Consider the following 72,089-nt stretch of genomic DNA (forward strand, 5'->3'; position numbering starts at 1 on the left):
GGAGATATAGTAGCCAAGTGTATGTATGAACATAAAATATTGCAAAGCTTAAAGTCCAGCTAAATATACACAGAAGTTCCTTTGTGTATAAGAAACAAACAAGTTTGTTTGAAAGGAATGCTGATGGCTTAGTATGTGATGGAACATGACATTTAAAAGTGGGCTACACCAACCTGATGCTCTTCAAGTTTGGACATCACATTAAGCATCCTCAATGTACATATAGCTTATGTCACTAAACACTGCCAATCTGAATGACCATTAAATACAATTTCCCAAACTTTGAGTATCAAGTTGTGCCCAAGCTTGACCAACTGCTTAGAGTTCTTTCTTGCAAATTGAAAAATCATGTAGGATAAAATAGTAACTCAGAAATACCACATTTGGCAGTTTGTCACTGAAAATGTTAGCACCTTGATAAAGATTACAATTGGTCATTGGATGTGCCAAAGGAAAAGTAAAAGAAAAAATGCCCTGTTTTATTTATAAATCACAGTTTTCCTCACAGTGTTAGACTTGGGTCACTCTGATGTGGCAGTGCCTTATAGGATGATGGGCCATTATTTTTTTTATTTTCATTTGACCTATGGCAGTACACATGGATCAGCTGGTGCAGCTATGAGATAAGGACCACAGACAGCAAACTTACTCTTAGTGCTAGAATTTTAAGAGGGTGCAACTAACAGGGTTAATGAATGTGTATGTTTCAGTCCTACTCCATTTTAAAACCAGCGTTTTCTAACAACATATTCCTTTACCTTTTCTACAAAATCTGCATTAAAAAGTATGATACAATGGCACCGGAAAAATATTTGCCAGGTTGAATGCTTTTCTGATCTAAACACTACGTATATTCTCATTTTCTGGCTCACTAATGCATGGGTTGGTGTTTCATGGGTTGGTGTTCTCATACATTAACTGAATATAACACAAAATTATGTGGTATAGACTGATGTGTTTCTTGTGTTATAAATTGAGCAGTCATTTCTGTAGTTCATGCTAACAGGGAGTTATTAGAAAGATTGTGTTTTTCAGTGGGCTATTGAGCTAAGTTGATCTACCTGTTTGACAACCTAAAACTACATGTTGTTGACAAATGAGAAAAATAATAGAGAAAACATGTAAATTCCTTTTCTGTGTGTCTATATGATAGATCACCTTGACCCTGTACTTGGTTCTATTATAGCTTTGGATGGCCATTTCTGTCTTCAAGGTCATTCATTTACTTTGTACCTTTGAAATGTTAAAAAAATATATAAGGTGTTTTTATGGATTCAAGTTTAACTACTAATAGATTATTAATAGTCACCAATCATACCAATGAGATTTCATACTCAGCCATAAACTATTAGCAAAATCCAGCCATTATTAAATTCAATCTTATTTTACAAACAGTGAGCTCTAAGTTATAGCACAAGTCCTGAACTTCTTTGACTCTGGCTGCTGTCCTCACCTAAACCATTACAATGACCTTGTCCAATGAGGAAGGAGTAAAGGGGAGAAACATCAGAACCAGAGATTGATCTAGCCAATTGTGTATCCAAAGGTGCTTTGCCTTATTGCTATGACCAGACTGTGAAATCATAGTCAGGAGCAAGCTGGTGTGCTCAGAGGTGTCCCTGCTTGTCCCAAGTCCTATTATCCCTCCAAGAGATTAATTTGTAGTAGTAAAAAGTCATATTGTGTCATTGGAGATCCCACACTTGGCGAAACAGTTATGACTACAAACATTTGAATCATTTAAATCCACATTGTTTACTCTCATCTATAGAATCTTAAAGATACTAGAGACTGAATGATATTAATTTTAAGGAGGGTTTCTAGAGCAGCAAAAGACATTATTTGGTTTTATTATCATTGATATCACTCGGAGGCTGTGATGTATCAACAGCTCCTTGTCCAAGTTCATCAGTGAAGCTCATGGACCTGATTTTGAATTGTGTCTTAGCTTCTATGGGAAGCTTCCAGGCTACCTATATATCCTAGTTTAAAACTTAGACCTTAGTTGCTTGAATAAATGCTTTTCTTATCTGAAGCTTGGATAAATTAGTATTAAATCGAATCCAAAAGACCTATTAAAATAACTACAAGTGATGAACACTACTAGCCATGGAAAATTAAATTTAAAACTTACTTAGAAAGAAAAGGGATAGTATCACAATAAGAATACATGAGGAATATATACATATACAACTGTTTCACACAGAAAGCTTTCTGTAAAAAAAAAAAATACAAAAGAAACCAGTGCCGTATATTATGTAAACTCACAAACTGTACTTTATACACAAACATGAAGCATAAATTAAAAAGTAGGACAACAGCAAAACATCTTAAATATAGAAGAATTTGCACATATTTTTGTTAAATAAGAATAAATAATTTTATCACACAAATTCACATACCAGTTGCAAAAACAATAAATTACTTTTTTTTTCAGTGCTGCAACTTTTTTTTTGTTTGTGATTAATCCCTTCATACTTAATGTGCTAAAACTGTTTCCACAGGAAGGCAGAAGAAGTTGAATTTGTTGAATAAATTAAAACAATGTCCTTAAAGCTCTAAACAACAAGGTAGGGATTCGTTTGACTTTTTTCTGTTCCAGGAGAAATAAATGCTATTTTCTTCTGGGTTCCCTTAGTATTAATGAAACAACCTGGAGTATTTAGTTTTGTGAGTGAGATTAGATTCTTACCAACCTGAGCATTTTTAGACAAGTTTTTTTTTTTTTTTCTTTTTAGGAAGTAGCCCCTAGCATCCTGAATCCTACGCTCTTTATTCAAGATGTAACTATGGAAAGGTAAAAGGCATAACCCAATGTGAAACTGAACTAAATTATCTTCATTATAGAGGATTTTCCCTTTGCTCATCATTCTCTATGTCTAGCAAACACTCCATTTCTCTGAATTTCAGTTTCCAGTCTATAAATTTTCTCAGGAGTTTAGACATACATTCCTTAGTCAGTCTATTGATACTCATACCAAACCAAACCAAACCTAACCAAACAAAAAACCCTAAAGGAAACTCCTTAAAAGCATGGAATAGTGGTTTATTTGGTCTAAGCTCTCTAGGATTGCTCCCATGAGAAGAGTAAAACTTTAATATTTGGGGAAAAAAATGAATCATTGGTAAATCATATTTAAAAATCTATGAATACAGTATGGAGAAGCAGAGTAGGAGACAATCATGTTTGCTCTTCAATTAATTTTTAATGTTGCTGTCAATATAACCACAAAAGATAAAAAAAAAATTGTCATAGTTTAAGTACTTGATTCAAGTTATTCTGAATACTGGAAAAAGTAAAGTTGGTCCTTCTCTTAGTTCTCTCTGCATAGTCAAATGGTCACTGTGATTTTTATTTTTAATTTTTTTTTCTGACTGATATGAATAGCTTTGCTCCCTGTCCCTGATATCTGGTACCTTCATCAAATGGAGGTTACCAGTCTTGTATAGGCCTCCTTTTTCTAACTAACTGGTAATTTATTAAGAAAAAAGGACCACGTCTAAAGCAAAGTCAGTCTATGAAAATCCAAAGGATGATTAACAGTTTTGTTAACTGTTACATAATTACATAATCCTTTTATATTAAAAATATCTTATAATAAAAATAAACTCTCATGAGCTTAAGGAAACTCAAACAATAGTTTCCTAATATCCTTATATGCAAATCTTTAACAATAGGCACATTTGGTATGATTATTATAAAATTTTATAAAAACAACTAGCTTTGTGATATTTCACAAAGAAAAACCAAATGAAATGAAATATCTTAGATTTTCTGAGCTATGGGGTAGAGCGATGCAGTTTACTGTCTATGAGATTTTTATGCAGATGACTGTAAAAGTTTTCCACTTCTAACTATTCCAAATCACAACCTACCTAGACAGGCTATGGAAATAAGAACAGACTTTGCAAGGACCATCACATTTCATCACTCAAACACTTACTGGTACAACCAAATGCTTTCTAATTGGGAAAAATCTTAAGTACAGTATAAGTATACTTGGATGAAGAAAAAAAAAACAATGCAAGGAATTATTGCCTATGGTGTGGAAACAGTATTATTAATATTAACCATTTTTTTCACTAGCCACATTAATGATAACCACTTCTAGATGTGGCTAACTACCAAGTCAACAAGAAGTACAAAACATTGTAGGTCCTACAGAACCCTTGAACAAAACAAACAAGCAAAAACAAAATGCATTTTAAAGGCTCGCTGGTAAGAGGTATACCAGTGTTGAAGGTGACAGAAAATTCTTTGCTGTGTGTTCTGAATGTATATTACACATTGTGAGATATCAGATGGGAACCATAGAAAGAGAAAGCAGTTGTGAAAATATAACTTGAAAATATGGTGAAGCATGTATGTGTTTTCTTTTTAAATTCTAACAGGAGGAAACTAATTTTTAGACTCGATAACATACACACACACACAAACATTTCTTCTACCTCCTAATTATGCATTAGTTTGGCTGGCTGCCTGAAAAAATACAGGCAGTCAAAGGCTTAAATAAATGGACCCCTGTATGTATTTAAATGACTAGATACATTGAGCTTCTTTTTTCTTTTCAGAATTTCTCAGAAGATTCTTGCTGTCAAAATGGTTTTTGACAAAAATTTTATCTCCTGTAGTCTGAACGTATACTAAATCTTTCTTAAAACAGCAGCAAGTTCTTAATTTCCAGTAAAACATCCACAGCTCTTTCTATAAACTGGAAGGAGTGGAAACAGCTGCAGACCTACTTTGGTCAAACACTTTTTATAGAAATATATATATATATATATATATATATATATATATATATATATTTAATAGAACCAAGTGATATAAAGTGACATACCAAGGAAGAATGTATTTACAAACAGTAAAAATAAGCTACTGTGTAAATAATATGCACGAAAATGATTATGATGCCTTTGTAGACATTCTGTAAGAGGTAGGTGACAAGGGGGAGACTGCTCTGCCATCTTCAAATGTCCCCTGATTCTACATTCATCATTGTTTTTGTATTCTTGTAGGCCCAGGGGGTGTTCAATAACTCCCAAGTTTTTCTATATTCCAAGGTCACCACTGTAATATGAAGCAGTGAGCATCTTTATTTGGTCGCTGAGAGTAGATTCTGCCCATAATCGGACTCCTGTTGACAATGACCCTGAAGTGTGACTTTCCGTGCTTTCGGTTGACCTCGTGTTCACCACGACTGTATCAGTGATGAATCATCCAGTTGTCTCTGCAGAAGACCATAACCACAGGCTAACATTTCTTTAGCAAACATTGCTTAAATGCAGAAGGCCTCTGAGAGAGAAGACATCCTTTAGCTAACTTCCGGTTTCCATCCTGGCACTGCACCGTCCTGGTGTGCCAACCCGTGTCACAGGTTCTAGAACAGGCGAGCCAAGGACCCGTCACCCACTGCAGCTGTGGAGTGGGCGATCCCACTTTATTGCTGCTGTCGCTAGTGACAGAGTTTAATTTTGGAGTGGACTTCTTGGGAACAAAAAAACTGTAACGGACATCTAAGGCTTTAGATGGGTCTGTTGCAAGAATCTGTACGATTAGAATTTCCTTCGTGGCTGAGTAGCCCATCCCATGCAAGAAGTCATCCCTGTGGCTCCAACCACTGTAGTTCATGACTGTACCATTGATGTCAATGATGGTTTCCGAAGTGGAGATCATGTACTTTCCATTGATAAGGTACTCACCGTTTTTCTTCTTCAGGGCTAAGTAGGCAGTGAATCTAGCCTGGTCTTTGGCTTTGAACTGTCGGACTTTTATGTGAGTCGCGCCTTCTGGGATCCTCACAACATCAGTGTAACCCTTGCTGGAAGCAGGAATGTCCACAGGGAGAGAGAGAAAAAGAAAGGGGAGGAAAGAAAGATAAGTAAATGCTTAACAAATGGATAAAAAAATAGAAATTCTCTAAAAGTCTCACCTTATCTTAATATAAAGTTTTAATGTATTAAAAAGATTCATTTAAAATTGCCTTCAAAAATTAATTTTCTTAGAACAAATTAAAATTGCAGACTATCACATTGTATACATTTTTATTATGATGTTCAAAATTAGGATGATGTTAGCAATCTGCTTTGGTTTTAAAAATTTATACTACCTTTAGTTAAAGGTTTACACAAAAATCACACATCCTTTTCAAATCTTATCATCTTTACAAAGCTACTTTAGGCTTCTTCTGGCACAAAATGCACGTAAACACAAACCAGTAAAAATCTACCCTCAATTAATCTCATAGAAGTCTTTCAATGAACGTTCCTCAAGCTTGTTTGCATATTAAGATCATGTGAGGATCTTTAAAAAATTCCAAAGCCTACAAATTTAAATCCCCAGACGCCAGAGCAGTTAAACCCCCATCTTTCAGAATGGGTCATAGGCAGCAGTACTTTTAGAGTTCCTCACACTGTTCCAAGGTGCAGACTAGTTGGGAAACCACGGATTTAATTATTTGTTGGGCTATAGACAGGTTAGAGGTTCTGACTCCATTTCTACTAAATCTCTGGATTTCCTGGGGCAGGACAGAAAATAGAACATAAAATTCTTTAACTGTGTAACCGTAGCTTACCAGAACCATCGAAGGATGAAAAAATCCTTAATGCCTTAGCAAATTTCCCTGAAAGCTTAGGGTCTGCAAAGTGTTATGGTCAATTGAGTGAGGCTTTATGGTGAGTGACATATGAGATAGATCTCTAATGGCCCATCATCTGCTCAGGAAAATGGGCAAAGGCATAAATATCTCTGATACCCATAAGGTTGCAGAAAACACAAGGACAGAAAGGTTAAGTAAGCACCAAGGGACTATACCAGTGATGAGGAGTCATCTTTTGCCCAAATCTTTGCCTCTCTAAGTAATTTCACATTAAGGTCCTCATATGTTTTACTTTCCTAGTTATTTAAATAGAAACAAATACTTTACTTGTGCAGTTTGATGGATGTTTGTGAAATTTAATTATTTACTTCTGAATTCTTACTCAAGTTTAGAGGATACGGGATAACGGATTCATATATGTAAAATCCAAATGTGTTTCCCACTCAAACATTTCCTCTGAATTGGAGAGGAGGCTTATCCCCAGGGAAGGCCCCTTTCTATTGGGCATCTGACCTACCATGACGGCCAGACAGGTGTCAGAGCTTCCTACTGTGTTGAAGAGAGAAGATGCAATGCTGATGATGTTGCTTATCTATTCAATTCGATTCATTAGCTTTTTTTTTTTTTTTTTTTTGGTTGCACCACTTAGCTTGCAGGATCTTAGTTTGCCGACCAGGGATTGAACATGGGCCCTCAGCAGTGAAAGCCCGGAGTCCTAACCACTGGACTTCCAGGGAATTCCCTCATTTGATTCATTATCTTAATTTTTGTAATACATTTGGACTAGATTCTGTCACAGGATTTTTTTTTTGAAGTATCTAATATTAAGAGATGAGATGTTTCTACAATGGCTTCAAACAAAGCCAGGAGAAAACATTCCATCTTACCTAAAAAGTCTATAACGTGGAGATGTATTAAAGTATTTGCACAAGTTCACTCCAGAGCTAATGAGTGGCAGTTCTAGGCCTCTCGACTCACAGTTTATGCTCCTTTTACCACGTCCCCATTGCATGAATCCCTTTCCTCCACCAACTGTACTTCATAACAGTTAAAATAAGTTCTGGTGATGTTCAGAGTTTAAATGATACCAAACAGAGTGTCAAGAAAGCGAAGAATATAGGGTAAGGGAATTTGACAGGAGAGCCTTTTTTTAAATCCTGTTCTTAGAGTCTGACTCATATTCACGAGCATCACTGGGAACTCTCAGCACTGCGCAGGTCTCAAACTGAGCTTCCCTTGCCACTGGGAAGTATGAGGATTCATGCCCTGATTTCTTTTCTTTTCTTTTTTTTAAACATCTTTATTGGAGTATAATTGCTTTACAATGTACTGTTATTTTCTGCTGTATAACAAAGTGAATCAGCTATACATATACATATATCCCCATATCTCTTCCCTCTTGTGTCTCCCTCCCTCCCACCCTCCCTATACCACTCCTCTAGGTGGTCACAAAGCACCGAGCTCATCTCCCTGTGCTATGTGGCTGCTTCCCACTAGCTATGTATTTTACATTTGATAGTGTATATATGTCCACTCTCTCAACTTCGTCCCAGCTTACCCTTCCCCCTCCCTGTGTCCTCAAGTCCATTCTTTACGTCTGCATCTGCGTCTTCATTCCTGTCCTGCCCATAGATTCATCAGAACCACTTTTTTTGTTGTTTTTTCTTTGTTTTTTTTTTTAGAGTCCATATATATGTGTTAGCATACGGTATTTGTTTTTCTCTTTCTGACTTACTTCACTCTGTATGACAGACTCTAGGTCCATCCACTTCACTACAAATATCTCAAGTTATTGTTTCTTTTTATGGCTGAGTAATATTCTGTTGTACATACGTGCCACATCTTCTTTAGTGCCACATCTTCTTTATCCATTCATGTGTCGATGGACACTTAGGTTGCTTCCATGTCCTGGCTATTGTAAATAGTCATGCCCTGATTTCTTGATGTTTTAGTAAAATAGGTTTCCCTTTGTACTCCTTATTCATTTTCTTTGCACCCTTCTTGGTATCATTTACACTTTGGACATTAACCAGCTTCCTTGGCTACCATGAATGAATGCAGGTGTTTTCATATAACTATGAAGTATGAAGTGTGGCTGGCAAGGCAGGGAAATCTTCTTTTCTTCAGGGCTATCTCCCTAGTACAAGAACAGTACCTGCCATGAAGGAATACATGCATTCTTACATACTAAGCATGCTGCCATGGAAGGGACATTCTAGTGGGGTGGGGCTTAGACCCCCAAACAAAATATGTGACGATATCTGTTGATTAAGAGCTGTGAAGAAACATAGTAAGAAGATAGAGGAATGATGAGGATGGGGGAGAGAACCTCCTATTCACTTATGGAAGCCACCACCTTGTTGGGGAGTGGGTAGTGGTGACATTTAACAGACATCTAAGGGAATTCTAGAGGAAGCACTGCTTATTAATTGTTAAAAATTGTTCCAGGCAGAGGAAATAGTGCACATGCTGCCACTTGCCATGTTTGAGGAGTGTTGGGAAGTCCAGTATGTTAGCGCAGAGCAAGGGAAGTGGCCAGTGTAGAAGGGACTCAGAGCAGGGCAGGGACCAAATGTTTTAGCATCTCACAGATTATGAAGAGATCTCGGACAGTGACTCTAAGTGAGAAGGTAGCCATGGGAAGGTTGAGCCCACGAATGCCACCATCTGACTTAGGTGATAAAGTGATGGCTCTCTCTGCTTTGTGAAAAAGAGTCTGTGAGGGGCCAGGGGCCAGAAGACCCATGGGAAGACCATTGGATTGGTCCAGGCAAGAGACAATGACTACCAGATGGCAGTGCTTCTGCTCGTGCGGTAAGGGGTAACCAGATTCTGGACATATGTTGGAAGTAGGACTGAGAGGATGTGCAGATGGATGGATTGTGGGGTGTGAGAGAAAATGAGGTGTGAAAGATGATGCCAAAGTTTGGGTACTAGGCAGGAGAAGGATTGAGTTGCCCTTTACTGACGCTAAGAAAATTGAGGGAGGAGTGAATTAAAATTAGGATCATATTTGTGAAGAGTTTGAACTTAGTGCAGTGTTTTAATATGCATTATCTCATTTGGTCCTCACAGCGACATTCATTTGCAAGGTAATTACTATTATTTCCATTCTACTCTCAAGGATGCTAATTGTAAAGAAGTTGAGTGACTCTTCAAAGATCACATGGCTAGTGAATTACTGAGCCAGAGCATGATTGCAAATATTCCAGCTACAAGATCAATGTTCTCTTTTATCGATCACACTAGGCCAAGATAATTTATATAGGATACTCAAACAGGTCATTTGTACCACATACTATAATCTTGGTCAAAACAATTTGCAAGCAGTTATGTTGCAACCTGCTTGTTGCTATCATGAATGTCTTCCTTCACCTTTTCAGGTGACATCAAATATGCGGATATTTGTTGTAAATATAAAAGCTTAATGCTAAATTTAGCATTATAAAAAGAGGTTTATAAGTTGATGTAGGAAGGATACACAGCATACAGTACATAAGGTAAGGCATTACTTTTTAAAAATAATTTTATTTCTCATTTGGTTCCTGAATTGTTTCCCTTCCTTTTTTTTTGTTTCTTTTTTTCTTTCTTACAAATGGCCTGTGCATCCTATTTTTATGACCTAAGCTATAGCCTCTACTTTGGCGTTTATCAGCCAAGTAAAACTGGGTAAGTCTTAAACTTTCAGAGTCCCAATTCCTTCATTTGTAAAGCAAAACGTTAGACTGGATCATTTCTAAGGAGCCTTGCACCTTTGAAATATATTAAAACACAAGATATAATTAGACTTGCAGGGTTTTTGACTTAGATGGCCCAACACAATTAGATGAATAATTATTATATCACTAACAAATAGGATTAGTAATGCATATTTTAATACAGAATAAATTCTCCAGCCATACATTTTTTTTCATCATATCAAAGGACATTTCTAGTTTTTTACATTACCATGGCATATGATTGTTTTAAGAAATTCTTATTGTTGACTTGGTTTGTATATTCCTCTCCAGTTAAAGACAACAGAGCACATATATCAGGAATACAGGTGAACCTGACTAATACCACTCGGCATAAGAGTGGTCTGGTGAAGAGGAAAAACAATCCTGCATTCCAGCAGACTCTTTAGCTGACTCAGCTATCCTAGCTGATAGTATAATATTTCATGCCAGAAAGTGGTACTTTCTAAACTTACATATATAAAGCAAGAGTGTAATCAAGGACCATAAGAGGAAGCAGGAAATTGACATTATTCATTACAGAGTAGATATAAACCAGGATAATTGTCTCAAAAACAGGCTTGCCATCTACACTACTGCAGATAACTTACATTTTGCATTGAGAAATGTTTTCTCAAGAAAACTACAGCCTAATTAGAATGTATTTGTAAAAAAAAAAACAAAAACAAAAACAAAAACAAAAACGAACAGTAGTTAAGTTGGAAACCAGCCATCCCTTCCTAAATGGTGTTTCAGAAATAACAGATCTGCAAGATATGGCTAAAGTGGAATGTCACAGACCTTTTCTTTGCCCTTTTCACACTCTGCAAAACCTGAACCAACGGCTATTGCAGTTAATCTGCTTGCAGAGGTGACATGGGTTTCCAGTCGGCATGCAGAGCTCATTTCATGTCCTCTCCTTCCCTTCACTTCTCATATTCATAATGTGTAATTAGGTCCTGGTTAGATGTCCTCCCACAGATAGCTTATGATGTAACACGAGACCTCTTTTATCAATTTTGCAAGAGTCTAAAGCTTCGTTCAGATCAGATAAGGGCAATCGTTCTCTCAGGTTACCTTTTTTTATTGAAGGTTCCAATCACCTTTGTGCAGCTGGAGTTGTCTCCTCCACACACTCCACACTTGTCATACTGCAGCTTCGAGCCAATGATGCCGTCACAGCCCGTCCTCACACACTTTCCCCGGACACAGACGGAATTGCTGTATGGCCTGCATTCCGTTCCATCGGTCACCTGAAGAATGAGAAACTCGTTAGCAGTGGGAAATACTTGGACCTGTGTAGGTGGGTTCTTTGATAAAATTGCAAGTTCTAATTTGGGAGTTTTAAGTTGATTGGAATAGATAGTACTTTGGAAACTAAACAACCAATCAAAACAAACAAACAAAAAAACCAAAAACCAAAACCCATAGTCTCCAGGAGTATCCAACTGAAAAATTCTTGACATATTGGCAGAAAGAAGAAGAACTGGGATAGATTAGGGTTATGCCCTTTCACTCTTCTTTATCTCTTGAGCTTAATTCCGAATGTGTTAGGAGACCCGAGGTCCTAGTCTCTATTTCTGTGTGCGTAATACGTTCCCATGGTATAGTCTTGCCTTTTTATTGCTAGAAACAATCTTTCACTTAGTGTGTGAGACTGTCTGTCACTTGTGTGGAGAGCAGAATACGAGCAGGCTCACGAATGCAGACAACCTTTTTGTTTGCACAATTGTTTTTTGTTAATTAATTTTTATAGTTGATTTACAATGTTGTGCTAGTTTCTGCTGTGCACTTAAGTGAATCAGTTATACATAAGCATTATATCCACTCTTTTTTAGATTATTTTCCTATATATGTCATTACAGAATATTAAGTACAGTTCCCTGTGCTCTACTACAAGTTCTTGTTAATTACCTGTTTTATACATAGTAGTGTGTATGTGTCAATCCCAATCCCAATTTATCCCTTCCTTCCTCCCCGCTTGGTAGTTTGTTTTCTATAACCATAAGTTTGGTTTCTATATCTGTGACTCTATTTCTGTCTTGTGCATAATTGTTATTACCGTAACAAAATTGAAAATCTACACTGGACAGTCACAACCTTGTAACAGTTGGAAAGCATTCTCTATTGTGTTGAGACACTGAAGTAGAGACAAATTTGTGTAAAAAAGAAGTCTGGGAAGGTCAGAGAAAAGTACTTACTGGAAGAGACTGAATATTTTTAAAGAAAATAATTGGCATATATTTAATAAGCTAGTTACAAAATACTATGTATATGGACTCAGTGGTTTGTGCATATAAGTATGTATAAGTAACACATATAGTCATACGTGTAAACATACATATTTTGTATTTGTGTATATACAAAACTCTTTCATATAAGTGTGTGAGTATATGAGGGTGTATATGTGTATAAAGTGAGGTAGGGTATTCTTCAACAGGTTAACAGTTCTCTAAATGATTATATTTCCAGGTAATATTTTTGCTTTTATTTCTCTATAATATTTTTAAATGAAAATGTATTATTTTTCAATAAAAAGATAAAACATTTTAAATGTTACATAAATTGGACATTAACTTATTTTTCAATAATATGTCATAAATATCTGAAGACCAGTTACAGAGATGGTTTTAAATATAGCACCTATTTGCAAATTAGATAAATGGTTTTAAACTGCCACATAATGTTGCTTGTGAGAAATGAAACTTCAGTAAGTTAGAAAATGCTCTTCTGTGGAAAACAAGGGATAATTTCACATGCATATATTATAAATGTGTATAACTAGAAGGACATTGATACATTTTAAAGGTACAAGACATTTTAAAGTCTAGGTCAGGGATGATGATCTTGAATCTATCTTCATGAATCGCCAAAGGAATTCTTCAGTAAAAGATGACAGAAAAATAGAAAATTTTCTTGTTTTATAGTCCCCTTTACAAATGTACCTAGGGAATACTATTTTGAAGTTAAGTTTGCAATTCACCTTCTTGACAGAGAGTTACACTTTTTCAAAAATAGCTTTTAAAACATTTACTTGTTCTGTTTACAAAATCCTTTTGATTCATTGTAGCAAGTTTGAAAATATAGAAATTACAGAGGTGAAAATGAAACCTTCCAAAACCTAGCCACCCCCCCGCCCCCAAATAATGACTGTTTACATTTGGTATGTGCAGGCTCCATTCTACCAAATAATTTCCACCAAGGATGCCTACTGTTTCTGGACCGTCTGCATGCAGTTACCTTTGGAGAAAACACTACATAGTAGCCGGTGCCCTTAGCTCTGCAGGTCAGTTTGCACACATCTCCTGGCAGGACGCCTGCATATTTGGGAACCCATTCCACAAATGTTTTGACTCCTTTTGCATCAGACTGATATCCATTTTTGACCTCACACTGCTCATGACGAAAAGATTTACCTAAAAATCAAACATGTCACATTATTACTCTCTCTGTTCTGAAACTTAGATATATTCTCGTTCATTTAAGTACATTTAAGGAGATGATAGATGTTAACTTTTTTTTCCAGAGTCTCTCCACACCAGTGTTGAAGGATTTTTATCTTCAACACAGAGTTGAAAACAACAATTATTTTATTCCTACTCCCTGAACACTCGGTTGTTTATAATAATAATTTAAAAATCACTCATATATTTGTTATTGATTTGCATACTGGTGGAACTGTGCAGTACAACATTGATAGGCTATTTCTCCAGCCTCCACTATTTATTACTGCTAGAATACAAATGACACCCGACATATGATGGTTGCTGACACTTGGGAGCAGCGTACCATTGGCCGGGCAGGGTAGGACACTGCAGGAGCGGTAGATGGCCCTCTTCCCTGTGCAGTAACGGCCATTGTTTCTGGGTGCGGGGTTATTGCAGTGGCGATAGGCAAACTGGACTCCTCCTCCACATGAGCGAGAACACTGGCCCCAGGACCCCCAGGATCCCCAGCTGCCATGGCTCGATGTCTAAAACAGAAAAGAGAAGATATTTTAACTGAAAAGGGAGGAAAACATTCAAAATGTACATTTGGAAATCACTTGCATTGTCACTCGGTGGAAACTTCATCACAGGTACATTTTCACTGAATTTAACATGGTCACAGGTATTAAACACTCTGGAATTACAATGTGATTCCAAATCTTGGCAATCCACCTTTTCTGTCCCCCACCCCCCAACACTAGAGGGTCTGAACACTTCACCCTAAGTACTGAGCACACTGCAAGGGTTGCTCGTGGCTTCTTTATATCTTCTGATACTACTGTGCATTTCTGTTAATAACCACCGAACCACGGTTCACTTTGTGTCCACCCTGATCTTGCATCTTTAAAGAACTGTGTGATGCTAAAGACTTTGTATGATTCCAGGTTGATTATGCTTACATCTTTTCTCACTCTTTAGCACTGAAGTTCTGCAGTCCCTTTGTTGACATCACACATCCCACCTGTGACAGACCCTCTGCCACATGCATAAATGTATCTGACCTGGGCTTGGCTTCATTACACCCGTAGAAAGGAAATGGGACAGATACTGAAGAGCGCTCAATCACATGCACCCACATCACAGGGAATGAAGAGTCCTGTTATGACATCCCCGGTTTATTGCTATGGAAACACGGCAGGCAGCAGGAAGCTGAGAGACTCCAAAAGGAAGATACTAGAAATGCTTTTGCTGAGGGAATTCCTGAAGAGTTTCCTCTGGTTTTGTGTCAAGGTATCTGTGTCAAGGTATCTGAGGATGCTTGCTTGTGTGTTAGTCTTGAAAGGCACAGGCAACATGCCTATGGCAACACTCTTCTAGAGACTTTGACAGTGAAGGTGGCGGTTGCTGACCTGAAGCTGGATTAGGTGCATAGGGAGGCAGGAGGTGTCTCCCTGGAGCAGATGTGGCTACTTTAGTTCTTGAAGTTAGATTAACTTGCCACGAGGGGGAAAGCATGACCATTTTGGAGTTCACCAAGTATGCATGAGGACAAGGTGTCAGCTTTGCTGCTATTTCCTTACCGAATTTAAATAAATGTATTCCAATAACTTTATGAGCAGTTTGAAAGTAAACTCCCAAGAGGTAATTTGGGGCCCTATGCGGGGTCTCAATTAGACAGAATCTGGGCTCTCTACTTATTTCCTACAGGATATAACCTGAGATCTGCATTTTCTCCAGTAATTGACAGCTGGGGATGGCTCTTGCAGGTAAAGGAGGGAGCTGTAAATAGATGCCTCAAGGAAAAATATTTTAACTAGGAAATAGAGCCTTCTGTGGCCAGTCTCCGCAGGTGTCACAGGAAGGTACATCAGACCTTGGGTCTCCAGGTCCTGCATGACAAGAAAATCACTTACTGAATAATATTTTTTCTTGGTCTTGTCCACACACTTGCCCTGCAGGCAGATCCTCCCTTTTCCACATGGTGTCCCTTCCACGGCTGGCAGCTTCTTGGTCAGACACACCATCTGGCCCTGGCGCACCACGGCGCACCAGAGGCGGGCACACACATCCATCCCGGGACACACCGAGTACTCGGGCCCGAAGGTCAGGTTGCACTGCTGGCTGGCATCGTAGGTCTGTCCCGGGAGTTCCTCGGGGCCCAGGATCTGCTTGCGTGGCAGGTCTAGCAAACAGTTACCTAAAAGAATAACCAAGATTGACCACTGTTCTATGTTTCTGTTTCAAACCTTGAAAATTATGGATCTGAAAATGCAAGACTCCAGCTGGTGCTGAAACACGATGCGTCTACAGATCTGTAGTGCGATGCCCTGGGGAGGGGACTCCCTGTGGACAAGGCTGCGTGCCTCTGTGAGCTCACCAGCACCCACTAGGATTTCCCATGGATGATGTGCTCTGGGGTATACATAATGATGTGCAGTGGTTTGATTAAATAAAATTATTTCATAATAATTAGCTGTGAAAATAGTCATTGTGCTGAGGGACTAACAGAAACTGGGATGGACCCAGAGGAAATAAGATAGTGGGTATAATAACAATGACAACAACAGGGCTTCCCTGGTGGTGCAGTGGTTGAGAGTCCGCCTGCTAACGCAGGGGACACGGGTTCGTGTCCCGGTCCGGGAAGATCCCACATGCCGCGGAGTGGCTGGGCCCGTGAGCCATGGCTGCTGAGCCTGCGTGTCCGGAGCCTGTGCTCCGCAACGGGAGAAGCCACAACAGTGAGAGGCCCGTGTACCGCAAACAACAACAACAACAATAATAAATAGGTGTTTACAACTTTGAGAAACAGAGTTTGTCCTTGCACCCTTTCTATATCCCTTTCTCCACTTCCAACTAGCCCATTCTTGCTTCTTCTTCATGCACCCATCCCCCAACCATGTCACCTTTCCATTAATTCCATAAGTAATAAACAAGTGGATGCCTCATTCATTCCTGCACTCACTCAACCAGCATCTGCTTAGCACCTACAATGTTCTAGCAAACATACTAGATACTAGGAATACAGAAAAATGACCCAGATCTGCCCCTAAATGTCTCCCAATAAACTGAAGGAAATAAAGTCTTTCTCTTAGACTGAAAGAATTTAAAAAAAGAGTTTTCAAGCATCACATATCTGGAGCAGTGGGAGAAGAAAAGAAAACATCTTTGATAACTTGGGACTAGGCCCATGTTTTTACTCTTTGCATCCTTTTTCTCCCCTTTGTATCAGTTATTGAACGCAGTTGGTATTTGTTGGGTCTTTGGAGTGTGTTTGTCACAAACCAGTTGGTGCTCTCTGTACATAGTGATGTGGGGATTATAAAGGGATTGGGGGGGGGGCTTCATCAGTAGAAGCTGACATAGACAGTGCAAATTCAGAAGATGAACTGTGCCTCACCTTCCCCAAAAATTTTCCCTAAGAAATCCCTTCCCAGTGAGTTAACTCCTTCAATTCCTCTCTTCATACAGGAGCTTACATATTGCCCATCAGTTCTGGTATTTTTCTGTTTACTTGATTTTAAGATTTACACACTGATTATTAACAATACTAAAAATAATTAATATTTGTTACACACTTAACACTTATCAGTTCTTTTAATGTATTAGCTTATTCAATCTTTACGAGAACTCTGTGAAGCAGATTCTTTCATTGTTTTATTTTGCAGATAAGGAAACTGAGGAATATAAAGATGGATCAGTTACCCAAGGTCCCATAGCTGTTAGGGTTTTATGCTCAGAGGTCCATCCTGCCTCTGCTGAGCATGTGGATAGATTGCTTATTTTATTGCTAAAGGGCAGGCATGTGTAGGGATCCTTTAAATGGTAGCTAATGGTAGAAACAGTTGGTCTAAAGTTTAATTCTGGCAAAACACTAAATGGCTGAGTGTTCTTGGCCAAATTAGTTAACCGCTCCCTAATTTATTTTTAAGATCTGTGAAATGTTTCTCTCCTCCCTGTGACACTGGAAGGGTAAAATTAGCTCACAGAGCTATAAGGGGGGACCAGAAAAATATAAAACAATCATATTGGTACTATCCCCAACATATTTAACAACATTTCAGATGTATTCAAGTCATTCTTTTTATTCAACAAAAGAAAACCATGTTTAAATCCTACTTTCCACTGAGAAATGGAATATCCAGCACATTTTAAGTATACTGCAAATGTTTTTACAACTACACTCAAGTTTCTTCAAAGCGAATACCTTGAAATTTGTCAATCTGTGTTGGAGGCATTATATGAAAATGAATAAAGAGCAAAGTTCCTACTTAACTTCTGAGCCAGAACGTTTGAAGAGGTAAAGCTTCTTAAGGCAAGCCAGAAAAAGCATTAAAAATCAGTATCCAGCCAAAGAGAACTTGGGGAGAAAAACATTAAGTTAAAAGAAAAACATCAACAGCAAGTCAATAGGAAGGAATGATAGTAAAACCTCACTAAGCTTTGTTTAGAAGATAAAGTGAGATGAGGCCCTTTGGAACTCCGGGAAAAGCATTATCTTCCTTGCTACATAAAAAAGAGCCTGTGTAAACCAGGGAATGCTTAGCAGATTGCTGATGGTAGAAGACTGTTAACAGATCTCTGAAGCAAGAATGCTTTCCAGTTCTCCAAAAGTGCTGTTTGAAGAAACTTTTTTTTTTTTTACTGAAAAGCACAGACTGTAAGACTGGGTAACTAAATATTAGCTGGGAAGTCTTTAACATGTGTGGGTGCATGTGGCATGGGTCGACCTCGTTTCTCCCAAGCTGAAATAACTCAGCACCTCTCCATGGATATGCGGTCACTGATATCTTTTCTACCTCCCTGATGATGTATGATGTGTGAAAAGAAACGTACAATGCAATTTGGAATCAGCTTATGACAAAGGAGGCTCCAAGATGTGGCCTCTTTTTATGAAGCTCAATACCAAAGTATAAGTTTTAAAAATGTATAACATATTTACTTGGCTATTAAAAAAAAAGAGATATCTTAGCTCTATGGTTTTCCCTTAGAGGTCATTTGGAGATGAACTTTTCTTGCTTAAAATAAAATGATTTATTCAGCTTTGCTATTCATTTATTACTTTAATGCTCTCAACATTAGGATTTGTTGCTGCATTAGTTTCTGCTAACAGTGAAATCTACAGTCTATCCATTTCATCTATATGTTGAATTATGTCCTTTGGCAATAAAATAGGTACAGACAGTGCTACCAAAGGGCAGACTTGTGCCAAGGGACAACCATAAAAAAATCAATATAAAGCCTGATTTCGAATCTCACGATATGAAATATTTAAGATTTGAGTAATAGCGGATCAGATATACACTTTTCATCTAAAAATATGTACAATTTGGGGGAGGGGTGAGAGAGGAAATTGATCAGTCTTTTAGTATCTTTTATACTGACCTCTAAAAGTGTCCAATCTATTGTTGACTTTTCCTAATCTGTTTTACTTTTATTCTCAACCATATCTTCACATATTTTAAAATTTATCTTAGCCTGAAATCCTAGCTGGGCTTTGCTGCTGACATTTTGTCTGTTTATTCTGTTCCACAAAATTGCCAAGTTCTTTTTCCTTTTCTCTCCTTTTTCTCTCCCTCCCTCCTTTCCTTCCTTCCTTCCTTTTGTTTTAACATTCTGCATATATAGATGAAGAAAGACAATGGAAATGTGTGCACATCACACGTTTGGTTTCACCATCCATGTTAAGTTAAATGCTAAGTTAACTGTTAGGTTATAAGTAAAGTAGCAAATTTTAAAAGTAAGAGCCAGTGATGTGAGATAGACAAGTAAAGGAAAGAAAGTGGTAGTCTCTCCATGGCCACAAAGTACACTTGGGGTGATGGAAGGTATGCCATGCCTCCAGGAAATGGAGCAGAAAAATCTTTGGTTTTTTATATCTGACTTCTAGCACTGTTTGTCTTTCATATTAATGATTAATGAAACTTATCAGATGAAGGTTGGTTGTTCTTTATTCTTCTCATTTCCCCTCCCCGCCCCATTTCTAGCACTGTAGTTATTTCTGTCTTCTCTTCCTTTTTAATACACACACATTGAAAATAAGAACTGGCCCAAACAGGGAATCCCCTGGTGGTCCAGTGGTTAGGATTCTGCAATTCCACTGCCGGGGGCCGGGTTCGATCCCTGGTCAGGGAACTAAGATCCCGCAAGCTGCATGGCATGGCAAAAAAAAAGAAAAAAAAGAAAAAGAAAAAGAACTGGTCCAAATATCCTTGGCCTAGGAAAAATCTTAATATTCTTAATGAAACTCATTCAAAGAAAGCTCACAACATTGCAAAGTTTCTACTTTTATCATTATCTCCCTGGTCTTGCAACTCTCTTCTGAGGTCTTTATTTGCATGTTTAAAAGAGTCACTGATGCATTATGGGTTCAGTAACGAATAAACTAACTTGGGCAATGACAAAGGCACAGACAGTGGTTGCTGACCAAAGTAATTCAAGGGATCTGTTTGTGGTACACTGTTTAGCAGATATCATGCCAAGGAAATTCGATTAAAAATTCTCTGTGTTGAAGCATAGCTTTTTAAACATATGGGTCACTGTGGACTTAAAGTACATGTTTTACTCACAGACCATGTTAAAGAACATATTTATTGTGAAAATAAAGAGACTACCATCATGGGCCTCGAATTTTATGAGTAGGGCCTTAAAAACTGAATGTTAAGATCTTATTACTAGCTTCACTGTCTACACTTAACAAAGGATTCAGAGAATTGGTTTTCTAATACCATTGTCTCTCCAAAGTTCTGTGTTCAGTAAGTGGCTGTAAACTTAGCTCTTTAAATATGAATTTTTCAAAGCTGTCTATAGATTTTCCTTAGCAACCTGTGTCTTGGATGTTCTTGAGCTGTGTCTGCTTAGGCATTGGTCCTTCTTATCACCTGGCACTGTGAACTGAGGGATCCAGCAGACAGGGCTATTGTTTTTGGCTTCATGGTTATTAAGCATTTGAGAAAAGAAATTTAATAACCTGTTTTTGCTGAACAGTTTCTCTGCCAGTGCTTACCTTTATTTTTGAGGATCATATTCCTAGCCAGCTTGCCTAGAGCTAACTTGTATAAACACTGCAGGAAGTCTACAAGTATCTTGGCCAGGCTGGGTTGGAGGAGGTAGTCTCCATAAGACATGGCTTCTTCCTTTCTGAATCACAAATCTGCAGGCCCAGTTATTTTAGAGTATGCACACTGACTTTTCAACCATAACCTAATTGCTGCATATTTCTTTTTGGAACTAAATTGGGAAACACTCAATATTAGGAAATTTGAATTTGGCAGTGGTAGAGTGCTACACGTCTGGCTACTTATGGCTAATAATTTTAAAAACAAATGAAATGATTCAAATTTAATTGTACTCTAAGACATCATTTCTCCAGCATTGCTGGAGGTGGGAACAAGACAGATAAGCTATTACATAAATGGGTTCTCTAGGTAAAGTAGTCTTTAGACACCACCTAAAAATTGTATCAATTTTGTGAGACTATCTACCTAAAAACACCAATAGCTTTGCTGCCTTTTATATGAGTGTCCTAATTTAACCTTCCTAAATAACAGAAAATCACTTCTTTTCTGAGTATCAATTATTGTATCCTAATGAAATCTTGAGGGATTTCAGCAGGATACAATAATGGGGTAAGAGGGTTTCTGACCTTCTGGAACATGGTGCCAGACCACTGGGCTTTTACTGTTTCAGGGCTACATTTTACAGCTCTTCTGGTTTCTCTCTTATTGTCAAATGATTTTACTTCTTTCTCTCAGCTTACCTGTCTTGCATGCCCTATGCACCCAAATGACTATTTTATTTTTTTTGCTCTAAATAGTTATTGGCCTAGAAAATTAGAACAGAAATATAGTAGAACTATTTCTACTACATATGAATGAATGGGCTCTGCTTGCAAATGTGAGTAGCTTCCTATGAGTAAATTGAAAAGGTTTGATGATATGATATCAGCTTAGTCTTCTAACAAAGATGTATGTTTGTTTGCTTTTTTGTTTGTTTTTCCATCGTCTTGGGCTTTGACTGTCCCCTTGGTTCTCTCCTAAGCTCTGGAGTTGAAATGTCAGAACTGCCACCATCTGAAAATCCTGTTGATTAGTTCCTATTGTCATACTTTGGCTTTAACTGACTTAAGTCAGTTTTTGGTTGCAATCTAAACGTTATTAAATTATTTAAATTCAAGTGTAAATGACAGAGAGTCATAGAGTATTGTACAGAGAGTATTGTAGCTTCAGTTCTGCATCTGTTTTGAAATGAATATAATTGAACTTTGCCACTGTGTCACAGCTACAGTGCCTTTCTTAGATTCTCATCATTCTGAAATTACTTTACTCACTATAGGCTACTGATAGCATTGAAGTTTTTGGTGGGATGGGGGCAGTTAAAACACAAGACTGCTTAATCAACACATTCAAAAGTCAGAGAGCATAGGCGTGATGAAATGAATGAATGAATGAATATATTATGACAAGTTCCTGTCCAACAAATGTTGGTAACTGAATTTAGTTATTTATTTAACATATAAATGGGGAATTCAGATGTGATTTCCTCAGTGCAAATGAATAAGATCTATTTCTAGCAAAAGTATGGTTTTGGCTGTTATCTACCATGAGATCCTTTGGAGAAGACACAGAAAGATGTTTAAAATTTGTTGTAAAATTTTAAAAAATCTGAGTGTAGATTCTTTTAAATACAGAATTAATGTTTAAAAAATGAAAACAATACTGGGAGCATCTTTACTGCATGGAAAGTAAAATCATGAATTCCACAAACATGAAATAAATGAATCATTCCAGAAATATGGCAATAGGAACAAAATTCTGCACAGCATTGTAATTAGCTGACCTAATACTTACACAGGGAAAAAAAAAGTTGGTCCCATTTTAGCCATAAGTATTTGCTGCCTTAGCAACTAAATCTGTTCATTTAGTGATTCAAAGTTTAGCTCAACCTTTTGGAATGAGTAATGTGTGATTTTGAAATGAAATATTAATGTTATTCCATTTTTAGGAAACTTGAAAAAAAAAACAGTAAAAGTAATATTAAGAGTGGAAAGAGTGGAAACTAAGATTCCACCCAAAAGGAACGTTATTAGATATGGACTTGATCAATGTAGGTAGGAAGATAATTAGGTAAGCATTCACTCCAGGACTCTATCAGCATTTAATCAGCATTTTAAACTGGGCTAACTAAACAGAAAATTACCACTTTATTATTGGTCTAGGAAATACCTAATACATTGATTCTTGATATTGTTTCTGAATCGTCAAGATATTAGGCCATGCTTTCAACAAACAAAGAACAGTTATTTTGTATTAAGGGAAATTTTAAAGCAAGATGGGTGTGGATTGTTTTCAGGAATAGGAAATGTAAGTAGCTGAGAGTAGCTAAAGCATTACCAGTTCACCATTAACATAACAAAAATGAGGTTATGAACATTTTGGCTACAAGATAGCAAAGAACTGTGTAGTGGAATTTCTTTTTGTCTGAAAAGAACTGAATTTATTAATTGTTGTTTAATTATGTAGCCAAAGCTCAAGATGGCCAACTCACTAACAAATTACAAAAATTTCAAGCCATAAACTTTGTGGAACAAGGAAAAACAGTTATTACAGATTCTGTTTATCTAACTTTGAACCATACATCATGAGATAAATTTGTGAACAATTATCATGATCAAGAATTTCTGTCACATTCACTTCAACCACCAGTTTTAGAAAGAGACATGTTTTAAGAGAGAGAAAAAAAAAAAAAAAGGAATGAGAAGATGTCCACTTCTGTAATATGAGAAACTTGAACTCTGTGGCCTCTGAAGATCTCTTCCAGCTCTACCTCATCTCTTCTCCTGTGTTTCTAATATTTTAAGGTAACAAGGAATGCTAGGAAATTAGCAACAGCTTGTTTCAAAGAGTACTTAAGGGTCAGAATTTATTATTTCTAAAACTGTGACTTCCTTAGTATTTTTATATAATTTACAGCACTAATCCTAGATTTACAGAACTTAATAAAATGTGCTGTGCTCTTGAACTGTACTTAGGGGATAAAGCCAAGGATTTTCTTTTGAAGTTCTTAAACTGTTTTCTCACCATTCAGATTGATTTTTCTATTCCTGTTCTGCAGTTTTCACTCTACTTTCAGGAAAACAGGCTGCCAGGATGAAACCAAATTTTTAGTGAATGCAAATCTAAAGAGTTTCCATTCTTGGTTTTATGTCACCATAAAGAGAATCTGACAGAACTGTCACCTACATTTTAACCACACCCCTATAATAAGAATGTAACAAATAATTCTGAGAGTCATATTAATAGCAGGGAAACAAGATTATCTGCCAGTGTTCTCACAGTAAGCTAGTGGTGAAAGAGGGAATAAAAACCAGTCTTTCAGGGCACTGGCTAGGCATTCTGTGTGGTCTCCCACATTGCTTCTCTTTGAACTTTGCAATTCAAAAGCAAAAATACCATAGCTATAATGCCACCGAAGGACGTTGGCATTACACACCAACAGACAGTCCCCTTGTTCCTTTTTCTGACACTTTCTAAGCAACCACTGTCTTAGAGGGTAAGGTGAACATCACGAGGATATAATGAAGTACAACTTGCAATAATTTCAAGTTTTGTTTCTGAGCCTATGGAACTATACATACCATGGCCATCATCCAGGAATTCTGTGATGGTGGCTGAGGTGCATTTGGACCAGGGCTTGGATGCATCAATGCTGGTTAGGATGGAAGACATTAAGCGCTTATCTTCTGTGGAACCGAAATTTTCTTCACAGAATTTGGAATCGTCATGGGAGAGGCCAAGTAGATGTCCTAAGGGACAGAACAAATGAAGTGCAAATAATGAGTTATTTTTGCATTTCTACTTTTCCGTGGCAATTATACTAGCACTTGACTTTTTTCCTCCCAATTATATATGAGTTTATTTTAACTGCCTTTTCACACAGAGACTGGACCCCCAGGTAAATTAAAGCTGCATGTAGTCAGAATGGTCACTTCTGGTGAATATTTAGAGGAAAACTGAAAAATTACATTAGGGTAGATGTTCCTATAATCCATCTGGATCACACATGCTCAAGGATATGTAGAAACAGGGCTTATTTAGAATCTAGAATTGCAAGGCAACTGTGGGATTATGTCATAGCCCTCACTACATATTATTTTGAATGCCTGTCTAATTTTCCATCTTCTCTGACGAACCATAAGCCACAGGAGATCAGAGAGCATCTCCCGGCCTACCCCTGACATCCACTTTTGAAAAATATTCTGTATTTAACTCAATGTTCTGCAAGTTACAAACACTTAATAGATGGTATTTGAATGCCAGTGACTTCTATGTTCTTGGTCAAGTAAATAGGTAGCCATAAAAGAGATGACTAGAGGAGAAAAAAAAAAAAAGATTTCAAGTAAATTTGTGTTTCCATGCATATGTAAGCTTGTTTCACTTCCATTTCTTTTAGTTATTTAGTGAGTTGTGAATGTATACTAGTCCCACAAGTAAGTGATATATTTTGAAGATATACCCACTTACACTTAAGAAATGTCTAAAGCACCAAGATGCCCATTACAGGGTGTTAGCGCTTGGAGAGAAAACAAATACTGAGAAGGTAAGTGATTGTCCAAAGCTACTCAGGTGGTGTTTGTGCTTACGTCTCCCAAACACGCTCTGTGCAATCCCACACTGCTGTTCCCATTCTATCAAGCTAGGTATTATTTCACAGAGTACATACCCCATTCTTATAATCTGACTAAATTTTTTTGATTACATAAGATTAATTTTCACATAGTCTAAAGGTATAATGCATTCTCCAATAAATTTAAAATATTGTTGAAAAAAATCCAGGACAACAGTTTGGAGAGACTCTAAAAAGGTAGACAAGTCATCCTAGTAGTGTTTTCTGCAAAGCTTTATAGAATCATACACAAACCACCAAAAAAGAATGTGGAAAATACCACAGAAAAGTGATTACTGCATTCTCCTTGGGTTCCTGAATGCCAATGGCAGGAACTTTGTCCATTCCGCCAAGAAAAAGTCCAGTGAGCAACAGTAAAACCCAACAGAGATGAAATTTTTTATGCCAAATTCCAACTACTGTTGGCCAACTTGTTAAATCACTAACACCTCATTACAAAATTGTCCACTGAGCAGCTGGTTGATGTTGTGGTTGAAGTTAAGTGGCCAGGGCTCGGTAACCTTCTAAGGCTCCACATTTTGATGCTATTTATGCAGTTATCTACTTCAGTAGCATTTACTAGGCTAGTCAGTTCTCTGTGGGAAACCCTTTCACCACCACTCACTTTCTATTTGGTCAGCAACATAAACGCACATCATAGTCTGTAAAGTATCTTCCAAGTAACATGCAAAAGAAGTCTGCAAGCAGCTCGTCCAATTTTTGGGTGGTATGTTGAGTTTTTCACCACACTCACAGAAGAATAGAACCTTTCATTCATGTCCTACTCAAAACTGCTAGAAGTTACTTAGTACATCAAACACTGTTGAGAATGTAGAATGCTTATCAGCTAACACTGTGGCATTAGTGTGGAAGCTTCATACTTGAGTCTTTTTCTCCCCTGGCATAGAAGAGAAAGGGAAAGTGGCCTAAGGAAACCTCTATAATATGAATCCAGGTTTTGTACTTTAAAAACTGTGATCTTTGCACTCGATTTCATAAGATATTTATATTTATTTAATGGAGTAATAGTCTTTTCCTCCAAATGTATCTAAATAAATAGCACTTTTTATATGCCTTTGTATTACTGCATCAAGAGAGAGTCCCTTCATTTGGAGGCTAAATTTTAGATTTCTGATTTAAATACAAGCCAGGTGGTAAACACCAAATTTGCTTTGAGGGACCTGGGAGAGTACCTCCATTTTTTCTTTTATACAGAATGGTGAAGCCTATAAAGTGAAATATCAATCATCTAAGCAAAGCAATTTATTTTAAGATATTCTGGTCTCTTTTAATGAATCTTTTGGCATGCTCTCTGGCCCCTAAATTGCTAATTTATCAATGTAATTTACTTGTTGCTGAAGATACATATAAGAAATGCTTAGATGGCCATCAGAAAAGATTGCCATTCTGGGCATGAACACATCTCAGTTCCACTTTAGCAAGAGCTGAAACGAGATGTGAATTTTTTAAGATCTCCAAGAGTCAGTCAGAAAGGGACTGCTTGAGGGTCAGTTGAGAGAGACAGACTCCTTGGAGGGAGGATGAATGTTCTGTTTTCCATGAAGAAAGCTTGTCAGCTGGCTGGGAGAGGCATGCTCTCCCAAGGACAATGAGAGTCATGGGCAATGTGAAGAATGTTTAGGCACCCAAAGAAACATGCAGCCAGTGCCACAGGAGCTGGAACCAAGACACAGCAAGAGAGACCCATGTGATTTCCCTTCAGAAGCTGAAGAGGAATTGAAATGGAAGAACAATGTAAGGGATGTCTGGAAGCTCTTCTGGAGAGACGTGACAGGCATACTAAAGGCTGTGAGTGGCCAAAGAAATGGCATTTTCAAATGTGATTCCCCCAATCATTAAGCTAGGACACCTAATGTCAGTCTGAAATCTGCCAATATCTTTGAACCCTGAAATGACAAGATACATATAAAAGCATATGCTATTTTCAAGGGACACTTACATTAGAGATCACAAACTATGATATTCAAAGCTTATTAACAGAGAAAAATCTGGAATCTAGGAAATTTCAAATGTAATGTCACAGCTGACAACAACACATTTTAAGGAAATGCTGTGAAGAGCTTAATCAGCATTTATCACGATGTCACTGATTGCCTAGGAGTGACTTTTCCAGTGAGAGACTGTTCCTAAGCATCTGTTTCTTAATGAACGTGATGTTTTTATTTTTACTTAATTTTCCAGCTAAGATTATTGAGGTGCAGGAAGGTCTTGCCAGGGGTTGACCACAGAAATGTTTAAAGATTAGAGATTAAGGATTTCTCCCACAAGCAGCCTTGGGCAGGATTAGTGCAGCTGAGATTTAAACCCATGCACCCCAGAGAATAAAACAATGTTGGAGAAAATATTGACAACTCCTAAAATAACATATTGTTTTTTAATCAAAATGTATTTATGATGAGTTTTTAGAGCAATGCAGACCAGAGTTAGTTGAAGGGTGAGGTCTTGGAGGAGTCAGGGCGATGGGTTACAGAAAGCCACAGAGAAAGGCAATTCTTTCCCTTGAAAGACAGAGGAGATACTTCTTTCTCTAGTCCAGGTATAGGAAAAGAGTGAGGAGGATTCAAGGCAATTTGGAAGGGTAAAGGAAGAGATCTGAGGAAGTTGAACCAAGCTACCTTAGTAAAATAGGATGTGAAAAATCCTAGTGAGAGGACAGGGCTGATATGGATTAAGGACCACAAGTCAAGGTCTGGGTTTAAAGCATTGGACCCAAAGACTCGCTGCAAGGAAGCATTAGCATTTGCATTTGGAACGATTTGTAATCAGTAGACGTGCAAAAGATTGAAGAGTGGTTTGTTGGCCTTAATGAAGTTAGGCAATCTTATTTACAATACTATCTTTCTTAGTGAATCTTTAATTCTTGACTCCTGTTATTGGAAGCCACTTTCCACCTAAAATCCCGACAGAGTTAAGGACCAAACACAGTTATATAGTGCGTGAGTTTGTTAATGGCATTTGTATTCACAGACTAAATTTTTTTTAAAAGTATTACAGAAGTCAGAATAAAATTTACAGAGTAATGCAGAGGTCCAATTCAGTATTTTTCCAAGAGATGCAGCCTCCAGAACTGTGTCTTGCTGTTTGAAATCATTAGTAAAACTCAAGGTGTAAATTAAATGGGCTTCTGTATAAAATACTGACCTATTCTTTTTTTTTTTTTAACATCTTTATTGGAGTATAATTGCTTTACAATGGTGTGCTAGTTTCTGCTTTATAACAAAGTGAATCAGCTATACATATACACATATATTAATAGATATTAAATCATGTCATAAATACAGCAGTCCTGCTGAGTGCCCATCACACAAAATAACCTCAGGAAGGAGTTTATTTGAATTATGCTAAGGAAATGAGTTTCATGGTAAATTATATTAAAGCAAAGTCTGTAGGGTAAGAGTCTGAGTTATAGTGTTAGTTCAGAAATGGCAAACAATTAGTCACCTGATAATTTTTCTAGGACAGTAATAGTCTTTTAAAATTGGTAAATGGGTGATATTTCATTAAATAAATTTCATCTTGGACATTCACAATGTAGATTTAAAAAGCATCTTGTCTCCTTAAATTCACAAGTGAATCTGGTATTCTAAAATCTGACATAACAGACACCCGGGTAAAGACACATTACTTTAAAGGAAAATGTTGGTTCAGCTTCTTATTCAACTCAGTTATTACCGTATAACTAGGGATGACTTATAACATTAACCTCAGGAGGGAAATTGGGTTGTTTTTCTAAACTTTGCTCTGTAAATTAAACAGAATTTCAAGCTCTTGTCTCCTGACCCCAAACTGACCAATAGACAAGCGGACACAGCACTACATCTTTAAAAAATGTCATAAGAAACTCTGTCATGTGTTTACTTAAGAAAGCACTTCTCAGATGAAGCATCTGTTTCTTAATGATGTGATGTTTTTATTTTTACTTAATTTTCCAGCTAAGATTATTGAGGTGCAGGAAGGTCTTGCCAGGGGTTGAAAAGAGAGTCAAAAGCTCACATGAGATCAGAATCTAGACTCCTTGGTGAAGGAAACCAGGAGCTCCAATAATTGGATCCTACATGTCTATTCAAATGCAAATCCTTATGTAGTGGTGATAAAACTCTTAAAACTTCCATTTCAAAACATTAAACATAAACGCTAAGTGTTATATCAATGATGTAATTTAGAAGGAAGAAAGCAAATTTTTTTCACCTTATAAATAGCTGTGCCAATAACCTTTTGAATCAAATTCAGGATTATCTCCTTCGAAAGGAACACTAGCAAGCCATTATAGGATAGTGTCCAAATCTTGGGCTCTAGAGCCAGATGAACTGGGTTCAAATTTTCCTCGAGCAGTATACTGGTTGTTGGCCTTAGACTGGTTTAGAAACTTCTCTGTGTATCAGCGTCCCCTCTTGGGTGACTCATTAATAGTACGTACCTCATGGGATTTTGTGAGGTTTAAAGGATATGAAAGATGCAAAGGGCTTAGAATACGTGCTTGAAAAATATAAATACCCAGTGATTGTTAGTTAACTTCATTGTTCTCACTAATATCTTAGTTTTGTTATAACTTTACTTATGGATATTCTAGTCTTTGGTAGTTTTTGATAAATTTTGATATTACTTGACCCTCCTGATTTGTGAAAGAAGGCAAAATTTTCTATTCATAAGAGGAAAAATCACTCATTAAGTGTGCGATATATTTATTTTATGACACCTTCAACTTGTTGGCTTTCCACACACATGACAGACAATCTACAGGCCTCCCCTAGAGAAATACGAATTGGGATTTGATCTAAAAACAAACCAACTGATACTAAACGCTAAATCTTTCAATGCTGCCTCCGGACATGGAGCAAAGACCTATTCCCACCTTTCATCTGGGGGCCAAGAAAGACACATTGTGGCATTGCTCCAAACCAGACAGAAAAAAAACGCTCAGTTAATGTTGATTAAAGCTATGGGTTTGAGGGTAAATACCAAGTTTAAACCTAGCTTCCTTTTACCTCACATCTCACAGCCAGTCCTGACATCTGATTCTGTGCACTTGGCTTTGGTGTATGGTGTTTCCAGGGCCTCTGCAGCTTTTCAAAACATGGCCTCGTTTAATCTAATCATCGGTGGGAACAGAGTCACATGCGTATCAACATAACCAGAGAACCGCAGAGAATCACTCCAACTGCAGCAAAACATATGCGACCATACTGTTGTGTCTCGACCACTTCCTCAGCCTCCAGCTGAATATTTGGCCCTGATACTTTGCCTGATTTTAGCTTAGGAAGCATTTTGGAGACTTTCATGGTGGAGAGATTCACTTAGCACATTTTATAATTAACTACTCTAAGGTTAAGCTTCGGTCTGTTTGCAAATTATGGATTTCATTAGTCTAAATAAAATCAGATTGCTCCCCCTAGCCCATTAGAAGCTGGGCTAACATCAGTAAAATTATTATGTTGGAGAACCATGTGTGCAGCAGGTGAAATCTTTATTATTGAAAGCTGATAATAAAAGTTTGACAAGTTAAAAATATAAACTCCAAATGTAAACTTACATTCACGTGAAACTTGCTACAGTTCACATTTGGATTGTAAAAATTCTTACCTCCACCCAAGGTCCAGGAATGGGGACTGAGTTCTTGATAGTTTAAAACAACTTTCTTAAACGTCCTAACAATTTACTCAGTGTTGACGTGCCCCTCACATAGCAAGATGGCAGGCAATTTGTTACTGTCTAGGCAGAGGCTAGACGCATCAAACTCTATTTTAGAGAAGCCTGTATTGACATCAGTTGACTAGGCATCTCCAGAATCTAGCTCTTTTTTTGGAAAGAACTAGCAGGAAAAGAGAAGTGTTCCCATTTACACGTGGCACATGAAGAGTCACTTTTCAGATCTGTTCATTTAAGTCACTTCATTATGACTTTAACATCATGGACAGAAAAGGTACAAGACAAGGACTTCAGGCTTGCCTCTGTTTATTGACATTTTACATAATTCTCAATGTAGGGGCATTTTTTGATGAAGGGAGTAAAAGAACAAAAAACTTTTTATTCAACTATAATGGCTTTGTATTTTAAACCACTATGTACAGAAAGAGGAAGCAGTGAGTGGGACATTCCATGTGAAATGCAATTTAAATTGGTTAATAAAAGTATTAATCAGGGGCTTCCCTGGTGGCACAGTGGTTGAGAGTCCGCCTGCCGATGCAGGGGACACGGGTTCGCGCCCCGGTCCAGGAAGATCCCACATGCCGCGGAGCGACTAGGCCCGTGAGCCATGGCCGCTGAGCCAGTGCTTCCGGAGCCTGTGCTCCACAACGGGAGAGGCCACAGCAGTGACAGGCCCACGTACCGCAAAAAAAAAAAAAAAAGTATTAATCAAATATATCATTTCAGAGCTTCCCGGTGGCGCAGTGCTTGAGAGTCCGCCTACCGATGTAGGGGACACGGGTTCGTGCCCCGGCCCGGGATGATCCCACATGCCGCGGAGTGGCTGGGCCCGTGAGCCATGGCCGCTGAGTCTGTGCATCTGGAGCCTGTCCTCCGCAACGGGAGAGGCCATAACAGTGAGGGGCCCCCATACCAAAACAAAACAAAACAAACAAACAACAACAATATATATATATATATATATATATATATATATATATATATATATATAAGTTCACTTCTTATAGAAGAAATAAAGTAGAAAGATCATGGGAACAGCCTGGAAATTTTCTCCACAGCTTACGTTTTGAGCACAGGAACGTATTTACACTGTATGCATGAAGCAAATTGCTCATTTTGGAAACGACTGAAGCGAATTCAAAACAGTCTGGCAAAAACGAGGTTTCACAACGTCATTTTATCACCATATGTAGCCTGGATATATAACCTCCAAGTTTGGAAAGTAGTAAATGTCTAATAGAAGGGAAAGGAGGAAATTACATAAGAAGAGCAGAGTAGAATTAGAATCCAGAGCATGGTTAATTCAAGCTGATGGCTTCAAGCAACAATCTAAAAATAAAGCGCTAGAAACAGAATAGCAAGCTGCACTACCCAAGATCACACTGGCTGCAGAGGCAAAGCTCCGTAATTGTATACAGATGATTAGGAAATATTTTGTAAGGTTATCTTCTCTACAATTTTTAAGGCTTATACTTTATGACACGTGTTCGCAATATTTAGGCGAAAAGTGAAATTAAATCCATATCCCCCTTTTCCTAGACCTTAAATTTCTCAGATTAGGGCTCATGTAATGCAAAAAGGGAAACTAAGTAGGCACTGTTTGATTGGAGAATGAATTACAGAGAATTCTAAAGAAGTAAATAGAAATGATCCAAACAAGAAATTAAAGGGACCACAGAGCATAGTCAGACATCAAAGAGTTAGGTATGATTTTTTTTGCAAAGAAACCCACATTTCTCCCACGTTGTTCTCTTATAAAACTATGTCCACTATTCTTGTATTATTAAGAAAAGTTCTTATTGTACATATACAGTTTTAATAAAATGTTCTCATTAGCACTGGCTTCCTACCTCTCTGACTGCTGCCTGCCTTCATAACCTCTTGGCTTAGGAACTCAGGAGGGCTGGGAAAGATGATGCTGGAAGGTTCTTCATTCCAGTCCAGTTGCCTTGGGGATCAATGCAGCCTCAAAGAAGCTGCATTTACTGCCACAGTGGTTCCTTTACAAAGAAACCAGAGGCTGTTAATGTGTAAAAATGGATCACTAGAGGATTGAAGGAAGAAACAGCCCTTCCTTCATGGAATCTGTTATCTCTTTTTTACAAGGTCAGGATTTAGGGCTCATGATCTTATGGGTGGTCGATGCCACAATTCCACTCTGTTGCTTCTTTCTTTCTTCTTCTTCTTTTTTATTTATTTATTTATTTTTTTTTTTGTGGTACGCTGGCCTCTCACTGTTGTGGCCTCTCCCATTGCGTAGCACAGTATCCGGACGCGCAGGCTCAGCGGCGATGGCTCACGGGCCCAGCCGCTCCGCGGCATGTGGGATCTTCCCGGACCGGGGAACGAACCCGTGTCCCCTGCATCGGCAGGCAGACTCTCAACCACTGCGTCACCACGGAAGCCCCTCCCCCCCCTTTTTTTTAATTGGAGTAAAATTGCTTTACGATGTTGTGTTAGTTTCTGCCGTACAATGAAGTGAATCAGCTCTATGTATACCTATATTCCCTCCCTCTTGGACCTCCCTCCTCCCAAATTCCCTGCCCCCCCATCTAGGTCATCATGGAGCACCGAGCTGAACTCCCTGTGCCATACAGCAGGTTCCCACGAGCTAGCTATTTTACACGTGGTAGTGTATTTATGTCAAACCTAATCTCCCAATTCATCCAACACTCCCCTTCCCCACCTGTGTCCACATGTCTGTTCTCTACGTCTACGTCTCTATTCCTGCCCTGCAAATAGGTTCATCTGTACCATTTTTCTAGATTCTATATATATGCGTTAATATACGATATTTGTTTTTCTCTTTCTGGCTTACTTCACTCTATATGACAGACTCTAGGTCCATCCACATCTCTACAAATGACCCAATTTTGTTTCTTTTTATGGCTGAGTAATATTCCATTGTATATATGTACCACATCTTCTTTATGCATTCATCTATCGTTGGACGCTTAGGTTGTTTCCATGTCCTGGCTATTATAAGTAATGCTGCAATGAACATTGGGGTACATTTATTCTTTTTGACCCACCTCTTAGAGTAATGAAAATAAAAACAAAAATAAACAAATGGGACTTAATTAAACTTAAAAGCTTTTGCACAGCGAAGGAAACCATAAACAAGACAAAAAGACAACCCTCAGAATGGGAGAAAATATTTGCAAATGAATCAACGGACAAAGGATTAATCTCCAAAATATACAAACAGTTCATGGAGCTCAATATCAAAAAAACAAACAACCCAATTAAAAAATGAGCAGAAGACCTAAGTAGACATTTCCCCAAAGAAGACATACAGATGGCCAAGAGGCACATGAGAAGATGCTCAACATCACTAATCATTAGAGAAATGCAAATCAAAACTACAATGAGGTATCACCTTACACAGGTCAGAATGGTCATCACCAGAAAACCTACAAACAGCAAATGCTGGAGAGGGTGTGGAGAAAAAGAAACTCTTTTGTACCGTTGGTGGGAATGTAAATTGATACAGCCACTATGGAGAATAGTATGGAGGTTCCTTAAAAAACTAAAAATAGAACTACCATACGACCCAGCAATCCCACTACTGGGCATATACCCTGAGAAAACCATAACTCAAAAGGACACATGTACCCCAATATTCACTGCAGCACTGTTGCTTATTTCTCATCATTCCTCTACTTAGTGTGAGATGAACAAGCCTCTACCTACCCAGGGCTTAGAACTTTTCTTATGGAACTTCTCTCACTCTGAATAATGGTGATTAATTACTGGTGTACTTTTTAAATCGTCTCTGTGTCACTATAATGCTCTTGAGTATTTGAACTAATTCTTAGCTTTGCTGCAAAATCAGAATATTGCCTTGGGTGGCTCTTTTGTTTCTCCCACTTATTCATGCACATACAGAGATATGTAATAAATATCAATGAAGGATCAATGTTAAGCTGTATTTCTTATCAGTGAGTTTAATAGGCATGAATGAGAGATAGGTGAAGACATAATTCCAGCCCCAAAGCTCAAATGGCATTTGTGTTTTAAAAACACTTTCAGACATACCAGGTCTTCTAGTGCAGCCACCAGAGAGCCATGCCTCATTCATTATTATTAGTTCACTTACTAGGGAAGAAATGAGACTCATTGTCTGAATCTCTTTCGTGAGATAAAAGAGAACATGGAGACAGAGCTGGGATTCCATCTTGAAGCTAAAGATGCTCAATTAATAAAATATTAAATTGAATTGTTATCAGTGATGCTATTGGACAGTTATTTACATTAAGATTTTATTTTTGTGTTTTTTTACCTAGATGGTAAGAAGAGTGTCAGTTAAGAGAATTACGATCATGATTAATACATACGTACTGGAATTTAAGTACTGATTTCTATTTTACTGCTCCGATATACTGACTTATACAGTTACACTTTTGATATGAAGTTATTTTAAGTCCCAAAAGAAAACATAGCATGCAAAAATCAACACATTGTGAAATGTTCTTTGCCTACTAAAATTATGGGAAAAACGTTTTAATTTCTATTTTAAAATTATGTTTTTAGCTTAAGAAAACAATTCTGCTTAATAAAATACAGCAAAAAAGTACAATAATTATCAAGCCATACTTTGCCTCCAAAAAGATAATGCTAAAAGGTGACACATTAAAAAGTAAATGAACTAGTTAATTTAAAAGATAAACAGAAGTGTACATGGATATAAATAACTGCTGGTATCTGTAACTTACCCAACTTGGTCCCTGAAATAATTCAGTGAAATAGGCATTATTATGCCTATATTTCAGATATGAAAACTGAAGCTTAGAGAGTTTAAATAATCAGACCAGCGTGACACAGGTAGAAAGTACTTTAGCAAGAACAGAGCCCAGATGCATATAATTCTAACATTTAATCCTAAGTACTAAATTAATTTCTTATGTACCTAGTAGCTAGGTCAATTATTAGGAAACACATATTCCTAATTGCTAGGGATATTTTTCATATTTAACTCAGTCTTAAATTTCTAGTTTTAGGATTTAGATGAGTTTCTTACTGTCACCAGGTAAGTGACATTTTAAAACCAACCCTGGTAACTGTTAGGTTTTGTTTCATTTGCTTTGCTATTAAAAACAAGACAGGAATGTTGTCCATAAGCTATTGATTACCTTTTCCAGGAGCTGACTGTTATCACTCACAGTGGAATAAAACCTGATGAATTTCTGTGTAAACTGATTAGCCCTGGATGAATCAATAGAGTAACTTCTAAGGCAAACATCTCTGCATTCCGTTGTCCACTGTGACAAATTTTGTCTGAGTCATTTATGGATGCTTCAAAAGACAGTAGCACTAGCGAATTTCTCTTAAACTTTTAAATGGCACTGACAGAAAGGAAATATCTTCTGTGTATGCCTGACTTTGTTTTCCTTCCCTCTTATTAGTTAACCCTAAAAGTACAAATATAAACAAATATAATCCCCAATGCTGCATCTGAACCAGGAGAAATCTGGAATTAATTGCCAAGTATTTTGGTTCCTGTTGCAGCTGTTACAAGTGTTTGATTTGGCCAGGGAAGAGAAAAGACACTGCCTACCAATTTCGTGAGCCACGGTGAAGGCTGCATGGAGACCATCATCTTCAATCACAGCACAGCTGCGTTCGGGAGAACATATGGTTCCAACGTCTGCCATTCCCAGGGTGTCACATGAATGATGCCCACATAAATCCTGCCCAGGAGAAAGAAAGAAATCACTAAAATCAATTTACATCCAGAAGGAGCCACCTTGTAGAGCCACTTGCTCACTCCAAATGTCAACACTGGGATATGTTTATGGCATCACCTGCTCAGCTCTGGAAACCTTACAAAGACAAACTAATAGCATTGACTCTTCTAAGATTCTCTGGGTCCCAGAAGCACAGAAGGGACTCAATTACATTTTAAAAGATGTCATAAGATTGTGGCTTGTCCATTACAATAGCAGTCGCAGCCTTAACAAAGCTGTACTGTGTATATGCAGGCACATATGCCATGGATCACTTTCACATACAGTCATGCTTAGGAAAGCCTTAATATTCTGACCTAAATTCTTGCTAAATTTATCAGAAGCCAAGCCTAATAATTTGTTTTCCATCACAGGGGCAAATTGCAATCACCTATTTATGGCAGAATATAAATTTCTCAGTAATTTGGGTAAAAAACTAAGTTTTAATCTATAAGGGTAATTCCTCAAAAGATCATCTCTTAATATTCAAACCGAGTTGTAATTTCATAGGTTGTGTCTTCAGAAATGTATACACTCTTTCTCACAGTGTTTAATGTAGTGTTTTTCAACCTGATCAATTCTCAGAAAATATATGTAATATACTGTATTTATATAAATGAGCATACGTGTTCTTCTGGAGAGAAATTGCATAGCTTTTAAGAGATTCTCAAAGAGGAACATGATCACACCTCGCTAATGGTTAATATGATCAAATTAGATGGAAGAGACATTAACAAGACAATTTTAAATTATGAAGCATATAGAGAAAATATAAGCCAAATTTTTTGACATGATAGATTTTTAATGATAAACTTTCCATTAAATTCTATTTGAGTATTAATGGACATTAGACTTTCTTGTATTTTGACTCCTGTTTTCAATGAAAATTAATTGACAGTATATATATTTCTATCCAAAGCAAAAGCCATAAGTGAATAACTGCAGACGAATTTTTTAAAAATATTAATTACTGTGAAAGATGACTATTTACTAGTTGAAATAAGTATTCTCTCTGTGGCAGTTATTATCTTTGTATCTCCAACTACCACAATACCTGACTTATAATAGGAACTCAACAAACATTTGCTTAATTGAGGTGAATTCTGACATATAGTCAGATGCAATGTAGACCTCACATAATTTTACTTTTTTATTTTTTACTTATTTTGTTTTTGATGACATGGAGCTAATCTTTTTATTCTCCCAGGACAAAGAGAAAAGATGGTTATCCTATACAGATTTTTGCCTTACTGAACATTGTCACATACCTTTAATATGCTGTATGCTAGCAAGACCTCAACAGACTGCAGGAAGCCAGCATGAGATATTACTACTACATAACTAATGTCGCCTAGTCAATGTCAACATACTCTTCTAACTTTTCTCTGCATAAAAAGCTGCATAAAAGTCCAGTTAAGGTGAATAATATTTAAAAGGTATACCCTACGATTTCCCTAGTACATTTTCAGGTCCTTATTGTGTTCCGCATATTATGAGATCCCAGCTGTAATGAATTGCACTGTGGCCGCCATATTATTATAGCTGCAGACAGTAGAAATCTCAGCCAAGTAGCCTTGGTGAATCCAGTCACCAAACCAACAATAGCTTCCCAATGTCTCCTGGGTATCCTCATATGTCATCCCATGGGATCTCAAATTACAGCTGTTGAGAACAAATTAGTAGTTTTTAAAATTGAAATTGGAACACACTTTTGCATAACAAACAGTCTTTGAGATAATTATATAGTACAATACATGTTTTAATCCATTTTCCCCCATTCATTTTAGTAGCTTTAAGACCAAAGGCCCAGGTCATGGTGTAAGTGAACTGCTGGACACTGTGGGTTATTTCTGCACATGCATATTTTTTTAAACCAAGTTCTATGTTTATCTTCACAATTTGAGGTTCAAATAACAAAACCGAAGAATTGTTTCCCCTTCTTACTCCTTACTTCATTAATAAGCTCGGATGAACAGCCACAGCTAATGGAAATGGTCCTCTTGTTCTGAATAGAGTTTAATGTGGATTCTTAATCTCTCTCTGTTTACGGCTAATCAATTGCTCATTAGAGCCCATCAAACCTCCTTGTCATCCTTGAATCGCATTAAATGCATTTGGCCCTTTGCCACGGAAATTTGTACATGTGACAAAATAATGAACAGAAGCAGTTATTTTTTTAATCACACTGATTAAACCCTTGACTGCATAGCCACATACTATATTTCTGTACCTGTAATTATGTAAACTGGCAACCTTTTCACTTCACTCATGCAATTTCAAACCGTGGCAGCTCAGTTATGGTTTCTTCCTCAAGATATACAACAAATGCCTGTATTTCTTTGGGAGGCCATGTTCACTCCATTGCATTAAAACTCAATTTGTGCATCAAATTATTAAGAATACAGCACATCACATTCATGTCTATTTTCTGATGGTGATTTATAACAACATTTACAGGTGAAAACCTTATTTGAAGTTTATAGAAATTTTATTTTTTTAATTCAGAGAAAGAGTAAGGACACCATTGGGGTAATAGCATCTATCTAACTGTCTGTCTGTCTGTCTCTCCATCTGTCCACCAATCCATCTAGCTTCCAAATCTGGAAGCAGGGGATACTAAAAGAATGTAGAACACATACAGTAGCCACATAAGAGGCAAACAAAATAAAAGTGCTGTCAAGAATTTTTCTGCTTTGTCAGTGTAAATCTGAAGGGAAGTTATATCTCTGCTATGTTAAAGATGGTTCTTTTTATACAGGATTGATATCTTATCATGATATTGATATCGTGTAGACAACAATGCAATGGAAGATTTAATAAAATGTAAGGGTTGCAAGAGCATGCAGAGATTTAACTGGTGGGTTTGTGGTGTCATCCTGGCCAGAAGCCAGGACTGGGACATTGTATCTAAAATAGAGCAGAGATAGTCAGCAAGCCCAACGAAGACTTGACAGGGAGGTCACTGACATGGTGACTAAGGGTGGTCATTTAAAGGATCATGAATATGGCAGTATCTGTAACCTATCGTGAAGCTTAGAAGGACTCACAGTACCTCAGACCTATTCTTGTGATGGAGTGGGGTCGGGGAGGGAGCCAGCAAAGTCTGCTACCTTGAGAAGCAGGTGTCCAGAAGCTAATACAACTTGGAAAACCCCAGTGGTCGGTACTGGGTGGGGAAAATGAACTAAGCCGATGTAACTGTGCAAAGTGGAAGGCATAACAGGAGACGCAGGATTTCTAGTCTTGATGGGAGATTGGTCCCTCAGGCAGCATAAATGCGCTGAGGGAAGGAAGGAAATGTGAAGGCTGATAAGAGCAGATATCATCACAGCTGCGGTAACGGCAGCCAAAATGAAGGTGGGGTACCTTGTATGGGGGAATCTAGAGTTAAATAGCAGCATCTTCTATTTCTACAGATATTACCCCCTGGTAAGGACAAGCCCAGAGCTCAAGGGAAGGGCAGAGAAGAAGGTTTAACTAGCCTCAGGTATCTACCTATCTGTCTACCAGATTCCTAGTGAAGAGGGATTAGTGACAGGAGAATTGGGTGTGGTATGTATTTTAGCCATCAGTATTACACAGACATATACTTATTCATCATAATTCATATTTGTCCAATGGATCTGATTCTTGAGATGTCATTTGCCTTTCTGGCTACCTAAATAGCAGCCCCCAATAGGAGAGGTCTTGATTTGGACCTCAGCAGAAACTACATTAATAGGGTCTGTTAGGCCAACCGTGACAATGACACATGTTCTGCAGTCTCTGTCCAAGCCTCTGGATACAACTAGGTAACACAAAAAACATGGAGCTCTGCTGGATTAGGGACCAAGGGATCCAGGTACACTTATTCCTAAAACAATTATTGTGTGTCCACAACCTGCCAGACACTGTGTGAAGTGCTGACAGTGTGGTGAATAAATACAATAAGATCTGATCCTGACCCTTAAGAAACATCATGATCTACTGAGCAAAACAAAACATATCGAGAAGGAAACAGATTGAACAGATTGCTGAGGGAGTTCAGAAGAGGAATTGCCAAGCTCTTCTTGGGGGAATCAATAAAGGTGTTTCAAAGGAGCTCACTGGATCTTGATGGATGAAAAGGAGTCTGAGAGTGTTAGAGGAAGGGTATTCAAAAAAGGAAAGACTCATGAATATATCAGGGGTGGGAAAAAGCAAGGTCTGTTTTGGAAATGACAACCTGTTTCTTGTGGCTGGAGTACAGGATAGACCCGGTGGAGGATGAACAGGGGAAGCTGGAAAGGTAGCCTTGGCCCAGAGTTCCAAGATAGGGAACTTATCCTGGTAAATATGAGATAAGAAGAAGAGAAAGGAAAGATGGAGCACATTGGAGATTGAGGGGAATAGATGCTCAGAAGAGTCGTCGTTTTGAAGAATGGAGATGGAAGCTGATTAGAGATAGTGATGCTTTAAATTCAACTCTATTAATTAGAATCATTGCGTGTATTATTTATATGCTTTGAGATTACTTTCCTTCATCAATAGCATTAGGAATTTGGACCAGGTGGTTTATGGATTTGTTCCAGCTACACACATGTTGAGATTAAGGGAAAACACTTCAATTTATAGATGGAGAAATTAAAGCTCAGGGGTCATTAGTGTCCAAAATCAGAAGCTTGAGACTGGTGGAGCTGCAATTCAAACCTATATCTAAACACTCCAAGTCCTGAACTTACTTCACCAAAGTGCTGTTAAATCATCACCTGTGTTTCCCCCGACATTACTCTTATCTTTTACATTCATAATTTCTACTTGGGCAAGCAAATTCCTTTGTTGTAACAAATAACACAGTCTTTCTCTCTGTGGTATATCTGGTGAAACTCAATAATCTAGAGGCACAGTAAAATACAAAATGCACTGAGAAAGAGATTCCAGAAAGCAAGAAACTGGAAGAGATGTATAAGAAACCTGGTGACATCATTAACTTGCCTGTCTCTCACCTGCCGCATCAGATCAGTCACTGTAAGTCACTGACTCCATCTACCAAATGTCTCATGTAGGTGTCCTCTCTTTCTTGTTCCTTCCTGCCTGGACTATCACCTAAGGCTTCTAAATGTTGCTTTCGTCTCCTGTGACTTCCCTACCTATATGCTGCAGTCAATTACCTTTTAGATCCCAGACCTTATAGGATGCCTCCATTTCTGCAAAACTTAAAAGGCATGCCAACCTCAGCCTGGCATTTAAAACCTTGCACAATGCAACCCAGGCTTCCTTGTTTGCTTTAACTGCACCTTCAGGATCCATTTTGTCCACTATTTCCTGCATATCTCCCCAACTTTTTAGGCCCAAATTTTAGCCCAAATATTCCTCCTGCTAGAAGGGATTAATTTACTCACATCCACTTCTTTTTAACACTTATTGACTCGACCCCTGCCTCTCTATTTCTAATGTCACTGTGTTAGTTTAGACCATCTTGAGTCTCTCCTTGAAGATTACGGAAATAGTCTGTAAAGGCTCCCACAGGATCTAGCTCAACTACTTAGGCCAGAAGGCTCATTCAAGAACACACCTCTGATCATTGCTGTTTTCCTTCTGATGCTCTTTCCATAGACTCCCACTGAATTTAATTTACAATTTAAACTCTTTATGCTACCAACTGAATCGTGTTCCCTGCCACTGTCTAAATTCATGTATTGAAGCCTTAATCCCCAATGTGATTATATTTGGAGATTGGGTCTATCAGGAGGTAATTAAGGTTAAATTAAATCATAAGGATGGGGCCCTGATCCAATAGGATCAGTGTCCTTTTAAGAAGAGATGCCAGAAAACTCTCTCTTACCCCTGCCCCCTCAAACACACCATGTGAACACAGAGTGGGAAGGTAACAGTCTACACGCCAGGAAGAGAGTTCTCACCAGAAAGCAAATAGGCTGAAACCTAGATCTTGAACTTCCCAGCCTCCAGAATTGAGAAAGTAAGTTTCTGTTGTCTATGGAGTTTTACGATGGTAGCCCAAGAAGACTAATACACATGGCATAGAATTTCTTCTATAGGCTGATTGTTATCATCTTCTCTAGACTAATCTATCACCTTTCCACTCTCATACTGTCTGTCCTATCATACTTAAACCCCTATATTTCCCAGAATTACCATGCTGCCTCTGGGCCACTGCACTATTAGTTTGGTGTGTCTGCAATGCCTATTTCCTCCTTATAGATCTGGTTAATTCTCCTCTTTCTTCCAAATTGAACTCAGATGGGTTAGGCTACCTTCTAATGTATTTCCATGACATTTAATGACCACATTTATTACAAAAGTCATCACACTGTATAACAATTATTCATTTCCTTGTCTGTTTCCTAGAATAGGTTCTTTGGAAAGGGGCTACTTTTCAAACCTCTTCATCCCTCTTTGACTATTAGCAACATATTGAATGTTTGAATAAATTTGCTGTAATATTTTTACTTTAGAGATCACTAGACAGGATGAACTTCCCTCTCAACCATCTGTCAGCTGTTACTCTGAGAAGTTTATCTCTGTTTCTCTTTGTATGAATGTCTTTATCTGTCAACTTATGATAATGTCACTATGGTTGTAGACCATTGAAAGGATTAATTATAAAATGGTTTATGACTATGGATAGCATCTTATGAAATGCTCAATAAAAGTTGGTTGAATCCAAATCAAGTCTGTCCCTCCTTTGAGGACCAATTCAATTCTACATTTACAATGAAGCCTGTACAAAGATACAGAGGCAGAATTGATTCTTCCTTCCTCTTTCCTTTCTAAGCTTTTTTTTTATAGCTTAGTTACAGCATTTATTAGAGTTTTCCTAACATTAGACTGATTTATGCATATATCTGCTTCCTCTCCCCTTGTGATAAGCTGGGCTGGGCAGGGACCAGGTATTTTCCATCTCGCTGCTTTCAGCTCCCTAAATGAGTGTCTCACACTTAGGAGATGCCCAGAGGCATGTGTTGAAAGTGAGGAAGACAACAGTGAAATATGTCCTGTGTGCTGTGGTTTACTGTCTCTCATCTAATAGACTTCAGATTTTATGTAATATTCTTCATAATTAATTTAGATATAATTTACTTACAACATTATATTAGTTTCAGGTGTACAACATAATGATTCAATATATGTATATATTGCAACCTGATCACCACAGTAAGTCTAGTTAACATCCATCATACACATAGTTACAATTTATTTTTCTGGTGATGCAAACTTTTAAGACCTACTCTCAGCAATTTTCAATTCACAATTTATTTTTAGAATGTCAACTTGAGCTGCTGAATCTGCTCCCAGTCTTCCTATTTCTTAGACATTTAGCCTTCTATTGGTTAGAATTGACCTATCGGCTATGATTCCTTGATAAGGGTTTGCTTTTGAATTTAAATGGGATTTGAACTCAAATGGGATTTGAACTCAAATATGTGATTGAATTAGTCGATCCAGTCTACAAGCAAATACGAAAAAGCACATCCATTTCCTTCTTCCAAGCTTCCAGTCTTCCTCTGTCATAACCTTGCAAGGAGCCAGCTGTTAATTCTGGGTGGAGTTCCCACCACAGCATTATAAGGCAGAATGCAGATTGGGAGTTTGGGACTGACATGTACACACTGCTATATTTAAAATACATAACCAATATGGACCTACTGTATAGCACAGGGAACTCTGTTCAGTACTCTGTAATGGCCTAAATGGGAAAATAATTTGAAAAACAATAGATGCATGTATATGTATAACTGAATCACTGAATCACTTTGCTATACACCTGAAACTAACACAACACTGTTAATCAACTATACTCCAATATAAAATAAAAATTTAAAACAAATAAGGCAGAATATAGAAGTGAGGTGTTAGCTGACGCACAATTGCCTGTTAACTGGCACACTGATGATTAATGAAGATGAATGAATATTTTCTATTATATAGTCTCGTAGCTGGTTCAGTTTCAATCCAATGCTTCCAAGCCATGAAAAAGTAAAGCTTTCATTAATGCTGTGCAGGGGTGAGAGAATGTTAAACAGACAAGGTCGGGCATGTTCAGGGTGGTATGGTCATAGACAGGGAATGTTGAACAATTTCCCACTTTTTTTCTCAAGCAGGTAGGTGTTTTGTTTTTAAAGGAGAGTGCATCGTCTCCAAAATGGATTTAGGAGTGTGCCTTTAAGGAAACTATCTTAAAAGAAAAGAGGAAGCCAGGAACCAGAAAAGGATTCTGGAAAGCAAACATAAATCCTGGGGAGATCAGATTTCTACTGTTTGATGGTAGAAGTGGTATGAATTCCAGCGTAAGTGTCACTCTAGAATGAAAAGGGCTCCTCTTGCAAAAAAGTGACTGGTGCTATATTTCCCTAATTAGGACAGTGCCTTGTGCTGGGGTACAGTCCTGACAGTGAAGCCTGTTAGTTTGATAAATGAATTACTAGCACTATTCTGCTGATTCCTAGACATAACGCTCAAGGTGCCCTTGGCTAGTCAACAGGGGTGGAAAACATATCCTCACACATTTGCTTCATGCCTGAGAAACAAGCAATTTAGGAGGAGACATCTGGATACAGAGTTTGAACAGTGCTCAGAGCCCATCAAAACATGGAGTTCATGGCTTGGCATCTGGCTGCTAAGCAACGTACCTCTTACATTCAAAACAGAGATGTAAAAGTATATCCTGGTGCCAACTCCGGGTATTTCTCATTGAAAAAAAATAGCCATGGAAGTTTTTCTTTAGGTCCTAGATATCTGATTTCCATGAAACTGAAGATCTCAGATCATTTCTCCTCTAGCCCTCTTGGTTTCCACATTCTGAAGTATTAGGCAGAGATTAACATTATATTTTACAGTACTCTCAAATGAATGCCTCATGAGTCTTGTAATATTTTTCTCAGCCCCCTAATTAATTACACTTTTAAAATTAGGTGCATACATTCATAATAATATGCTCTTCAAATATTTGGTTCTCATCAAGTTAGATGTATATACCAGAGGGCCAACCACAAACTAAATGAGATTTACTTTACTAAAAGTATGCTTCTGCTTGGCAAGGAGGCCAGGGAGGGCCCATGTAAAATATTTTCCATGTGTAGACTAGTTTGAAATATGAATGTTCTTATAATACTTATTAAAATTAAGATAGATGTTAACTTATTTCCCCCTTGCTTTATCTATTTAAAAGAGCTCATATATTTCAAAGCTTGGAAAATAGGAATTGTTAACTACCCAAACAAAAATCAAATCCAGAAAAAGCGACAGACAGATCATTTAGAATCCCTGACTAGTTTTCCATTTTTTCTAAGAAGCAATTAGGAAAATTATGGGGCAGGAAATAGGGAGTATTGGGGTCTTCTATTAAAGTTTATGGAATGTGCATTTTTATTCAAAAATGAAAGTGAACCATGAAAATGTTCAAAGTGAACACTTTGCAGTAGTATACCTACAAAAGTATTTTTTCTTCAGTCTTTAGAGAACTTCCTTCCATAAACTCTCTGAAGCCTCCTTTTTGGCAGCCCCTAGTGATGTAGCAAAGCAAGAAATCCAGACACGGAAAGTTGCGAACCAAAAAAAAAAAAAAAAAAAGAGACTTGGAAACCAAATAAGAAAGGGATAGTTTTACAGGAGAACTTCACTTCATATGGAAGGCTACAAAAATGAATGTTCTTCCGTTTTAAAGATTAATGTTGTGCAGAAAAATTAAAGGATGGTTTCCAGGAGATCACTTCATGAAGAGAAAGGTTTTCCATTGTGCAAAGCACTGTGCGTTGCTCACTTCTCCCTAAACTGCTGCCCTCAGGCATCTTTATTTACATGTGGTTTACATCTGTGTCCACCCCGTGAACCACAAGTGTTTCTCCACTCCAAATTTATCAACACTTTTCCTTCACACCAGAGGTGCCTTAGTAAAAATAGGAGAATTAGGTGGTGGAGCTATGTGATTCTGAAACCTCCTGCAAGCCATCATTGAATTTCCTGTCCTAGTTCTGGTTGTTCCCTTTGTACCATGATTTTGAATAATATTTCAAAGCTTCTAATCCTTCTCTCTATCCTGGATGGATCTAACACTTCAAGAATGAGCTTTCAAAGTCCATTCTTACCAGGCATCTGAAAGCATGACTCAAAACCGCCAATCAGAGTAGAGCTGTGAAAACTGAGGCTCAAAGCTCTGAGCAAAACAAGCTCAAAACCAGTCCAGACTCTGTATCTGAATGTCACACTTTTGTGGCAGTCTACATAGATATTGTGTTCCTCCCAGAACCTCTGGGCCTATAAAGATCAGTATTTTTCCCCTTCCTGTAACCCCCTTCCTTAAAAGAGGGAAATCCTGGGAAAACATTCCTTCATGTCTTGACTTTTTGCCCAGATCTTTCCACACTGGGGCTTCAGAAACATTCATCCAAAACCCAAACATGCAAGCTGGATGTGACCCTTGACTGGCAGCTGTGGAGGATGGAGAAGTTCTTGCCGTGCACTGGAGGACTAGGCAAAGGAGTTGCTAAGGAATCTCACAAGATTGGGTTTCTATAGCCTCCTGGCCATCCCCAATCCCTTCCATCCAAGGAAGCAAGATTCCACCAAGCTGGATATGTAAGAACTCCATTAGGAAGCCAGACTGGAAAACAAGTCCTTCCTTTGGAATGTCTTCCCTTGACTTATGTCTTGAAAGGGGTTCAAGTAAGAAGGTATGGACATTTACAAAGGAAGATGGTGGATAAAAGTGACTACAGTGAATGAATCATCAGCCCTTTCCATTAGGTTAGACAAAGTTATATCTTTGGGTTCATTGGAAAGTAGATGATCCCTGATTCCAAAGACAAACTTGCTTTCCTCCTTTTCTCATTTAACGACGCATATTTTCCCAAGCATTCTAGCTCCATTTTACCATATTTATGCATCTATGACTGCGTATCTCAGACTGGAGACATCCTGCCTGTTTGACTGATTGTGTAAGCAGGTCTTGGTCATTTAAGGCTTGAATTGCTCCGGCTCTATCCCGAATACAGGAGCAGAGTTGGAGGCTGGCTGGGTTTCCTGCGAGAAGCAGGGAAGCAAACCCATGGGGGCAGGCGGTTTGTGGGAGAAACAAGGCTGTCAACAAGGCTATCCCGTTGACCTACCTGCTTACTCCGGGGCTTGAACCACTTCCCCAGGCGGGACCTACCTCCCGAGTAAACAGGATGGCCGCGTCGTAGTGTTCCTCGTGGTCATCCTCCAGCTGGTTGTGCTGGTGCTGCCATTTGCAAAAGTTCTTGAGCGTCGCGGCCGCGTTCTTGCTCACTTCCAGGCTCTTGTCTTTGTCTCCCAGCACCACCACCTTCACCACGACCAGACGGATGTGGTTCTCGATGCTGGCGTGACTGTACAGCTTGTTGGCGATGGAGGCCAGGGTCAGGAGGTAATGCTGCAGGCCCTGGCCGTACATCCGCGCCATGGACGCGTCGGCCACCAGGAGCAGCTCCACCTGGCGGGCCCGGGAGATGGAGCGGCGCCGCCGCTGCCGCCACCACGTCTGTGGTCTCTGACTCCCATCGGACGAGGGAGCTGACTGGTCCGGGAGCTGCGGGGACAGCGCCCAGCGTCGGTCCGGGCTGCTGTGCGCCGGGGGGCGCTCACGGGGCCCTGGCGGGGACGTGGGGGTCTCGCAGCTGGTGCGAGGCGGCAGGGCCTCAAAGCTGAAGCCCTCGCGGGTGTAGACGTGCAGGATCCGCGCGGACCCGTCCCCGTACACGCGCCCGGCCTCCGCCTCCGCCCAGGGCGCGCGCAGCAGCGGCTTCAGGGTGTAGCGCGCGTGCTTGACCGCGAAGAAGCCGTCGAGACCACCGCAGAGGTCAAAGACAGCCAGCGAGCGAGGGCTGCCGTCCACCGTGCCCCGGTAGAAGCAGTGGCCCCGGTGGCGCCGGGTCGCGTTCGGTCCGCCTCCTGCGGGCACAAAGCCAGCGGCGCCCACCGAACCATCCCGCTCTAGGTCCAGGAGGAACCTCCGGCCGCCCGCGTAGATCAGGTAGCCCACCTTGCCGCCGCCCGAGTAGAGCTGGTCGATGTTCTGCACAAGCCCGTGGCTCCTGCGCTGAGGCGCCAGGTGGTGAGGGTGGCCGGGAGGCTCGGCCGGCTCCTGCGCCACCTCCCCCTGCCGCCGGCTGGGCTGGGCGGCCGCCGCAGCAGCCCGAGGCTGCCCGGCTTTATCCTGGGCAGGTGCCTTGGCGGGGCCGGCCGCGACCGGGGGCAGGCGGAGCGCGCACAGCAGCAGGGACGCCCACCCGAGCAGCATAGTGCGCTGCCCGCGGGGAGGGGCTGCGCGACGGGGACTTTATGGGGATTTGTTATTCGCTCTGGAAGTTACCGGGGCGGGAGGTGGGGACACACATACACTTGCTTGCAAGGTTGAGTCAAGTGTCGGAGGGAGGGAGACCCGGCAGCAGCGCCAGCCTGTCCCGGCCGCGATGCCAGCGTGCGAACTTTTCTTTGTTGGTTTGCAAAATGTTTGGATTCGTGCTCCCGAAAGAGGAGGAAAAAAAAGAATTAAAAAAAAAAAAAAAAAAAAGAAAAAAAAAAAAAAAAAAAAAAGCCGGGTTATGGAGAAAAGGGGAAAAACCCCAATCCAACCCCAGCCAAGATTGGGGCACCGAGAAAAGGAAGGAAGGTGCCGCGCACCAGGCGGGCAACTGGTGCGTGCTGCCTCCAGCACCCTTGCTGCTCGGGACCCGCCGGGAGCAGGGGGTCCAAGCTCCGGAGCCCGCTTCCTTTCTTATTTTGTGGGTTTCCTTGACTCTACTGGAACCGGGAGGAAGGGAAGAAAGAGAAGAAAAAAAGCCATAAAAATTAAAACAGAAATGCAAGGGGCGGCCTGCGGCGAGCCAGCGAAGCTGCGCGTCCGTGTGCCTTCGGATGCAGTGTCTTCCTGCCCGCCGTCATCCCCAGTCGGCCGCTGCGAGCGCGGAGAGCAGCGCGAGCGCTGTGAAGATGCGAGGAGGTGGAACAATGAATTTATAGCGGCATGCCATCCTGCAATGGCAATTTCAACAATTCGTCACTGCAAGCTGCCTCTTAAAGGGAGAGCTTCCCCCCACCACTCCCACCCTTCCTGGTCCGCGCCTAATCAGATGGGGGAGGGCGGGCCTGGGGGGTGATCGAGGAAAGGGCGACCGCGGAGGAGGAAGGGACCCGGTGAGGTGGAAAGAGGGGGGAGGGAGGGAGCAAGGGCGAGGGGGAGAAAAGTATTTGAGTAAGAAAAACAGAAGATTTCTTTGGCCTCATTTAAAGCCACAGCGGCTGGGGTTTGTCTGATATTTCACAACCCATCGGGGTTGGCTAACCTCGGCTTACCTCATCTCCTGACGGGGTGTTTTGGTATGTTTTTAAAGTTACTGAGACGTTTCAAGTCTCTCTCTGCCCCCTTTTCTCCTGCTTTTCTTTCCCTCGGTAGGAAGTTCCTGACGCACGTTTTTTGCCCTGTGCACGCCGGTGCGCTCTGGCCTCGTAGACCTTGCGACCGCATCCATCAGCCAAGGGCTTTCAGCTTCCCGTGCGCCTCCTCGCCCCGCTCTCCCGGTACCGGTTTCCTCCCTCCGCATCCCTCGGACTCTTCGTTCTCGTTCTTGGACGCACGCTAGGTTCGGGCTTCGGGTGACTAACTTTTCCCAGCCACCAGCAGAGTGGCCGCGCAGGCGGAGAGCCGCGGGCTCTTCCTGGCGCGTCGCTGCGCCCCGAGGGCTGCGTGTCCCCGCGACAGGGCCGCGGAAGGCCTGGGAACTCCGCGCCTTTGTGTGCGAGCCGCGGGCTCCCCCCTTTCTCAAGCGCGCCTTTCATCCGCGCCCACGATCTGTCACTTAATCCCGGATGACTGGAACTTCCTTTGCTTTGCTTTAAGAAGGCAAGGGCGGGAGGGGGGGAGAGTTAACTCTTGAAGGGAATTGCGCTCATTTTTTTTTCTCCCCATAATATTAGGAGAAAAAAAATGTGCCCACACTTTTCCCTTATTCCTTCGTCTAAAATGATATTTAAATGATAAATACCCATATATGTATTTATTTCTCCTAAAACAACCACCACCACCCTTGGCCCTGACCTACTATCATTCTCAGAAATTCCTTTTAGGTGAAAAAGAAGGCTTTTGGGGGGAGGAAGGGCGCAGGTTGGTGTTTATTAGTATCTGAGTGGTATTGTTACTGCTACTTGGTTTCTCTCTCCTCTTTCTTTCCTCACATTATCAACTCTAGTAGAAAAGAAGGAAAATCCGACTTTTTAACCACTACTGATAATGGTTAGAAGGTCTACTGTAGGGCCAAGAGCACCTTGCTTCCCCATTATTCCAAGACGAATTAATGAATACACCAGTGAAAAATGAATCTGCTATATAGTTAGCACATTTCTGTCTTTCTACCTTTGTTTAATTCACAGAGATGCACGCCAAGGATAGCAGGGGCACCTCTGTGCACTCCAAGCTGCTGGTGTTTTTTTTTGTATCTTTGTTAAGAGATCTGATGACTGTTTCAGGGAATCGGGAGGGTCCTGAACTGGCTTGAAGTCCTCCGAGTAGCAGCGATGAGCCCGGGAATCCCAGAGCTGCCCAGCAATGATGCCCATTGCCCTGTGCCTGGAGCACCCTCTCGAAGGAGGGGTGAAGCGTGTTTTGAGAGTTAGTTCTCACTTATAAATGAACTGATCATTGGGGTTCCCGGACCACCCAATAACTTCTAGTGTATTCTGAAATACCTCAAGATCTGGGAGGAAGTTCTATTGCTGAAGGTCATTGCCTTTTAATTCCACGACCCCTCAGTCTCTCAGTGGTCAGCTGTCCAAGGCCAATACTGCCAGTTGAATATGTTGAGGAACCAGAAACATTCAGAATCAGGAAATAAAGGAGAACCTAGTTCCTGAAGTCTTCCTGTTCCCCCAGTAGCCTTCAAGTTTGTGCTGGTCATTCTCTCTTCAGTGGTCATTGCCTGTGCCTTTAGATAGGATTTGTTATTGTTATTATTACCAATTTCAGTAAAAAGTAGCCCAATATTCATCACTAAATACCATCTCTAAAACAACTTGGATTCATTAATTTTAACCCTTTCTTCATTGTTAATCTCAAAGGATCATTTTGATAGAGAAGCAGATGGCAGTGGTGTAAATTAATTAATTATAATTATTTGAATTCACAGATTTCAGAGTTAGCATTTAAAGAAATTCCAAATGAATCTTCTTCTTAGTGAATGAACATCTTTCTCCTCTTTCAGAAACACTGCATTACTTACATGAATCATGCCTCTGAATTTTATGCTTTCAATTTTAATTACATAATGATATTTGTACTCAGGTAGATTATTCAAATTTTTAGAAATATGTTGAAGAACAAGGTAGATACAGGTAAAGCTCCAAACGTGAATATCAAGTACTAAATATAAATATAACCACATAGGCACAAGGACAGGAACTAATACAGCTTATAAATTTAATGAGTAAATTCTTACATATTCAGAACATTTCTAATTGGATATAACCTTTTTCTTTTTCTGTGAAAGTAACTTGGGCACTTTAGGAAGTTCATTTGGTAACACTTTAAAAATATTACCCTTGTGGATTAGGATGAATATTCCACAAATGTTCCCGAAAAATTAAGGTCTGTCAGTCCAAAAATATACTTTGCACTGGCTAAAAGTAGCCCATGTTTTTATTTTCTTTTTAAAGAAGAAAAAGAACATATATGAGGAATCATGTTTAGGGGGACAATTTGCTACTTCGTTATTTCATTATTCCAAGTGACAGTATTACAGTGCATATTTAATGAGAAGTTTCCACTGCATTTCTAGAGTATATGACCACACCTGATGTGTAATTTCACATTTCCCCAAAGGAAGAGAGACTTTCTACTCCAGAATGTTACAAGTTGGAAATTATCTTAGAGATTATCTAAGAGTTGAAACCAAAGTGAGTTGCCTGGGAGTCAAAAGTCCACTAGTGGCCAGCTCTCCTGCAACCTAAATTCCTTCCCCCTGATTTGATGGGCAATCCACAAACTCTCTTAAAATCCACCCAGTGTAACAAATATCTGCCGAGGGCCCACTGCAAAGTGCTCTGGAGGTTCTCTGGAGACATATAAAAATGAATAAGGCATGATTAATGTTCAAAGATGCTGACAGTTCAGAGATGGAGCCAACTGTACCAAGAGATACTTGGAATGCAAACTGGAAAATGCAAATAGAGAGGGGAAAAAAGCAAGAGAACAACTTCTGCAGGTGCTTTGAGCTGTGTATTTCCAGTACAGCTTCACTTCATAGGATGTGTATATCCTTATAAGTAGTATTTTCTCAAATTTCCATTTGCTAAAGTGTCATTTTGTCCCCTTCCCCCATCTATGATTTTAATGCTAAAAGTGAGGAAATAACTGACAACAAAATATTCCCCTCCAGTCAAACACCTGCTCCTTACCTCTCAAGTAGGAGAATGACAGCCTGTCAAATCTGTAATAGTTTTCCTTTCCCACATCAGGATCCCTACCCTAGGTCTTGCTGTATTTTGAAGTCCCTGAGTATCATGTCCCTGAGTGGCAGGATGCTGGATGCTGGGAGTGAACCACTGCTGCTTGAGGCCTATATGAATATTCTAAAGGTTCTAGGTCGGCCTTTTCCTCAAGTGCCACTCAGCTCTGCAAATTCCAGTTCTCAGAAGACTTGCTTCAAAACCAAAGGTTATTTTAGATACCTTATATAAGTGTAATCATGCAGGATTTGTTCTGCTGTGACTGGTCGATTTCATTTCGCATAATGTCCTTCAGGTTCATCCATGCTGTCCACATAAAATAGTCAAACTCATAAAAGCAGAGTGTAGAATGCTGGCTGCCAGGGACTAGGGGAAGGGGGAAATGGAGCGTTGCTCTTCAAGGGTATAAAGTTTCAGTTATGCGAGATGAATGAAATCTAGAGATCTGCTGTAAAACATCGTGCCTATAGTTAACAATACTGTACTGTATGCTTAAAAATTTAGTGAGGGTGGATTTCATGTTAAATATTCTTAACACAAAACCAAAATGAAAACCAAAGGTTACACTTGGGGAATAGGGAAAGGAGTGTATGCTACCTTTGATATGACTCCTAAATTTTTAGAGGGTAAAACTATTACCTAAACTACCCTTCTCCTTTTTCCTAACCCTTGACCTCCCTCTCCATCTCCTCCTATAATCTACAATGGTGTACACATCAGTGTACATGCACGATCTCGCACATATTAGACACACAACACACAGCAGCATGTGTGCACCTGTGCACACGCTTCACCCTAACTCGGTTTCCCATCTAGGCTGTACTGATGTGACAAGGGGATAGAACGTCCTGAGAAAATAGGAGAGGATATTATGCCAGCTCTTCCTTTCCCCTTGCAGAGAAAAATTTCTTGAGACCTTCACTGTAGAGATTTTTTTTTTTTTTTTTTTTTTTTTTTTAGGGAAGTATACCACATTTCTGATAAAACTCAAAAGCATTTTCTCTGGTCTCTGCTTAGGACATATTACAGAATGGTCTCTCTCTTGTGACAGATAATATATGCTTCAGAATCAGTGTTATTTAATTTTATAAAGAATAAATTTTGGGCAAAGCTAGATTTTCATTTCTTTAGATGCAGAAATTTTATACAGTATAAAAGTCTTCAAGTGAGTAATGTACATGGTATCATTTAAGACATACAGGTGCTATCTGTGAAGTAAAACTGTTTTAGCTTTTCTCACACAAATATGCACATATTACTTTCTTTTATGAGTTACTCAACTTCTTTTTTTTTCCTTTATTTTCCAAAAATCATCTCAAAATCAACGTTACTGGAAACACATGGAAAATCAGGAATTTCCATCCTAGAGTAATTTGAAACATTTGAGGTTTTTGTTTTTTCCTTCATGATGGCAAATTTAAGTAAAGATTTCAAATTGCGTAATGAGTAGTTCTTGCCATTGTAATTGTAGCAGGTACGAATTGTTGTTCCATAGCCCTACAACTAGTTTTTTTGTTTTGTTTTGTTTTTTTAAGTAAACTTTACATGGTAGCAACACTTTGTTCAACCTCTGCAATATCACAGTCTCCTTGGAAACCAGTGAATCTCTCCTTATTAAAAGTATTTGCCTTATTCTGGTCAGTAAAGTAAGAAGCGGAAGTTAGTACAAACAAAGCTGATAAACATCAATTGGTTCCTGCCTCACTCATCCCTGGCTAGTAAGGAAATGAAGACAGTGGCTACCTAATCAATAAGCTTACCTTCCACCCATGCTGCTGGTTGCTTAGATGGTTTAAGAAAGAAATACAGAGTATCATTTTTCATGACTATCCATGGACTAATACATACCTGTCCAACACATACTTTTCTTAGACAGGTCCTGGCAGGTGGAAGGAGCAGTTATCCTGGTTATGATCCTACATGAGGATGGGGGTGCAGGTAAAAAGCTTGCAGTGTTTCCTTATTTTACTTCACAGGTGTCCCTCTTCCTATACCCCTCTTCCCAAGCCCCGAATCATGGCAGAAACAGGAAGTAACAGTGCCGCTCTTACTGACTGACTTACTGAATAAAGATTTTATTCTCAGTTCCAGGAAGGAGCCCATTCATGACAATCACCATCAACTCTCCCTCTTTTCTTCTTCCAGTTAGCCCATCCTGAACCTGTTGGAAACTCCCCTTTCACCTCTACTGACGTGACCCAGGTCCCAACGAGGTTGTTATCTCTCATCTTTAAGAATATGAGTAGGGCTTCCCTGGTGGCGCAGTGGTTGAGAGTCCACCTGCCGATGCGGGGGACACGGGTTCGTGCCCCGGTCCAGGAGGATCCCACATGCCGTGGAGCGGCTGGGCCCATGGGCCATGGCTGCTGAGCCTGCACGTCCGGAGCCTGTGCTCCGCAATGGGAGAGGCCACAACAGTGAGAGGCCCTCGTACTGCAAAAAAAAAAAAAAAAAAAAAGAAAAAGAAAGAAAGAAAAGAAAAAAGAATATGAGTAGATGGGCTTGAGGCAGCAGGAAGAGAAGAGGAAATATAATTTGATTGAGTTATAGTTGAGGGAACTAATCTTTGTCCACATTTTTCTGTATTTGTCCCCAAAGCCAGACTCTTAGTTTTGCTCCTTCATTTTTCTAATTTCGGGATCCTCTTTCAAGCCATCTACACCTTTTCCAGTCTATATACGTGATGAAGCAAGATTCCCCTTGTCCTTCAGGCGTTTGGGGCGCCACATTCTATTGAGAACAGAGCTGGGTAGGAAAGAATGAAGTTGCGGTGCTGTCACTCATGAAACTCAGACCTACATTCAAAATCATCTTCTCAAAGGAGTCCTCACCAGATCTGCCCACAGTCATTATCAGACCTTGATGGTCCATGTCAGTTTGGGCCCAAATGTTTTAAGTGACTGTTGAATTATACCTGAAAGAGCTCTTTTGGCTCATGACTTTAGAATTAATTACCAGTAGTTGGTTGTGAATTACTAAACACATATTTACAATGAACTATATAATCTCTAGCCTGTTTTTCTCCATCTCAGATCTTCATTTATTTCTACCAAAGCAGTAATCAAATCAGTCAGTATTTTATCCACCTACTTGCTCATGAGATTTATTTTAGACAAGTGGTTGAGGAAAATGATGCAGGTTGAAACTAAATAAGGCAGAGGCATTCACAGCAGGAAACTATCAAGTATGACATAAAGAAAGCCTCTCACATATGTTCCACAGGTAAATTCTGCAGAATTTTCAGAAAATCTAAAAATAATTTTAAAAAAATTATTATAGGATTAAAGGGTAAACTATCCCAACTGGACTCTCTGCTAGCTTTCAGCCAAACAATTTATTCTCCAAAAAATGCAAAACAATGTTGAGACTATGAGGTGTTTTTGTTTCCCTCCCTCTGCTCTCTCTATCATAAACCTTGTTTTTGCCTTTGATCATTGACAAGTTTAATGGTTGGGTTCCTCCTACACAAGTAAACTTTTTGCATGCCGAAGATAACTCCATGTATCAGAATTATTCTTGGCCTCTTTCTCTTCCTTCTTTCTCTTTTTCCCTCCCTCCCTCTCCCTTTCTTTATGTCTGTCTTTTCCACTAGAATGCATGTGCCATGAAAACAGGACCTATGCTTATCTTTATCACCTTGTAACTCCAGTTTCTAGCTTGGTAACTTGCAAATGGGAGGCATGAATAGATACATGGTAACTATGCAAAACATCTATGTTAACTATTTTTTAAAAGTATTTGTGCATGTGTTTTTTGATATTTGTCTGTCACCTTTCTTTTTTTTTTTTTTTTTTTTTGTGGTACTTGGGCCTCTCACTGTTGTGGCCTCTCCCGTTGCAGCGCACAGCCTCCGGACGCGCAGGTTCAGCGGCCATGGATCACGGCCCAGCCGCTCCACGGCATGTGGGATCTTCCCAGACCGGGGCACGAACCGTGTCCCCTGCATCGGCAGGCGGGCTCTCAACCACTGCGCCACCAGGGAAGCCCTGTCTGTCACCCTTCTTAACCATTCTTTCTCTAATAATAAAACCACACCTTTTCAGGGAACCCTAATCCACATGTTTGAATAAAGCTGATCCTATTTCTGTCCCCTTCCCACAGGTCTGGGCACTTGACACCAAACCTGGCAGCTCAGAGCTCCCCATAGACCTGGCCATAGAAATTGGTCCCAGAAAGAGCTCTGCCCATTGCATTCTCACTTGGGACATTTGCCCAGGTCATTAGGCACGTGTACTTTTCTTTCCATGATCAAAAGATATAAGGACCAGGCTTCCCTGGTGGCGCAGTGGTTGAGAGTCTGCCTGCTAATGCAGGGGACACGGGTTTGTGCCCCAGTCCGGGAAGATCCCACATGCTCTGGAGTGGCTAGGCCCGTGAGCCATGGCCTCTGAGCCTGCACGTCTGGAGCCTGTGCTCCGCAACGGGAAAGGCCACACAGTGAGAGGCCCGTACCGAAAAAAAAAAAAAAAAAAGAGATATAAGGACCATGTACTAAAAACAGAAGTCTAACTGCTGTAAAACACCCACAAATTCTCAATGATCTCACACAATTGAAGTTTATTCTAAGTGGTATAATAAACACCCTCAAATTCTCAGTGTTTTTATGTAATCATATTTTCTCCTTCAATATCACAGTTCTTTGTGGGTTGATGGCAGGTGGGAGGCCACTCCATGCAATCACTCAAAAATTCAACCTTGTTTCATCCTGTGATCCTACCCCATTCTTCACCTGTTGCCTCTGAGGCTGACTTAGAAAGGGAAGAAAGAGAGGGTAGATAAGGCATTCTCTCTTATTTGCCTGTTTCAACAGTGGCATACTTCATTTCTGTTAACAGTCCATTGGCATAATTAGCCATAGGGAGCGACCCAGACGTAAGACAGAGGGAGGCAGGCGTGAACCCAAGAAGAAAGGGGGTGAAAACAACATTTAGTCAGTCTCTGATGATTGCCATTTATCTTAGAGATGCCACCAATGGAAAAAGATTAAGAATGAAGCCAAGCAGGGGTGAGAAAGAGAACAAGAGAGAGAAAATAGAAAGGAGAGAAAAAAAAAAAGAAGACAGTAACATTAGAAACCTTGAATTCACAATGCCAATTAAATCTTTATTTTTGTTTATGCTAGTTTAATTAGAAATTCTGTCACCGAAAATAGAAAAAATCTGAATGAATACACCCCTGTTTTACTTGTTACGCTATATGTAGGCCTAAACACAATGTTTTGCATATGGTAGACAGTCTAAATATTTTTTGAATCAGAGATTATAGGAGTGAACACTCAATATTAGTATATTTGTCTGATGTTAGCTGTCAAATTCATACTAATAAATGCATCACACAGTCTATCATTATATTTCCTGTTATTCTGTTTCATGTCGCTGATGTGTCTCATGATGACCTGTATCAAAATTTTCAACACGTTTTATCTGGGTTGATTCACTTATTGCAGAAATTTTCACATTTATGATTAGTTAAAACTGAGACTTCAGTTGTACTTCTTTGATTCTAAATCTGTTTAATCCTATTAAACACTGCAAATGTCAGTGAAATTCTGTAACATAAAGACACCTAACAGCCCTCTGATGTGTGCTCTGAAGAGATGTTTGGCTCCCTGCCCACTCTCTGTGCTGACCCTGCAGTGTGGAAAGATAGACATCATGGGGCTTTGGTAATTAGAGGAAACCACCAGAGCCAAACATCATAAGAAAATTCTTCTACCAAACCGTGAGGCACGGGAGTAGCAGAAGATTTACTTTGTGCCAACTTGCTCTATGGTTGAGCACATCCCTGCAAAACAACAGCAAGAAGACAAAATGCCCAATTTTCTATCTCAGCCCAGGCACTGTCTGTGATCCTTTGTAATTTAGAAGTCACTTAGACCTTTGTTGCACCTGTTTTTCATATGCCAAAGACTGACGATTTTAACACTTACCTTCCTGGGTTCTTATAAAGATTAAGAGTTTAAATATGTATGAAGTGCCTGGTGCACAGTAAATAAATAATATATTACTATTATTATTATTATTATTATTATTATTATTATTATTATTATCTCACTGCAGCAGTTGCGGATTTAGTTTTAACTCTCTCATGTCCATTTATATTTTGGCTCAGAATGTGTCTCTGACTGTCCTGAAAGGAGGTTTTGAAAGAACATCACAAGGTTGTGAAGAATAAAGATATTTAAAACATTCCAGGTGCTAAATTTGGAGAAAAGCCTGATGCAAAGTGGAAATTCCAAAAGGGTTTAGAGAGAAGTATCTTCTAATGGTCATTATTACTTCTGATGTCTGAGTGAACGGTAAAGAGGAATTAAAAAAAAAAAACAACTTTATTTTTTCCATTCATGTCTTCTTGTGTTTATATTCCCTGATGGTGTTGAAGTCATTTGTGTGCTTGTTTTTTTGTCCCTCTGCCACGTGCTAGACTGCCATCGTAGAGTATAGGGACCATCATCCCCATCTACACATACCACCAGAGACCTTACCGCACATACCGCACATCAGACCTTATAGTCTCTCGACAAACATTTGCTTTAATTTATTTCAATTAAGTTAATCTCCTTTAATCCCACAGGGTTTAAGGAGAAATAAAGCACAAATTATTTAGTTTCTGTTTCTTTTCTATAATCTTGATCTGAGTTCAAGATAAAGAGAAATAATTGTAGCTTATGAAAGCAATCATGACCATCTATAACTCAGTCTGGTAGAAACTTCTAGAACCCCATCTCCAGAAGAGAATATAAATGGTGACAATACGGTACAGGTTGTTGATACTTGAGGGAAGACTCCATGACACTTATCTTTCCCATCACATGATATAATATATGGGACCTTTAGGGTTAATGGACATAATATTCACATTTCCAGTTTCTTGGTGGTTCCTGGAAGAACTCAGGTACATAGTACACAGCAATTCATAATTTGGAATGTGGTCAGCCTAGGTAGTTGCCTGGTATTTCTGGTTCTGGGCTTTGTTTGTTTGTTCTGTTCTGAAAAGTCCTTATCACACAACAAAAATCTAAGCTAAAGAGATTAAACAAAAAATGAAAACCACAACTTTTTGTTTCTTTAAAAGAAGCCATCCAAATCCACAGAATGTGACCTTATTTGGAATTCAGGCTGTTGCAGATTTAGTTAAGATGAGGTCATACAGCGTTAGGTTGGGTCCTAAATTCACTGACTGGTGTCCTTATAAGACACAGATACGAAAAGAACCAACACACAGGGGGAAGATGGTCATATGAAGATGAAGGAGATTGAGCAGAGATTGGACTGATTCAGCAGCTATAAACAAGGAAAGCCAGGGATTGTGGACAACTACCAGAACCTAGGAAGAGACAAGAAAGGACTCTACCCTAGTGCTTTTAGAGAGCATGTGACCCAGCTGACACTAATTTTGGACTTCTATCCTTCAGGATGTGAGAAAATTAATTTCTGAGCCAAATGTTTTGACCCCAAAATAAAGTAATTAAAAAACTGAAAACAGACATTTATTGTCTGTTATTTAAAACAGACGTTTCTTCAAAGGAGGTCACTAGTATTATGGTAGAAGTGAAGAGAACACAAAGTGTAAAGCAGTTGTGCTTTAAGACAGAAAATAAAATGGATAGATTTGAAAAGGGAATTCAGTAAAGGCTCAGACCTGCCATGAAAAAAAAATTTCACTTATGTTGCCCAGAGGTATAAGAAAAGGAAATAGTTGGGACAGTGACTCTAAGTGGTTTAAGCAATGCAGTTTACTCACCAGTGAGATAAATATTTGGAAAAATCTGCAAGATGGCGAAATGTATTAGGTACAAAAAGCACACAGCTGTGGGTCTCCATTAAAATAAGGTTGAAGAGAAAGTCAAAAGCACAAACAGAGCTACAAATGATGAAGGCAAGACAGTGGCAATTGGACTAAGCATGCCTAAAGTAAATGTTGGTTTGAAACTTCCTGAAGCATTTTATTTTTTGACACTTGTGAAATCAACAAATGTATTATCTGACTCATTGCCCCAGAAGTGTTCTCTTGAAGTGGAGAAGCTCATAGTGGAGAAATAGCATGTTCAATAAAGGAAAGTTCTTCTTAAATATTCATTCATCCATGAGATGGATAGGAAAACACAAGGATTTAAGGAGGCCAAGGATAAACTGACTCATCTACTTTTGTGGCAAAGTAGCATATTTTGGGATTAAGACTCACTTGTTTTCCTGTTCTGTCATTTCCCAACATTAAAGGACTTGAATAAGAACTGCCTTAATGTTTATTGACATTCCATTAAAAACAGTATAAAGCATGGTCAAATTCTTTTATTTTTTTCTTTCAAAAATGTCCACAAGTACTTTGTGCTAAAATGGCATTTTAAAATGTGTGGCTTCTCAATGTTTTCTTGGCATATCTATAGAGTAGAATACTTTGTCTATACTTTCTTTTTCTTCATGTTTTTGTTGAAAAAAGGGGAAAAAAATTTCCGTCCTCTAGAAAGCAGTGAATCTCAAAAATTTTGGGGTCCCTTTGTCCCTTTAAAAATGATTGATGACCCTCAAACTTTGATTTATGTAGGGTTCTCAGTATATGATTATATCTACTGATAGTTACCATAATAGAAAAGAGAATTGAAAAAAATAAATATTTGTTGATTCATTTGTAATAATAATAAACTTATTACATGCTAACGTAGGTAATATATTTTTTAGAAATTAGAAATCTTGAAAATAAAAAAATGTATTTTTAAAGTATAAAACTATTTTAATTACTTTCATTGTTCTGGGTCTAGGTCTTCATTTATACATGTGACAGAATGACAACACAGAAGGGCAATGTCATTGGAAAAAAAAGTTTAATTTACTCATAGTTCCTTAGAAATGACAGGCACAACTTGCATCACAGGACCACTGGAGGAACACCAGGTTTTAGTCAGGAAGCAGAAACAGGAGCTGGGGAGGGCCTAGGCTATGACCTTTCTCGGGGTTTTTACAGGAAGGAGGCAAGGCAGTGCAGGGTCAACAGTTTAGGAATATCTAGTTTACGTAATTTCAGTGGGCTTTGAGCTATAAGTGCGGGCTTCAGTTGCCTGGCTTTAGTCTCCAGGGATGATTAAGGCAGAGGGAATTTTCAGCTGTAGTACAAAGACCAGATAGAGGATCTTCTGTTGTGTGAAGGCCACATGATAGAGGAGGTGTGGCTTTCCGTTGGTTGGTTTGCATATCAACGGTATGCTCCTCAGCTGAATCCCTGAATCACCTTCTACCTCTAAGAATCTGCTTGCCCTGGGAGGTGTAGTCTCTCCCCAGTCAGAAAGGTTTGTTTAAGATGTCAAAACATCATAATATACAGAAAAAAAAAAATATATATATATATATACAAAAAATACATCCATAAACTCTGCATACAGTTGAAGATAGTAATTTGGAAGAAGGTATTGAATTCATCAAGGTGCATCTGTCTTAGTTTGTTCAGCTGGCTTTATAGAATACTAAAAACTGAGTGGCTTATAAACAACAATCATTCATTTCTCACAATTCTGGGGGCTGTGTGTTTAAAATCAGGGTCCGGCATGGTCAAGTGAGCCCAAGAAAGACTCAGTCACATTAAATAACATTCTGACGGTCACACATAGCTAATAAAGTGGCAGAGTTTTTTTGAACTGAGTTTATTTTATTCCAAATTTTGTAGTTCTAACCATTATGTTATACTCTACCATATGAAGTGGCTTAGTTTAAAAAAAAACCTGTTCCTTCCTAAGTTCTAGATAGAAGCTTGTTAAATAAATACCTTTCTAAACGTTAAATTTTAATGATATATTCAAAAATATTCATTGACTTCTTTTTCTTTTTGCTGCTCAGTCTGTGGTCAGATGGGCCACAGACTTCTTATTGTATTCACACAAGGTGCAAGCGAGCTCTGTGGGGTCTTTTATAAGAGCTCTAAACCCATTCATTAGGGTTTCACCTTAATGACCTAAACCACTCCCAAAGGCCCCATCACATGGCATTTTTCCAGTGGTTGTCCTACTCAAAGCATATAATCACCTAATGCCATCACATTGGGCATTAGACTTCAATATGTGAATTTTGGGAGGACAAATTCATTCAGACCATAGTAACATCATATAGAGACAAAAGAGTAGGCAAAAGATGTGGGTATTAATCAGGGAGGATCCAACAGACTCAGTGAACAGAGAGGATGGTTGAGAAGTATATAAGAGGAAAATATTTGATGTTTCCAGAATTCATTAGATCAAGAGTTTACTCTGAGTATCAAAATGAATTAATAAAAATAATTTCTATTTGACTTATTACTCTGAATCTTCCTTACATAAAGGATTATATAGTAAAGGTTACCAGAGTGAGGGGAAACCCAGATAAAAATTTAGCAGACTTTTGGTCAGCAAAAAATAGGTAACAGAAATCAGCAGGTTAAGGTCTTAAAAAGACTGAAGGGAAAACATTTTAAGTCTAGAATTTTATACCCAGCCATAGTATTTTCTAAGAATGAGGGCAAAATAGAGATCAGAAAATTTTTTCCAAGACTATGAAATTTTGTCATCATCCAATAGGCCCCTATATAGGAATGGTTAAAGTATGAAAATTAGCAAGAAGAAAGGTCAGCACAGAGGAGAAGCATAGAATACAAGATAAAATGATAAATGCAAAATTGACATAATATGTTGATTAATATACTGAATTTTGACATAATGGCAAAAACAGCACATTTTGTATGATTTTTCTTAAAGCATTTATCTAAAATAATAAAAATGGTGGAGTTTATTACAAACTTTAATAAAGGAGCCAAACTGAAAGAACTCTCAAGTGACTAAAGATGGGACAATTTCAGCAACAAAATAAATGAAGTATTATTGGATTATAACCCAAAGTATATAAAAAATATCCATGAAATCATGTGGATACAAATATAGTATTGAAAAAGTAAAAAGAATAGAGACAAATTTCCTACATGATATGTCAATACAGTGCCGCTTACGTAGATGGATCTTAGCTCTCCAGCCCCTTGAGTATGGGTTACACTTAGTGATTTGTGTCCAATGAGTAGAATATGGAAAGGAGAGAGAACACCTACAGAACACCTACAAACTCTACCGTGCCAGGTGATCCAAGTCAATAATCTCAGTGATAAGTATTGTTGATAGTAAGTATCCTTGATATGATGTGATGAGAATGATACTTCGTCTTTCATCTCTATAGTCTTTCTTCCAAAAACCTATAACCTCAGTGTAACCATTAGAAAAACACATTGAGAAAGTGGAGGGACTAATGTTGCTAAGAGCATAGAAAGAAAAAGAAAGAAAGGGGAATTGTAAAAAAGCCTAGAAAGGCTTTTTAGTGAAACATAAATATAAATATAGAAAAAAAAAAGAAGAAGAAGAAGACAAAGGCTGATTCAGGCTCAATTGGAGGGACAGGTAGAACTAGCGAGCTTGTAAAGCTTTAACAGTGAAGCAATAGGAGACAGAAAATGGTCAAGAAATGTGTGGCAATATCCAAACAGGATTTAACTTTAATGTTAAGAAAAGAAAATTGCCCTGGCCAAGCTGAGTGGAAAGACAAAATAAACAGATTTTGTGAATGGTAATAGTGTTTTTATTGAGGAAACCAAATTAAAGTTTGAGTGCCTATCCATGGGACAGAACTCAGACTAAGTAGGTAGGACAGGGATTTCTAGTATGGTTCATACATGGAGCTAAGGGGAAATAACTCCATTTTTAATTTTTTAGAGTAATCCACAATGTTGTAAAGAAGAAGAGCCTAGGTATAGAGTCACCATAGGGAGCCCCAGGTCCCAGAATCCAGTTTCCTCTAAAGAAGAAGCTTAGAAGAGATGCTTTGACCAGATAGGGGTGTGGTGAGAGAATTCCAAAAAGTACTACAGGGCAGAGCTGAGGGCTATTTTGCATCAAAGAGATCACTCTTTCCCTAAGTTTTCTCTTGCTCTAATACTTTCAATGAAGCACTTGTCTTAACTACAGGTGGTTTCTCACTTACAGCAATTTGACTTATAATGAGTCACATGCTCAGCACTCTGCCAGTTACTCAGAGCCCTGGCAGAAGGCTACACACAGCTACATCATTGGCACTGTCTGCTTTCTGACCTGCATCAATACGTAAGACCCTATGGCCTGGGTCCTTGACCTCAGATGGCCTCCTGATAACCTCTACAGCTCCCTCTGCCTGCGTTCTCTTTGGCTCTTGGTCTCAAACACTCTGTCAGTAATCAATGACAATAAGGTAGGATCCAATATGTAAAACTTTTCTCTCTATCTTCGAGTACAGGTTCCTTCATTTGGTATCAGTTGATACCAATACCAAATATTTACTGAGCACTTACTACAGGACAGTCACTATAGTAGTCACTTTGGCTAGATGAGTGTAATTAATCAAGAAATCTATGACAAGGACACTATAAATTGTATTTGCTTATAGGTGTATTAAGGTTTAAAAATGATGTGTAACTTGGACAAAGCCAGAGATGGTACATGGCAGAGCTGGAACAAATCCAAGTTTCCTGACTCTAAATCTTATTTACTTATTGTACATATATTTTCCCTCCTCAGGAGGACCCTAGTTGTTCACTTTTACCCTTAAAATATTTCTACCAGTTATATACTTAGTAGAGACTAAGTATTTTTGTGAGTCTAGTTACTGTATTGTTCACATATACTGACTCTATACACTGTTAATACTATACTGTTCACTGCATACTTTTATGATTTAATGACAAGTAATTACTTTTAATAGAGAAATGGATAATTTTCAAAAAAATTGAGCCTCAGTTTGTTGATTAAGAAATATCCCCTTATTAACACTGTATCTGAAGGAAAACCAAAGTTAAATGGAATCATTTAATTTATAGCCCAAGTGATGACCTATAAATTAAAGGACTATCTTATATTGGTCTAGGAAAAAAAACAGAGTAGAAGACAAAGTTTTTGAAAGAGAAATTTCATCTTTTTTTTTTTTTTTTTCGGTACTCAGGCCTCTCACTGTTGTGGCCTCTCCCATTGCGGAGCACAGGCTCCAGATGCTCAACCTCAGCGGCCATGGCTCACGGGCCCAGCCGCTCCGTGGCATGTGGGATCTTCCCGGACCAGGGCACTAACCCACGTCCCCTGCATCGGCAGGCGGACTCTCAACCACTGAGCCACCAGGGAAGCCCTCATCTTCATTTTTGATTATTGGCTATAGATAGTGTGAAGTTAACCTAAGATCAGAGATTCAGAAATCTAGCCATTTCCTTGTACATTGTGGTTGTCCTTATCAAGGATGGCTCTTGTTGGTGATTCTGATGGTTTATTATTCAGAGGTGTGAATGGACTGTCTTCTGAGATCAGCTTGCTGTCTACCAAAAGAGCCTCAGAGAAAACAAGCCTTGGTGAATTTTCATGGTCTAAAATTGGATCATTAAATTTGCAGATAAGAAACTGGGTCTTTCATGTCCCTAGCTCACTCGCTTTTCCGGGCTGACAATCCTCCTTGAGATGTATAATACTTTTCTTGGCATTTTAAATTTACTGATAAAACCAGTGGCTCCTCTAGTCCTGGAAAACATTTCAATCCCTCTCATCATGTGTTGAGTCTAATAACGGGCCCAGCAGAGAGTCATCTCGTACTGTCTACAGTAGTAAGTTTTAATATGTACAAACATAGAAATGTATGTACTCCCCCTTCTCCATACTACTTATTTCTTTTATAGAACACTTAAAAAGTTTTCTAAAATAGAATAAAATACAAACAATTATTCTTCATGAAGATTTATTAGTAAACTATATGAATTATGTAACATTTAAAAATGTTGAGAAATACATGATAAAATTAGTACCCAGAACATCTTAATTGTAAGGCGTTTATAATTTTGTGTATTTTATTCCAGCCTTTAATTTTGTAATTTTATCAATTGTCTTTTTATCATATAGATTTTTTTAAATGCTAAAAAGCTTAGAGTTAAAAAAATAATATTCTTATGCCTCCAGACCCAGTAGTTCTACTCCCCAGAAGCAACTATTTCAAAATGTTTACCTGTTTCTTTTGATATTTACTTCCATATTTCTAGGTGGTATGTTAATAATGTTCTTCTTAATTATTTTTAAATTGAAGTAGTGTTATTTTACAATGTTGTGTTAGTTTCAGGTGTATCTCAAAGTGATTCAGCTACACATATACATACATATATATGTTTATGTGTGTGTGTGTGTGTGTGTGTGTGTGTGTGTGTATTCTTTTTCATATTCTTTTCCATTATGGTTTGACTCATCATCCAATAACTTCTTACAGTGGCTAGAGATTGATCTCCTACATAGCCCTCCCATCCATTTCTTCTCCCTACATGCAACCAACAGAGTTAAACAAAATCTTAGGTGAACTCAGTAGTTTGTGAAAGTCCTATTTTCTCAATACATAGGAAGCAAGGTTGTTGGCTGAGAGTGAAGAAAGGGAGGGAGATGTTGGAGATTTTAGGAGAGTGGAGAATATGAGACAGTATGGCCTAAGAGAGTAGGAGAATAAGTTGGTTAATCATTTCATTTTAGTGTGTTCTTGAGAAGGTATAGGATAGAATGTAAGTACATGTGGCCTATCTTGCATGCTTAAAGAACAACGAAAATCATTTTTAAATGATTTAAAAATGTATCAAAAAATGAATTTTTGTTTAGCTTAAATTTTATGGTAAATTGCATATATTGGCTAAAAATAAATAAATGCATTATGAATTCCAAAGTTGTGGCATTTCTAGTTGAAGTGAGCATGTTCACCTTTACTTATCATTTGAATTAACTAAAGGCAGACTAAGTATGCTAAAGTTTGATTATAATAGAATAATTGTATTGATATTTTTCCTAAAGGACTAGGTCTGGGTGAAACCCACCAAACATATAAGTGTTTTGATTATTTAGGGATTTGAAGTAGCCTGTTTATGAGGTAGCTTGCTGTGCTAGGAATAGCTTGGCCTTGGAGTTGAAGAATCACGTGTTTTGTTTGAATCTCAACTCTGCCAGGTAAATTTCCTCATCTGTTAAAATGTCCAAAATAGTATTTTTTCTCATCTATTAAAATAAGAAAATTACCAGTTTCCATATCTATTACAATAACAGTTCCCTTTTAGCAATGTTGAGTGTAGTAGAAGTCATTTTTATATAGTACCAGGTACTTTGGAGGACTTTAATAATTAGAAATTGCTCTGCCTCAGAATTACAGAATATACATTCTATGGAATATCCCCCTGGAGGATATGCTGAAATTTAAAGTCTGCTCAGGGTCAGGATAGGACCATTTTTACATCCATGAAAATAAACCACTCACAGAGCAAGAAGGATGCCAAATACCATGTACGTAATTCTTGCTACAGAAAGCTTATTCATTATTTCAGTTTATCTTCTTTTGAACCAAGTCATCACACATATGAGGTGTTTGCATGTGGTCATTTCTTTCATTGATCTGTGATGCACTGGACATTTATAGATAATTGACATAAAAGAATCACCATGCCCATGGACTAAAAATGATGACGGCTTTCATGCAAAAAAGGAAAATATTCGGGCTTCCCTGGTGGTGCAGTGGTTGAGAGTCCGCCTGCCAATGCAGGGAACACGGGTTCGTGCCGCAGTCCGGGAAGATCCCACATGCCGCGGAGTGGCTGGGCCCATGAGCCATGGCTGCTGAGCCTGTGCGTCTGGAGCCTGTGCTCTGCAACGGGAGAGGCCACAACAGTGAGAGACCCGTGTAAAGCAAAAAAAAAAAAAAAAAAAAAAAAAACCCAAAAAACAAAAAAAGAAAAATATTCATTTTTTATAGTATACTGCCTTTTTGTAATCCTGTACAATTACATCACGGGTGGGGATAGAAAGAGAAATATTCTGCCTTATTTCCTAAACTGATATATATATTTTAACATCTTTATTGGAGTATAATTTCTTTACATTGTTGTGTTAGTTTCTGCTGTATAACAAAGTGAATCAGCTCTACGTATACATATATCCCCATATGCCCTCCCTCTTGCATCTCCCTCCTACCCTCCCTATCCCACCCCTCTAGGTGGTCACAAAACACTGAGCTGATCTCCCTGTGCTATGCAGCTGATTTTTAAAAAATGTGGAGGCCTCCCTGGTGGTGCAGTGGTTAAGAATCCGCCTGCCAATGCAGGGGACACGGGTTTGAGCCCTTGTCCTGGAAGCTCCCACATGTTGCGGAGCAACTAAGCCCGTGTGCCACAACTACTAAACCTGTCCTCTAGAGCCCACAAGGCACAACTACTGAAGCCCACATGCCCTAGAGCCCATGTTCCGCAACAAGAGAAGCCACCACAATAAGAAACCCACGTACCGCAATGAAGAGTAGCTCCTGCTCTTCTTCGCAACTAGAGAAAACCCACGCGCAGCAGCAAAGATCCAACACAGCCAAAAATAAGTAAAATAAAATAAATTTAAAAAAAATGTGTTTGGACAGCATATAAATGTAATAAGTATCTCACTGTACATAAAGATATCAAGGTTTGTCCTGTATAAAAATTACTAAATTAGAAATGCAGTTTCGTTAAACTTCAAGGTTAAGTTTGAGCCTGGAATTTTAATGAAGTGCAAGAGATACTGAGTGTGCCTCATTATCTTGTAAACGTATTGGACTGCAAATGTCAATAAACCATTGTTTATTTATTTATTTATTATTTATTGTTGTTATACAGTGATAAAGTCTCCAAAAAATGCATCTAGGGGAGGAATTGCTTATGGTATGTCATTTATATTTAAAGCCAAAACATTTCAACGTCAATCAATCATTAAAATGTTATCCAGTTTATTTGTGCTCCAGGAGATAGACTTTCTTCTTGACAGCTGATTTATCCCTCGTTTTAACAACTCTTCATATACTTCCCTTCCACATTTACTACATCCTCTGTCTAAACTACAACCTCTTCACCTACTATCTCTCCTTTCCACCCTGTCAACCCACACAAAAAAGCAAACAAAATAAGACAAACAAATATAAAACATTAAACACTCCCAGAGTGACTTGTTTCCTTCCTCACCCTTTTTGTACTGCATGACCTTCTTAATGTCCTGGAATCACCCCAAACTGAACATCATTAACCCAGAGCTTGGACAAAGTAGGTAGACAGTAAATATATATTAAGTGAATGAATGAATTGTGTCAACAGCCCCACAAATTCCCCCTATTATTCTGTTTTCGGTTAATAGCATTGGCATCCATTCATCTGTTGCAGAAAACAACAACAACAACAAAACACAAGGATTCATCTTCATTCCTGACATTTATTTGGTCAGCAAGTCCTGGCAATTTGATCTCAAAAATAACTCTAAATTCATCTACTCTTTTCTGTCACTTTTGTTATATTATCTCACCTGGGATGTTAGAGTGAGACTGATCTCACCTTTGTCTGACCCCATCCTAGTTTCTTTTCTACATATCTTCTAGGGTGAAAACATTAAAGCATATATTAAAAACCATAGTTCATGGATCCTTATTGACTTATTGCATTAAATATCTTGAGAGTTTCCCCTTTCTTATATGAATAAGTCCGAAATTTTCAGTACCACATAAAAATCCATCACAACAAGGCCCCAGATTACCTCTTCACTTCACTACTAGCTTTTCTTTCATTCATCCCATATTGCAGTCAAACAGGATTCCCCTCTTTTTTAAACGCCCCTTACTCTTTCACTGACGCTGCACCTTTTTACTTCCAGTTCCTGCCAGTTTAATAAATGTCTTTCTCTTATTTATCTGGATAAGATGCATTTAACCTGCAATTACAGCTGAAACATTTTGTGATATGTGCTTGACTCAAGGAGAAACCAGCCTTTCCTCTTCTGTGCACCCACAGTAATTTCAAGGGGTTGTAGTTACTCTTGACATTCCTCCGGCCCCCATGATACTGTTCATCTCTGTGGAAGAATCCACATCCTACTCTTCTTGTACTTGTGTTAGTTGCCTGTGGCTGCTTTAACAAATGATCAAAAACTTGGTGGCTTAAAGCAACAGAAAGTTGTTTTCTCATAGTTCTGAAGGCCAGAAGTCCAAAATGAGTATCACTAGATCAAAATCAAAGTGTTGGTAGGGCTGCACTTCCTCTGGAGGCTTAAGGGAAGAATATGTATGTTTCTTGCCTCTTCCAGCCTCTGATGGTTGTCAATATTTCTTGCCTTGTAGCCACTTCACTACAATCTCTTGGTCACTTTATCTTCTCCTATTCTGTTTGTGCCAAATCTCTGTCACCCTCTTATAAGGATACATGTGATGTGGCTTAGGGTCCAATCCAGGATGATCTCTTCATCTCAAAATTCTTAACTTAATCAGACCTGCCAATAACTTAAAAAAAAAAAAAAAAAAAAAAACAGTGGCTTTTGGAAACCACTATTCAATTCACTACAGTCTACTATGACCCCCAAAGTTTCATGTCCATCCCACACACAAAACACACTCACACCATCCCAAAAGTCCCATTTCCAAAAGTCTCAACCCATATAACATCAACTCAAATCTCATCCCCTAAATTATCTAAATCAGGAATATATAAGACTCTAGGTATGATCTATCTTGAGGCAAAATCCTTCTCTATCTCTGGACCTGGGAAACTAGAAAACAAGTTATCTGTTCCCAAAATGTAAGGGTGGGGTAGACATAATCTAATAGTTATAGAAATTTCCATCCCAAAAGGGAGAAAATGGAAGGAAGAAATGGGTCATTGGTTTCACACAGTTTTGAAATCCGGCAGGACAAATGAGATTAGGTTTCAAGGCCTGAGAATAGTCCTTTGAGGATTAGAGGCTCTGGCTTCTGTGTCTATGGCTCCACCCTTTGGGCATATGGTTCCAGTCTCTGTGTCCATTGCTCTAGCCTCTACACACATGGC

General features: G+C 38.8%; 1 protein-coding gene across 1 annotated transcript; it reads right to left on the minus strand.

Annotated features, from left to right (window-relative positions):
- Positions 1-5,254: 5,254 nt before the first annotated feature.
- On the minus strand, positions 5,255-49,088 carry ADAMTS5 (ADAM metallopeptidase with thrombospondin type 1 motif 5; the record flags this gene model as incomplete). The annotated part of the gene is made up of 8 exons (XM_079705588.1): positions 47,926-49,088; positions 36,629-36,761; positions 24,377-24,544; positions 15,657-15,940; positions 14,105-14,288; positions 13,556-13,731; positions 11,393-11,568; positions 5,255-5,822 (listed from the first exon to the last, which is right to left on the minus strand). The coding sequence occupies exons 1-8, from the start codon at positions 49,030-49,032 to the stop codon at positions 5,255-5,257; spliced, it is 2,796 nt and encodes a 931-aa protein (XP_079561714.1). The 5' UTR covers positions 49,033-49,088.
- Positions 49,089-72,089: the final 23,001 nt, after the last annotated feature.

This window comes from Hyperoodon ampullatus (assembly GCF_949752795.1).
Source record: "Hyperoodon ampullatus genome assembly, chromosome: 5".
Classification (NCBI taxonomy): domain Eukaryota; kingdom Metazoa; phylum Chordata; class Mammalia; order Artiodactyla; family Ziphiidae; genus Hyperoodon; species Hyperoodon ampullatus.